Here is a 71,525-nt window from a genome sequence, read left to right on the forward strand (position 1 = left end):
CTCTCTCTCCTGCAGTGAACAGGCAGGCAGCATCACTCAGCAACCTCCCAATAACCATCCATCCCCTGAGCGTGGCCCGTGTCAGCCAAGGCAATTAAAACAATCCATTCTCTCTCCCTCCCCTGCTGCTGCTACTCCCACACACACACACACACACACACACAAACACACAGCCGTTTGCACTCGCTCCACACTGGGCCTCTCAGTCCTGTGACCTGTCTGTGGCCTTACAGCAAAAGCACAACCTCTGCTAAATGATCAGTTTGAACTGTCAACACAGGTAGTGGAGTGGGAGGCAGGATGCGAGAGAGAAAGAGAGAAAAGGGGGGAGGTAAGGAATGTAATAATTCATGAAACAGGGCAGGAACTCATCTCCCCTTGGTGACTGGTCTTATTTCGAGACGGGGAGGAAGGAACAGGTATTGGGAAAGAGAGGCATGTGGTGCCTGGTTCTTTATGAAACAAACAGGTAACACATCCTCTGATGCTAAATGGTGGAATTAGATTGGTTTGGAGAGACAGAGCGAGAGTGAGAGTGAGAGGGAAGATGACATGAAATACAGCAAACAGAAAGCTTGCCTCTTTAAAGTGTGGAGAAAATGGCCCTGACACAGGGCTTTTCACTTCAGCCGCTGATAGTAGCTAGTTCCTGTATTTGTTTAGTGCCTGCCAGGTCAAAAACTAAGGGATGAGCTTGGAAGTGGCCTGCTTCAAATGGGTGGACAGAGGAGAAGTGACAGACAGTAGCTACCGTGAGCAGCCCTGCATGCAGAAGTATGCACAAGACTGAGAGCTGTGCAATTACGGAGAAACATCCCTGCTGAATGATGCCTTGACTTCAAACTGGATACCACCACCCACAGGCATGATGCAGAAACCCCCGAAACACCGAAGCTCTCAGCTGAGTGGATTCACTCACCTTCAAAGGGGAAGCTAGAGAGTGTCTGCAGGCATGTTCAGATGAAGCTTCTATAAAGTAGACTAGTTTCACCTCCCACAACCTCTCGCATCCATAAAATATGTATGAAATTTATCAGACCGAGATGTGCCTAGGCTGTGTTATTCAATAATTCACAGACTTCACCTCTCATTTATTTTTGACCACCTGTCTGGGCCGATAACCTTTGTCTTTTGAAATCTCAGCCCTGATATGTACAAGGAGTGATGATGAGCTTCTCCTTTGTTTATTTGTACAGACAGTCTGTGTTAGGTTTGCCTTGAGTGAGACTGGGAGTCTGTAAAGCAAACGTAACAGCCCTGAGTGGGCCGTTCTTAACAGGTTTTTCTACTGAACAGCAAAAAAGAGAGGGAACAGTGAAAAGGCATTGTCTGCAGCTAACTATTATGCCATAGACATCATATCTCTTGAACTTGACTTAACCTCACAGTAGGTCATGGTGTGTGTGTAAGAAGAGTTATAAAACTCTGTCAGTGTGAGGGACTGGATTCACGTGTGCCGTTCAAGAAAGAAGAGCTACAATGTTGTGGCATAACAATGAGGGGAAGACAGCGGCGTGTTGTTCAGTTTCAGCGAGCGATATGGGTGAATGGCCTATTGTCTTCCACACAGACTCAGAATCATTCTGTCTTACATACCGTTCCATCCGTCCGTCCGTCTGTCCCTCTGCCCACTTCTATGTAGTGAGGTGGTATCAGATGCTGAGGACAAGTGTTCCTATGTGGTTAGGGCTAAGATTGAGGTTACGCAACACAGCACAACACTGTGACACTCACATGTCAGTCTATAATGCCTCTTCTCTGATACTTTACGCACCCTCTTTTTCGTGATGGCCCAAAGCCCATTTGACCTAATCAACAGTGATTTGTTTCACTACGATTGGCCATTTTCTGGAACATAAATGACTACTTTCCTTATAATTCCATAATCTGACAGCTCTCTAGGAGTCCTCCAAAAGTGTGTGAGTTGTGTGTGATATTCTGTGTGTCTGTGTACGTGTGTGTTTCAGTGTGTGGGTGTGTGTGTGTGTGTGTGTGAGTGCAAGAGAGAGTGTGACCTGCAGCACGATCATCATTAACTACTGTAACCTGAGCAGGGTTTTGAGAACATTACTGACCTTCATGGCTGAGTAACTGCCCACAGCAGGAGAAGCTTTAACAGCATAAGCCCTCCGTTCAAAACACAAAAGTGGCCCTGTTCTCACCGAAAGGATCACATCACACTTTGCATGATTTTTCTCAGTAAATGTCCTTATCTGATTGTACGTGACTGGTCTAGGTCAAGGGGAGATCACAACAAGGTGTGCAAATGGATAGATGGAACAGTCAGATTACACCGCTAAAGGGAGCTAGCTGGTCCCTTCAGACAAGATTTAAGTGTGGTTAGCTGCCTGAGCAGGCTTCTTGGCATTTACCGGTATTTCTTTATAGACTCCATGCCATTTACGTTAGATAGCTGTATTACTGTAATTTTCATATTTGGTGACTTTACAGAATTTACTGTAAATTGTCTTACAGCAAGGTGTGCTGGAAATATTTTCTTCTCTCTGAAAACCATCCTGCCATTGCTAGAGCCTCGATCCAACAGCAATGCTTTTAACAACGTGGCCTCCAAAATCATTAACATCCCCTTTGCTATGTGTAATCCACCCAGATATAGTTTTTTCTGGAGGGAAGCTCTTTTTCTCAGATACATGTATGTATTCTCAGATAGATGTATATATGTTACTGATGCTTAGAACACCTCCACCGCCCCCACCTCTATGATTTATTTTTCCAATAGGCTTTTCATACATTTTTAACAGCATGCTAGGATTTTCGGTCAGGGTAAAGCTGCCTAATTACCATGTTAAAAAACAAGGTGAATTATAAGCAGATACCGGGAGACGGGGCAATAGATCGAGGCCTGAGCTGGTATGATTCCTGGCCCAGGTAGAGGTGGGCCCTGAAGGCAGCTGTTTATCTGGCCAATTGCTGCGTGTTCAGCTCATTTATGATCCTGAGAGGGAGCACACATTGCATGCTCTCGACTGTGCACACAAGATCTTTTTCTGGAGCGACTGGAGTACTCAGTGCACACCTGTACAAGCCTGATCACATTCCAGAGTCTTGCTACGGTTTCCATAAAATTTCCTGTGAAGACTAAGGGCTTGGCCGCTTTCTTTGTGTACCACCCCACCCCTCTCTTTGCTCCATACTGCACAACACATCTCCATTCCTCCCCAGAGTGTGTGGTTACACCACCATCTGTTCACGCTGCCTTGCCGCCATTGGATGATGAAGATTCTGGGGCCCTGTAACTATGACAACGGCAGAGAGCATCATCTCAGCAGTCGCAGCGGGGAGGTGTGATGATGACCAACTGGCTGTTAGAACAGCAACCCGTAACCATGATCTCCAAAGAGATTCATCTCACCTGCTTTTCATGACTGCCCATGCCTGAAGCCATTCAGCCCCAGGGTTCCTGATGCTATGGTAGAGGACGTTAGGATGTCCCTTAAATGTTTGGGTTCTGTTGACCTGGATGAATTTCAAGGTCATGGTGGGTCCTATAGCAGTATTTATACACTGGCTACACTAATTAGTTGTGTTCATGTAATCACAACAAAAAATCAGATGGTGACTGAAATAGCTAAAGTTTTGATTAGCATTAAAAGTATTATGATGTCAACATACCCTACATAAACATGATCTTATTACCAAGTCATGCCAACACCGGTATCACCACTGCACCACACCACTAACAAGCATATCACCACTGATATATCACCACCAATTACTAGCACAAAGAATTTAACATCTATGCCCATGTAAGAACAGAATTAGGAACACAATTGCTTTGTCAAAGATTGATTCATTTCTAAAACCAAATCCATCCGGTAGTCATCAGGTATGTCAAAAGGTGAAAGCCTGGGTCAATGTGTCAACGATTACCAAATATTCTGTACACATTGCAGCGGTAGCTGAAGAGTAAGAAAGACTGGCTTAATGCAGTGCCCGTAATGGCCAGTAATGAGAATGAGGAGATACAGCACCTGACTAAGGACCAGGGCCGTAAAAGCACAAACACCAGTCCTGACCAGCAGAGCAGCTCCCATCACCCCTCACCAAGAAACGCAGTCCAAAGGGCACTGTCAGACAACTTGTAGTGCTTGTAGGGGACTGTGCTTACACTGTGATTTAATTCTGTCAACTTGAACAGCGTCTACAACATTTTGCATAAGCCTCCCTTATGAGTCACCTCCAACTAACTCTTTCAGTTTGCTAATACTGTTGCATCCATTCTCTTTGGTCAGTGAGCATTTCGATCCAAAGCAAGCCCGGTGACGGCATACATGAGGGATTTTATCAGCATGTTTCCTCCATAGGCAGGAACTGACCCTGTGACCTTGACATTACCTGAACTATGATAAACCAGTTAAGAGTACTGAGGCGTCTCTGCCTCTGTCTCTATAGCCTTGGCCTCGACAGCTGCTATTTCTGGAACAGCACAACCGGCTGCCTCTGTCTCATATCCTCACTCACACCGTGCCCCTTCCCAAAACACACACACACACACACACACACACACACACACACACACACACACACACACACACACACTCAACAAAGGCCTGTGAGGGCTTAGGGGTAAGGAGGGCAGGAAATCACATCCATTACTGGGACTCTGAATCAGAGCATGTCTATAGTAAAAATGCTTTCACCTCCCCTACCCCCCACCTCAAATCTCCTATTTGGTTCAGATATTTTTGGGTTGTGCTTTCATTTAGCACAGATGTGAAGATATGGTTTGCACCTCTGTTCACTAACAATGTTAAGTAGAACATTCGGTGGGGAAGTGAATTCAGATGATGTACAGATGAGTACTGTACTTGATCCTCTTGATGTTGATGTTCACTTTCACATGACATGACCTACAGATGGAACATCACACGACCATGGAAGAAACCACAACACAAGCTCCTAAAGACTGTTTTAAGACAACATTACAAAATGTGATTGTTACAAGTTTACCATTGAACTCTTTACCGTGTACTGGTATACTGTTTATCAGGATTTAAAGAGTAAGGATTTTCATTCCATTGTAAACATACCACCACGCGGGAACTTGATATAAAAAGTAATTACATTTTAATACACAATATGTATTATGTTGTACATATTTCTGTTCTACTGAATTCCTTGGTCACCTTTTAAGGTATTAGCACCCATAAAAGCTTTTTTTGTTGGGTAAAACAAGGCCACATCAAATATCTACCCTAATGTTGACAAGTGGAAATTATGTTGTGTCTTAGTGAGACCAGCAAGTATTGATTTTGATCCACAATACCTTGTAGCCAAGTTTAGTAAATATGATTCTCTTTATATTGAGTGCTTTGAACAGAACATACTTGGAAGAACAGCTCCATAGTATATTTAATCAGGGAAAGCACATTTTGAATCCCATAAATAATAAGGAAAAGGTAACTTTGAAAATAAAAATGCTGCCATTAATAAATAAGGTGTAAATGTGAATAAGACACAACAGGATTTTCTCATTCTTTTCTGCCACTCCTTTCTGATGACATATCTGTCCTATTAACATTAGTTTTCTCAAAACTTACAATAACGCTGAACCGAACGAAATATTCCAGCAACGCATGTGCGAGAACACATACGAATAAACGCCTTTGAAATGACCAAATAAGTTGTCAATAACATCAACAGTTAGATACATTGAGACTGACATGCTGTCTTTGGTGGCAACAAAGTTAAAGTTTGGGCACTGTCAGCAGTGATTTACTCAAATCTCTAGCATCCCCAGATGTTCGGACGCGAATGTATCCAAGCAAAGACATCGAGTGGTGGCAAAAGTCTTCAACCTGTTTAATCTGCTGGAAACTAAGGACAGTTCTCCACGCACTGGCAGCTTGCGTTGCATTCCTGGATGATACGATGAACGGTTTCGAAGATGAACTAGTCCCGCTTGTCATATTCAAGGCAAAAGACTCAATGTCGTGATTTGCCGAAAGATTGGCAAAGCGATAAATGTTCCGTACTGCCTTGATGGGATTTTCTACTAAATCCTCGTAACGCACAGTCATGTATTTCCCCTTAAACCAGCTGGGCGGATTTATGGCGGTTTTTAGAGTTCTTGATGTACGGTCACATATCACTTCCATGGCTCCAATTGAATGGTAGTCAGAGCCGTCTTTTTTATTAACTTTATGATTCGGATCTGCAAATGGCATACGGCGAAGTTTAGGGTCTCTGCTGCGTACCACCTGCAAATTTTCACGGATCAGCCCGTGTCTTGATTTAATCCTTGAGTTGGCGACAGCCCTGGGGTCCCTAACCAAATGAATCACTTTCAGGTTTAACGAAGGGTCTTCCATTAAGGGAGCCAATACGTTGACATCCAAGATGCGTACTCCCTTGATTACAATTGTGTTATATTTCAAGCACTCCTCTTCCAACACTCTAAGACTCTGAGGGGGGCATTTTTTACACACCTTGTCATCCACCATTCCCACCACATCTTTCCTGTATGCTGTGCAAAGAGGCAAAGAGCACATGACTTTATTGAGAGTGGCACCGAAGACTCCAAGAGAAGTTACATTCTTGCCGCCGGGGCTATTGTAGAGTTGAAACACCGAGAAATCACAACGGTATAGGGAGTTCAGCATGTCTCTGGCCGCCCCCTGAAGAGACACCGCATCCCCGGGGTAGAGCTTCTGCCATATATGCCACATGGGCTCGTACAGGAAGAACACCTCTGGGTTTTGATTAAACAGTTCTCCGAAAAAGGACGACCCAGATCGCCAGGTCGTCAAAACGTAGATCAGCTGTCTTTTTCTGGTTTGTGGGGCTTTATAAAGAAAACGCATATCAGACCTGCTCTGAAAAGTCGTGCCCTGCATTTGATGATTACATTGTTGTGGCTCTTTAGTCCATTTGTAGTTAGCCAGGTTCAGCATGGTCAAAGCTACAAGAAGAAAGTAGGCTATGAACATGATTATTCTCTTTCTGCGCAATACTTTCATAACAAATCCAGGATTTGCTATGATCTTTGTATTGTTCCGGTAGGTTTTGGGTTTGCGGCCGAATCCAACATCTTTCTCCCATGGTGGCGTCAATTTCAGTTGATACGGTTTGTTTTTCATTTGAAACGACTGAAACTATATTGTGAGGTGATGTTTAGATTTGTACCACTGTAGCATTCCGTGTAGCGGCTGTAGAGTTACATCTGGAGGAAGACGTTTGCATCAAGTCCATCGATATGGGTACTCGCGAACTGAGTGATCAGCTGCCAAATCCTCCCCAAAACCCAGTTGAAAACGTAAACAAGCAGTTCTGCAATGAGCAAGTGTTCGCATTCGGAATTAAGGCCTCGGATCAAGAACGACAGATCTACGTGAAAATGTACTTACTGAGAATTAAAGCTTCGGATCCCCTATTAGTTCGTTGATACATCTCAGCACAGGCTAAGGGTAAACAAAGCACCAGCAAAGAGAAGAAGGCTACCCCGCGGACTGTGATTTGAATAAAATAAATCCGTTTACTTCGGGCTGACACCATTTGGCACCGGCAACATAATATAATAATTCTCCATTTACGTGACTGCGACACTTCTCTTCAGATAAATATTTCCTGCCTGTTTCGAGTCCTATGCCGACTGGACATTGTCGTACCACTGAAACTAATTGAAACTGCGAGAGTTCAATCAGAGCATGGCACACCTAAGTCCCTCCCACCTAAAGCCGTGATAGTTGGAAGGTCTAGGAATCAGTCAGGCGGCGAAGAATGTAACTGGCGGTTGACATGTCTGTCTGATGTCGTGACTATTCGAGGGACGGCCAGATACAGCAGCATGTAAACATCCCTTGTTTCATTTAAATCACTGATGTGCTAAATGTGCGAGCGCCATAGTTCATCATCACACAGATAATGCTTAAAACGGTATGCTTTACCATAGCATCAATATAATGGAATAGCCTGTAGGGGTAACCGTCCATATCAACGTATTATTCTTATGAGTTACTGCAACAATGACATTTTTTAGATGAAATTCATCGGCATCCATTTTGGCGATAAAAGTTGTATAAGGCTGCTGATGGCATATGTGTGACACTCAATGGGTGTTACATAAGACAGTTATTAAATACATTGTATTCCCTATGGAGGCGTGTTTGCTTTAATCGCTCTATTCGTGACTGCCACCTGCTGTTGTAATGTCCCTGCCCCTCTCTCTCTCTCTCTCTCTCTCGCTCTCTCTCTCTCTACACACACATGAAACAGCAAACAAAAAATTTAATTTAACCAACACATTCTGCAAATCATCGTGCCTTAAGTACAACTACAGATATTCATTTTGTGATTGTTTTGCATAGTCTTTACCTTCAAATGGTATTGTTAGATTACATTCCTGCACTTTTTTATTTCTTATGTAAAATAGTATTTTACGTCCCTCTTCTTACACTAGGTCTCTATTGATTGTAGCTTGATTGTTCTCTCCTTTGTACGTCGCTTTGGATAAAAGCCTCTGCTAAATGACTAAATGTAAATGTTGTAAATGTTAGAGCAGCAATATTAATCTTGTATTGCAAAAATTAGTGGCAAAACATTGCATTCCACCGGCACTATTGAAATGGAAAGTGTGTGTGTTTGAGTGTGTCCCTGTTTGTGTGTACGAGTTCCACGGGCCTCCTTGAAATAAGAGTGACAAGAGGTTCATGTCCGTGTTGCATTAGACTGGCTCACTGCCATGTGTGTGTCTGAACAGCCTAGAGCTTGCCTTTACACTGAGGAAGTCCACCAACCCCCACCCGCCCACCTATCTCCCCAACCACCACTATCACTTCTGCCCCTATCTACATCCTTCTTTTTATCTCTTCCCTTCTCTCTGTACTCCCTCTGTATTTTTCTCATTGACTTCAATGACCCTCTCCCTGCCTCTCTTCTCACACTATACTGTCCTGTAGTCCCACCCAGTGGCGCTCCCACTTGTACGCAAAATACACAAACTGCGTAAACTCGCAGTGGTACATGGCAGGCTGGCTGTTTTTGTGAATTAAAACAGACCGGAAAGTACTAAGAAAGACCGGGCAGCAGAGCAGACGGGCAGACGCTTCCTGTGAACCTTCTGCCATGGTCACCAGTACAGCTGGAGCCAATTCCTCCCCTGGGCCAAGTACTCAGAACTCCCTCCGGCAGGCGACCACAGGCCTCACATCTTTCCAGTGCGTACTCGTTCCTCGTTACTCGTATTCCTCCTGAAACCGCACCCTGATCACCTCTCACTCTTCTTCCTTTGCCGCTCCTGCTCGACGAGGGCCCGGTGTACTACATCAACACGATCCTGGACTACTGACGCCGTCGAGGCCACCTCATCTCCTGGACTGGGAGGGCTACGGTCCAGAAGAAAGATTCTGGGTCCCTCGTGAGGACATCCTAGACCCAGCCCTCCTCATCTCTTTATACCAAGAGAATCCAGATCACCCAGCACCCCGATGTAGGGGGCGACCGAGGTGGCAACTCCGATGTTGGGGGGCCCGGCCCTCAGGAGCGGCTCCTGGAGGGGGGGCTAATGTCACGCCAGCGCTGAACCTTGCTTCTGACACGCCCCCTCCGACTTCAACTCAACCACATCCCTCTCATTCACAATCACCGGAATACTAATCACCTACACCTGTCATTTCCCCACTTAAACTCTTCACTCCCCTCACTTCTTTGTCTGGCCTCGTATCTTAAATGACTAAAACCTGACGACACAAGCCCCGGACTGGTCGAACTCCGTTTTCAATCTCTGCCCCCATAGACATAGTATACTATGTATAGTATACTATGTCTATGTCTGCCCCGACTCCGACTTCCAGGACATCCTATCTTTTGCTTTTCCTCTCGCGCTCCTGCGCTTATTGTTCCTGTGTTGGTTTATCTACTTCGTGTTTACTCTTAGTCTGCCTTCTCAAATACCTCTGAGCTTTGTAGTTTTGACTTCTGATCTTCCGTGCTTCACCGTTTTGGACTCTTAAATCTTCTGAGCATTTTGTATCCAGTTTTACTTTTGTGTTTGTCCCGTTTTTTGAAAACATGACCATTTATTTAAAAACAAAGAAGATGTTGTCACAGTGGACAAAACAGATGAGGTGGAGGGTCAAAAAGTCTCTCCCCAGTTTCGTTTCATATGTTGACGTAGAGCCTTATGCTGTTAGCCGTTTACAACATAATTAAATATAACATTAAATATACCCACATCATGCGTTAAGACAAGCCCCATGTGTTGACATTTAAACCGTTTACAACATTATTAAATATTACGTTAAATAAACCCACATTATGCGTTAAGACAAGCCAGATATGTTGATGTTGATGTTGAGCCTTATGCTGTAAACCGTTTTGTTGTCTGAGCATGCGCGATTATGTTGAGCCTTATGCCATAAACCGTTTGTGTCTGAGCATGCGCAATGTGAGGGACTACTATCCCCCAAAGGACTACCATCGTGTAGCGACAACATGTACCCAGACATTCACAATATAATTAAAGGTGGTTTGTTATTTTTCGAATAGTTTGGAACTGTTGGCACACATGAGCTAGCGACCAAGAAACACATTTGCTACAGTAGGCCTATTTATCTTATCAACGTTTATTCTTTCTTTCAAAATGCATTTAAAACCTCTGGATGCTAGCCCCCCGTCATTGGGTTCAGTGCTACAAAGTTAGCTAGCGTTAGCTGGCATCTGAGTGATCTAAAATAAAACATTTATAAAAATATAAATATATGGAATACATTCATATAAACACACAGCTGAATGTATTAACTCAAAACTAAGGCAAAATGAGCGCCACATCAAGTTTTGGCTGGAGCAGTTCTTTAAACTACCATAACATAGGGTCACCACAAAGATAGATAATAACATAATGTTCCAATCAACTGATTTCTTTTCACACTGCCCCATTGTCCAGGCGCTTTCATTCACTTCTGTTTACGTCAATAGATGGTATCTTTACTTTTACCAAAAATGGGCTGCTGCCACTTAGGTTGTATGTGGCACACTCTATGGTGGCACAACGTTTGTAACTACCGGAGCAGTGACAGACAGTAGGACTCACAAGCACAACTCAGAAACAATATATTTTACTGGCAGGGTTCGGTACACAGGTAGACAGTCCGGAGAACAGGCAAACAATTCCGACAAGGAGAAGGCGATGACAGGGTTCGGTACACAGGTAGTCAGCCCGGAGATCAGGCAAGCAAATCCGACAGGGAGAAGGCAAAAGCAGAGGTCATTAAACAAAGCAGAGGTTAAAAAAACCAAATCAAGTAATTTGCTGGAACGTTAGAACACGGAGGAAACTAAGACAAACTGGCAACAAGACACAGGAACACACAAACTAAATACACTAGGTGATGAGGAACAGGTGCAAACAATCAAGGCGGGGAAGACAATCACCAAAGGCGGGGCACAGACAAGGGCAGGGAGTGAGGTGTCTGAAACAAGAGGAGAGATGAGTATACAAACATAAAACAGGAACCGAAGAATAAACGACAAAATAAAGAAAACATGATTAGGAGGCAGGACAGGACTTAAAAACTTTCTTTAGTGTGCGTACTATGAACAAAAATCCTGCTGCCACCCCTGTACCAGTCCTACTGAGTACTGGCATCCTATTCTGGGACTTAGATTGCCCAACAGATGAGCCAATATTAAAATATAGAAACACCTCCCATTGGCAGCAGAGCACAGCCCAGTGTGAACATCAGCACTGTGTGCATTTTTCCATTTCTTGTGAATACTACATGACTAACCATCTGAACTGTGTTATGAAGTTTTGCAAATGGCGTGGCTGTAATCGGGCAGCAGAAACCAAGGTGGCATCACAGATCACATGGCCACAAAGGCCTATAAGAATCTCCTCTGGCACCCTGCCTCTTCTCTAAAACCCGATCCAACTGGTGACTGTCCAGGCAATCGCCCACACTCTCTGTGCTTTGAAAAAAAGGGACCTGGGTCTGGCCTACTGCTCTGAGTGATCTGGCTTCCTGTCCTGGGTCTGGCCTACTGCTCTGAGTGATCTGGCTTCCTGTACTGGATTGTGACACGTTAGCAGCTCTTCTCAGTGCTGACTCATCCAGTGATTATATACAAGTGAGTCATTAAACCTCAGGCATTTTTATGTAGCTGCAGGGCATGCTGTGCAGGGCACTGGGGCATAGAGGGTAGTAGAGATTATTCTGTACGACGCAAGATCAGCTTGTGAGCACCAACCTGGTATTAAGGGCTCTATATTCAGAAGTATGGTGCACTGGTTTGGAGGGTTAGATGGTTAGTTTGTTTTTAAGCAGTGTCAATTCAGTTAAAACAGTTTACGTATAACTTTGACTTTTCTCATATGTTTAATTATCACTGTGATTTTGCTTGTGTCTCCTTCTCATCAACCTAATCTCCTGTTAAATGAGCAAGACCATGAACTCTCTCACACACTGACTCACCGGACATCATTCTTGGCCTTAACCAAGCTGCAGCAAAGAGCCTTGGAACGTGCATGATTGTCATGCCCATCACTTCTCCATTTGTCTTCATACACACCCTTACATATAGAATCATGTCTTCATACACACTCTTACATATAGAATCATGTCTTCATACACACCCTTACATATAGAATCATGTCTTCATACACACCCTTACATATAGAATCATGTCTTCATACAGACCCTTACATATAGAATCATGTCTTCATACACACCCTTACATATAGAATCATGTCTTCATACAGACCCTTACATATAGAATCATGTCTTCATACACACCCTTACATATAGAATCATGTCTTCATACACCCCCTTACATATAGAATCATGTCTTCATACACACCCTTACATATAGAATCATGTCTTCATACACATCTTTACGTATAGAATCATGTCTTCATACACACCCTTACATAAAGAATCATTGTTGGGAAGACATCTAAAGTTAGAATTCTTACTAAATTGCACACATAGGCCTATATAAAATAGTATCTGTGTAGTTGGCCAGTCCTTAAGGGTTTATTTTGAAATGGCACTTACGTAGATGTAGTGTGTAATCCTCATTTCAGTATAAAAGCTTACAGCTCGGATTTCCCTCTTGACCTTTCTATTCACTCCATGTGTGTAATTCTCAGTACTACCTTCAAAGCTCTTTCCTATGTATTAAGATTTCCACAACACTAAATATTACGGGCGGCAGTGGTACAGGAGGTAAAGAAGTCGTTTAGTAATCAGAAGGCTGCTAGTTCGATTCCCTGTCGAAGTGTCCTTGAGCAAGGCACTGAACCCCCAATTGCTCCTGATCTGCAGTGTGCCATCAGTGTAAATGTAAAAAAATGTGTATACATATGTAAGTCGCTTTGGATAAAAGCGTCTGCTAAATGACTAAATGTAAATGTATTACCACATCTATTTTCCCCATTTATTCGTCAGTTTATTTCATCGATGGCTTTGCTATTTTTCTTTTTGATATATGTCACTGTATGAAAGTTTTCTAAATTAATGAGCCATTGTCCCTCCATGTCCCTGAATGCACAACCTTCCATGCTCCTTTGTCCTTTGTTGTTTCCTGAAGAATAGAAACACTTGTATTGCCAAACTATTATCACATCAGCTCAGCCTAACTACTTTACATGCCTAAGAACCTGATTTCTATTGGTCTGAAATAATTCTAAACCCCACTGTGGCAAACACAGAAAAAAACAGAAGACCTCCTTGCCCTGCAAATGAGTATAATCACATATACCGCAGACTCACCACGCGGATGACTTCCATGAAAAGCCCCATCCCTGAGACAGGTGGGCAGCTGAATGAGTTGCCATGGCGAGGGCTGTTTTTGATAAGGGGAGAAACTAGGGAAGCAGTGTGCCTTTTGTGACCCACTTCCTGCTTAGAGGCCCTCGCAGGTAACCGATCCTGTCTTCAGGCTAATCAATAATGCAGGGTAACCGGTGACGACTCTAAGGCCCGATGAATTTCTCTTGAAGAAGTGAAGCAGCGCTGGATTGGGTGTCAGCGAATTGGCCATGGGCTTCAGGGGAAGTGATCCTTCGGCTCTCTTCCACTCATTCATCCATGCGGATTTCCTCTCCAGGGAGCCACTAGTTTTCAACAAGGAGAGACGAGCTGGACTGTCAATTTGGCTGCACTATGGATTTCTCCAAACCGGTTTAGAACACAGCCACAGTTGTTTACATTCCTCCCTGTTTGGAAACAGGAAGTACTGTTAACTGGACGTGATTGGTAAGTCTCGTTTTTTTTTTTTCAAAGGCTCAGTTCTTTAGATAAGCTTATTACTCACACTTTGCCATGAAAGAGGCAGTGTTCCTTATTGTGTAATTACTTAGGGGTTCTATTTAACATTAGACTCACAAAATATAAAATATCTTTATATTGCTTTTTTGTAACTGACTGCTGTAGACACACGCCTACCATTTGTATTTCATCTGGCTCAGTTCTTGTATGACTTTGACACCTCATCACTGCCGCCTGCTTATATTACTGGTGAACCATAAAGGACCATTGATGCGGCTGCGGTGTAGGAGCTGTGCCACCCAAATGAGAGTCGCATGAAGTAGTCACCCATAACCCTTAACAGTGAGTGAGCTCATTACCTTTTCATGTCTGATAGTGAAGTGTGTCGTGAGGAGAGTTGTGATCTCCCTTTCCTACAATACGACATCTTGCCTCTGTTCATTGCAATGCAACAGTCTGATCAGCAGTGTTATTGGTGGCTGTCGATGTGGCAAGCAGAATAATTAATTTGACTCTCTCTGTTCTGAGAGTGTTCTTACTGACGAAGACCCCTATCTCCCTAGCTGCTCGCTGTGATGTCCCTGCTTGGTCATGATAAGGTGTGATGACAGTGCTTTGTGTGGTCTGGGCAGTTGGTGTCAGGTGAAGTAATTTCACCTCAACTCCCTCAATCGCCATCCGCATCTAATGCTTTAGATTAGCCAAAGTTTAGTTGCTGATAAAAGGGAACAAGAGCAAATGTTACCCTAGATAAGAGTTCACATTTGATCCCACATCATGTTAACCAGTGGGATCCCACAACGCCTATCTACACACAGTGGATTTAGGAGATAACTGTTTACAGACATGGTTTACACAGGATAATAAATATTATGGCTGTTGATGTCTTAAACACCTGTATGTAATGCAGCATACCCTTTGCTTGTATTATTGCCGGATAACATGGTGGCGCTCTAGAACTGACCAGATCTATTCAAATACACAGTCCTTATTTACATGGATATTTCACCGGCTGATGTTGGTGAGACTGGAGCAAGGATACAATAGTAACCAGGATATAATTTCTGGAATCGTGATGAGATGCAAAGCAGTTGCAAAGCAGGCTTGTACTTATACTATTGTACAACTCAATATGATTCAGTGGGTATTTATGATTGACCACTGAATTTATAACTGTACATGTATAACTGTAATATTATTTACATCAAGTAAAGCTCCATTCCATTTATGGCAAATGTTTTGAATTGCTTGCATCAAGGGATTTTCCAGCACCCAGTTCCTCATTTCTACAGGCCTGTGCAAAGTAGTGTAGTGATCACAAACAAGCTAAATCTAATAATGATACACGCAGTAATGTGCCATGTAAGGTTTATTCTCAAGTGTACTGACCATGCTTGTCATTTCATCAGATTTTATTTACAAGCATGACTATTGTTGAAGTCATGATGTCACCCAATATAAGTTACTTTATCTATTGTCTTAAATTATTGTGTCTTTGTGTGTTAACTATAACAAGCAGACATTGGACTAATGCAATGGTTTATGGTTTACTTTAGGGTTCATTTACCAAAATGTATTAAAATGAATAAATCATTAACTACAACAGTACTTATTAATTAATGTTTAATCATTAATAATATTGAAATTCAGATGAACTAATCTGTTAATCTTAGTTAAGGGAACCTTTATTTTAAAAGGGCTATCCATGAGACTATAATTTCAAGTCGTAGCACTTGCACTAGGTGATAGAAAGTGACACATACCCCAGATACATATCATCATTGTATCTCATGTACTTATATGACACTTTTATGTGGGAAGCATAGGGGATATAGTTGGAAACACTTATAATACATTTCTAAAAGTGTGTTCACCTGGTCCAGCTCTGTTAGGTGGGTGTTTACCTGTCAGGTGAGAGATACATGAAGGCGGCTGATGACACAGCAGACCGAGTCCAAATGTTAAACTTTAACTTGTGCTGCTCCTCTGTTCCAGCACCACCCATACCCACAGTCGGGATCAGCTGACCAAAGGTCTCATCGCTCTCACCTCTACCTAGGGAGCTCCCCGCCCCGCTGTCAGGCCAGTCTCTGCAGTTGAGTCTGAACTGAACGTCAGGGGACCCCCGTCTGGGACCTCCCTTCTGCTTCACTGAGGAAAAACATCAGGACCCTTTCAGCTGTCAACCACAGAGGCATTTATCTAAAGGTACAGTGCCTGCTGTTACTGTTTTGGTAGAGCCAGATGTTGATTTGTTCATTTGTATTTTTATCGTTTGGTGCTCATTGTGGCATTATGCAGTGTTGTTTTGCTACGGAATATTATCTGCCAATGACATTTTTGTGGAAGCTCCCTGTCACCATATGAGAGGCTTGTTGTTGAAAGTTAACTCAATAAAAACAACAGTATGATTGTTGCCAAGGCAATGAAGTGTTTTTTGTTTTGTTTCTCATTTGACTAAAGAGGCCTCAGAGCAATAAGATTAAGCATAGACATAATATGGCCACAAGCATACTCCGATCAGTTGTATGTTATCAGGTCTCATGCTGTATTGCCTCTGCTCTCTAATCCTTCACCTCAGGGTCACTGGACGAAAGGTATAGCACTGCATAATCCAACATGGAGAAAAATGTGACTCAGATCTCACGTGAGGACCTGGATGACCTCAGAGAAGCCTTCGACAAGATCGGTCAGGATAGTCCTTAAAGCAACTTGCACTGCATATCCTATTCAGAAAAAATGCTTATACATTATGAAAATAACTAAATGTTTCCTCTTCAATGTATCAGTGTATATCTACTACACTAGTTGATGTTGAAATTACAAAATGCCTCTGAATTGGCTATGTTAAATATGAGTGTTTAGTATTAATGTCATATGGGACAGGAGCAGGACAGAATATGTGTAACTGTCAATCTATTAAAGTTAGAAAGCGAATGTACAATTCACATGATGGCTGTAAGTGGTCAAACATTACCAGATTTTATAGGAGACATGATGATATAACATTACATTCCCTGGTGTCTTAATTGCACATGTTAATCACTTTACAGTGGCCAATTAGTAATCAAGTTGGTGATACTGTGTCCTGATTGTAAAAACTGTGAAATTGAAAAGAGATTGAATATCGTGCATGGATGATTTTATTTACACAGATATTGATAACAGTGGCTTCGTAAGTGATTTTGAACTGCAGGACCTCTTTCGGGAAGCCAGGTTTTCTTTGCCAGGGTTTAAGGTACGGGAGATCGTAGAGAAGTTCATGGTTCATGGAGACACCAACAAAGATGAGAAGATAAGCTTTGATGAGTTTGTTGCGGTAAGGCAATAGCATTTCATTTTGTCTTCGTAAACATTATGGGCCCTAATTTTATTGACTGTCTACTGGAAATGAGCAAAGCAGCGAGTAAAGTCCACCGCACATGAACTAAAGCTAATTTAATAATTTGGCAAAATCATTAAGCTAATTTAATACCATGAGCAAGATCCCAAATGCAAACATGGGTCAGCGCAATGCTCCCACAAGCCACACAATAGCGTTAGTCCATGTGCAACGGCATTTGCTCGTTGCTGGTTGCTCGTCAATGACATTAGGGCCTGTTGTCTCCGCTGCTAGTAGCACGGGCAACTACAAGGGTATGACCATGAGTTCAAATGCATTAATTTGAGGGTAATCTTGATTTCAACAGTTGAATGTCTAGATGTGAACAACAACAAAAATGAGCTGCACTGTAAATGCAACGACCACACCTACTTTTTTCCCTAAATATGATAGATCTTCCAGGAACTAAAAAGCAAGGAGGTTAGGGAGACCTTCCGCAAAATGGTTACTAGAAAAGATGGGATATTTTCTTTTGGGGGCACATCAGGAATCTCCAGTGAGGGAACTCAACACTCATACTCAGGTAAGAGAACAAGAGCGTGAGGGAGAGTCAACATCCCTAATCAATAAGGAAAAACTTAGCAGCCAAAAAAGGTTACTCATTCCCTGGAAAATAATGTGGTTTGCATTTTTATTTGCATTTTATGTTGTGTATTTTAATGTTGTTGAATATTTCTATTAGTTATTTTCATCATAAAACCTCTGTATAAATCATTCAGTTGACATGTCAAACCAGGTCAGTAAAATAAAAGTGTAGTGGTGTATTTGATTTCTACTGACAGCTCTTGTGCTCAGTGTGTAACAGAAACGTAGTCTAACTTTGAATTTAAAGCAGCTGTTTTGTCTTCTTTGATGACCCATCAGATGAGGAGAAAGTGGCCTTTGTGAACTGGGTTAATAAGTCTTTGGCAAAAGATCCAGACTGCCAGCATCTTGTCCCCATGGACCCAGAAACTGACAGTCTGTTTAAGTCTGTCAAGGATGGAATACTCTTGTGGTAAGGTATCATGACCAACAGTCCTGCATTTAGTCCCACTGTTCGCTGTTGTGGTGCATCATTGTAGTGGCATGCATTTAGCCTGGTGTGGGTTAGACAATATGTTCAGTTGGATGATTCAGTAAATTATTCATCTGTTCACTGGTGTAATCATCTTTGTTTTTGTCTTTTCAGCAAAATGGTTAATTTGTCCCAGCCTGACACAATTGATGAGAGAGTGATAAACACGAAGAAATTAACAACTTTTACTATGAATGTAAGCACCATGTCACATTGTGACAACACCATGAGCACAACTGGTCTGATGTGCTCTTGGAAACGCTTTCCTTTTTCTGTCATTGTGACTTTTCCGCTGTTTTTCCCAGTTGCAAATTTGAACCTTTTTCTCTCTTCCTCTCTCTGTCTTTATCTATGTTTCTCTTTTTCCCAATCTTTTTGTACTTGTGCATGTATGTGTGAATGTCTCTCTCTCCCCCCTAACAGGAGAACCTGATGCTAGCTCTTAACTCTGCCTCTGCCATTGGCTGCACTGTAGTCAACATTGATCCTCTGGACCTGAAGGCTGGGAAGCCCCACCTGGTGTTGGGCCTCCTCTGGCAAGTCATCAAGATCGGGCTTTTCGCAGATTTTGAGATTTCCAGTAATGAAGGTTGTCCAGATTGTGTGTTTTGCGTCATATTTTGCTAATATCTAAAGGAAGAATTGGATATTTATCTCTCACTACAATCCCTCCTCTGTCTCCTTGTGTGTGTGTTTGCTTGTTCGTGTGGTTTTTTCTTTTCTTTATGTGTCTGTGCGGTTCTGGATGGATTTGCATGTTGGCATGAATGTGTGTGTGTGTGTGTGTGTGTGTGTGTGCACACGTGTGTGTGTGTGTGTGCAGCACTCATTTCTCTGCTGCTGGAGGGAGAGGAGCTGGACCACCTTTTGTCCATGTCCCCAGAGGAGCTGCTTCTGCGCTGGGTCAACCACCACCTCAATGCTGCTGGCTGGCAGCCCATTCGCAACTTCAGTGAGGACATCAAGGTACTGCTGCCCCACCCGAACAACATCAGGCGGAAAACACAAACTGAAATAATTAAAATCATACTCTTCCCTATATTGCACACACAACTCATCAGTTATCATTCAAATATTTCTGTCTGTTCAGAACTGATTCCTCAATTTAAATAAACACAAGTGAAGTAAAAAAAAATATCATAAAGGAAGTGTTTGAAAGAATATGGTATTTAGCTAATTGTATTTAGATGTATTTAGAATTGTGAAGATTTGCTTCATCATGTATTCAAAGCGACTATCTTTGAGCTGGTAGACTCTAGTACATGACCTCTTTCCTATGTCTCAGGACTCCAGAGCTTATTTCCACCTGCTCTATCAGATCTCTCCAAACGGAGAAAGAGACGAGATGAGCATTGACATTGACATGTCAGGAATAAATGTGAGTGGGGAAATGTTGTGTGTGTGTGTGTGTGTGTGTGTGTGTGTGTGTGTGTGTGCGTGTGCGTGTGCGTGTGTGTTTGTGTGCATGTGTGTGTGCACAAGGGTGCACATCCATGTGTCTGTTTATATTTGTACAATATACAATGTTAGTCAGTCAGTTTGTGTGTGGGGTGTATGGGACCTATATGTGAATTTGATTCTGTGCAAATGTATGTACGTGCCCACACACCTTCCCTCGAATTTGTGTGTCAGTGTACTTTGATCAACAGCTGTAAAAAGGATCCTGCCCACTATTAAAAAGTAAAAGGTCCAATGAGGTAACTGTAGCGAAGGGAGAGCGTGGTCACCCCACCCGACTTGAACCCGGGTCTACAGGGTGCCAAACATGCACTCTGACCGCAACGCCAAAGAGCCAGCGCTTCACGCACACAGGCATTCCTCGCGCATCCACCAACTGTACTTCTTCCTTCCAGAGCGCCCCACACACAAGAGCTTCACCCATCTATGGGGTTCGTCACACAGCGGTCAACCTACCTGGGGGTCCCTCACACAGTTTTACGGGCACGCCTCCGATGACCTCATAGCGAGCCATCCCACTTCTGACACTATTTGTAGCGAAGGGAGAGCGTGGTCACCCCACCCGGACTCGAACCAGGGTCTACAGGATGCCAAACATGCACTCTGACCACAACGCCAAAGAGCCAGGCTTGTTGGTATGGCAGTCAGAGCACATACTCATCTGTAGTGACGATCACATCGTCACAGTCACCTTCAGATTCATAACGAAGAGAATCGAACTGCTCTAAATACAAAATTAAACAAAAAAAAAAGCCGTAACCCCTGGTGAATGACAAGGACCATTGCTTGACAGGGCAAGACATGTAGCAGGCGTTTATAGCCTCCCAGTACTGTATCTGGAATTACACATTAACAGTAGAACTGGTGGTCACAGTCTTCTGTGTTTCTAATGCCAGCAGACCTGACTAAAGCAGTTGTCTCACCCTGTCACAAAAGCCTTGTCATTTGTAGGCACAACTCTCAGTTGTTGTAGGAGAGGTGGACAGTTTCCTGATTACACTTGTCATGCAGACAATAATGCAAATAGAGCATGAGGAGACGGAAAGAGACATCATGTGGATAGAGAGAAAGAACAAAAGAAAGAAAGAGAAATGAAAGAAAGAAAGAAAAAAAGGCCGAACGTAAGGAAGATTTGCATTGTAAATCTGGAGAGGAGGGGGTGGTTTGTCGGGAGGGGGTGTTATCCTGTCCATTGCTGTACTGGACAGTGCTGGATGTGGCAGTCTCTTTTCTTCCCAGGAGCGAGATGATGAGAAGCGAGCTGAACTGATGCTGAAACAGGCGGCCAGGATGGATGCCAGGCAGTTTGTCACTCCTCAAGATGTGGTGGCTGGGAACCACAAGCTCAACATGGCCTTCGTGGCTAACCTGTACAACCTCTACCCTGCTCTCAACAAGCCTGCCAGCAATGGCATAGACCTCACCTTACTCGAGGGTAGGTCTGTTCCCAAAGGACTTGGCAGGAATGCAAACACTATAAAACGGAGACATTAATACACCTGCCAAGTCTCTGATTAAAATCTTTAGAAGCATGTGAACCGTTCACAGTATTCTGGCAGAGAACATTGATATATCATAAAGGAGTTATGACTGCTCTGCAGTACTGCCATTTGTTTAGTTGGATAATGACTAACACAGAGGGAACTGTGTGGCCCTGAGCTGTGTAGTCTGGTTAGTTCATGAGGTGTACTTCACACCTATGGCCACTAGTGGTAGCAGAGTGCTTTGTGTGCGAGTCCTTCTGTGAGAGTCCACTTTAAAGATGTCGGGAGTGATTCAGTCCTCCTCCCCATTCTCCCACCCAGATTTGACACCTGCCATTGTAGGTACTGTACTGTGCTTGGTCACGAACTATTGCATGCTGCTATTTCATGCTCCTTGACCCATTTCCTCTTTCCCACATCCCACTCTCTGGCTTTTATGCCCATCCATAAACACACAAACACACACACACATTCCTACAGGTGGACGTTTTTCTCCTCCTATACTTTCTGAATCGGTTCTTTCACTGGACTGTCCTTAACAATGTTGCCTTTCACCTTGTCTGGCTGAATTGCATACCCAGTACATGTTGAAAGAGGTTTTTAACCAACAGCTCAAAAGCGATTTACCATACATGGTTTCACTATTCTTGCACAACAGACCACAAAGGAACTCTGCAAACAGCTTACTGGCACAGTGCACAGTCCACTGCCATTACGAGTAAATTCCAAAGTGTCATTTTTGGTTAACCAAGCATGATAGCCACATGTGGGTATGTAATAACATTATGCATTGATCTTCTATTTCATTCACTGGCGTGTGTTATCTGCTGTGTGCCGTGAAATCTGCTGGCCAAGTTCCCACAGTCACTTTTGTGGAGGAGAGCCAACCAGCTCTTATCCCTGAGGATAATGCCTCTGTGATATCATTGTTTTGCCAAAGATAATACCCCATTCCACACAGAGAGAGATTGTTAATAAAAACGTATCACCTTTAAAATGGTCAGTGATTAGATATACAGTAGGCATCAGTAAATGATCTGTTCTTTGTGAGACTCAAAGTGCTCCCTTTTGTGTCAACAGGAGAATCCAGGGAAGAGCGCACATTCCGGAACTGGATGAACTCCTTAGGAGTGGCCCCATACGTCAACCACTTGTACAGGTAAGAAAAGGTCAAATGCCATTTTTTCAAAGCAGGGTTTTTGGATATTAGGAAACATTCATTTTTGTCTTCTCAACCCAGCGATCTTGTGGATGCCTTGATCATTATCCAGTTATACGAACGGATTCAGGTCCCTGTGGACTGGAGGAAGGTCAACAGGCCCCCATATCCTGCTTTAGGTGCAAACATGAAAAAGGTTTGGCAAAATTTTGTACATATAGACTACATCTATGGATTTATTATAACAAATTCTTCCTGTATGTAATAGCATACATAATACCAATATTACAGTGACATATATTTATGCACGTAAACATTCATACTGGAATACTGGAACTGGATTTGAAAAGTTTCGCATTGCTATGTTGTAAATTGACAATTACATACCCTGTGTTGTATAATTTTCTAATTGCTTTCCTTATCAAATGCTATTCTCTTTCATAATAAATATATTACATTCCTCATGGCCACAACATAATCATGTATGTATTATTCAAATCTGCTCAAGGGTTTTCAACAGTAAAATCCAGATGCTTTATTGATGCAGATGAATATGCTAAATTATGCACATTATGCTAAATAATATCTATTGTTTATTTCTTTGTTTTGAAGCTGGAGAATTGTAATTACGCTGTGGAACTGGGCAAAAGGGAAGCCAAGTTCTCTCTGGTGGGTGTTGGTGGGGAAAACATCAATGAGGGCAGTTCAATGCACACTTTGGCTTTAGTGTGGCAGCTAATGAGGAGGTACTGGTACTGATTTCACAGATATATACGTATATGTTTTGGAATCTGTCAGAGAGAGGATATCGGTTTTGAGCCTGTTTTCAGTCACCAACTGACTCATGACTCAAAGCTTATTTTAGTTCAGGACTGGCCTGAAAGAAACTAGCATTATAAGATATTTTTAGACACCCTACTGTCATATCATTTTCCCTTACTCTCTGTTTTATAAAAAAAAAAAAAAAAAAAATGTGTCTCTCCATTGTAGATACACAGTGAAGGTTTTGTCAGACCTTGGTGATGGTGAGACAGTAATAAATGACCAGGTTATCATCAACTGGGTGAACACCACATTAAGAGAAGGTGGCATGGACACTTTCATCAGCAGCTTCAAGGTGAGGGAAGTGTAACCTCATCTCACAGTGATGGCCTTTATGAAGCTTCTGTTACCAGTTTTATTTATCATTTTATCTATCAACATTTTGTTTGTCTGAAAACAGAAATCTATGATGATGTTGACTATTACCATAGAGTTAGCTGTCTAGCTATCTGTGAAGGCTCTGCATTCTGTGTTAAACGGTTCTCTGTTGAATCCCGTTAATCCTTGTTTAAAGTATTTTCCAATTTGCAGTTCTTGTTGACCTTTTTTGATAAGTAAGGTTACTTTGTTTAATGGATGTGGTGTTTCTTCCATATATTTTGGTAGGAATCATGCAGAGCCATTTATCCTGAGATTTTTGGTGTGTCTAAAGATTTGTCTCTTACTAATGAGTCATCCGTGTTTTCCAGGACAAATCAATCAGCACTAGTCTCCCAGTGATAGATCTGATCACTACCATCGCTCCCAACGCCACCAAAAACGAAATGGTGAAGAGAGGCGACTTGAGCCCAGAGGACAAGCTGAACAATGCAAAGTAAGAAAAAAAAAACAATCCACTCTTTCCTCATAAATCACGGGGATAAAGATCGGACACCCCGTCTCCACTGCCTCTTGTCATGATTCTGCTCACTCCACCCCTCTCCCTCACCCAGGTACGCCATCTCCGTTGCCAGAAAGATCGGCGCAAAGGTCTACGCCTTGCCTGACGACTTGGTGGAGGTGAAACCCAAAATGGTGATGACAGTGTTTGCCTGCCTGATGGGCAGAGGAATGAAGAAAGCCGACAGCTGAGGTGCTTCCAGATGCTGAAACAACCATTGCACCATACTACTCCATCTCTCTCTCCGACCCCCCCCCCACCCCAACACACACACACACACAACAAACCCCCAGTACTGTTTTATTCACACTTTTCCAGTCACACTCCTCCTCTCTTTTCACAGCCTCCCTCTTTCTCTATCCTCTCCGTACGTTCTCCTACTCACCAACTGTCCATGCAAGCATTACTATAATGGCTCCATTACCTTCTTCTATTGTCTGTAATTTGTTAGAGATCATGGTAATAAGATGATCCGGAGGCATCTAAAAGACAAATAATGCATGTCATTTTTACGGGTTGTTTTGAAAATTGCACATAGCTTAAAATTTGTGAATGTTTGTAAATGCTGTCTATTTTATTTCTAGTGACTACTTTAAATAAAGTTATCAAATGAGGACAATTTGTAAATCAAGCATTTATTCTACTTTCCCAAGATCTTATAGGGAATAGGGATAGGACCACAAGTAGTCTTAATTGCACCCTTAAAATGGATATTACCATAGAGCTCAGTAGATACCTTAAGATCAAAGTCTCAACTTCCTTAGTTACTTAATTACCTCACCTATCTTAACATACCCTTGAACCACACAGAAAAAATATGAAAACCCCCTAAGAGAGGACTTCTCTACAACTTAGTTAAATTGGAAAACAACAGATCAGTGCATGAAATTCCTCTGGTTATTGTTGGGATAATTGGGCTGATGTAATGCTCCCATGCTGGGTGCACCTGACCGTCTCCATATTTCCCTGTGTGGTTCTGACTGTGTAGTAGCAGCCAGGGCACTCAGCCCGCCGTCTGGTCTGCATTTAGTCCTGCCGGACTTATCAAGCACGGGCCATCGGCCCGGACAGAACCCCAGAAAGAGGTCTGGTGCAGGCAACCATCTGATTCCAAACAGAGTGTTCATCAGTCTTTCCTCCTGTTCTTTCCCAAGGAGAGAGCGCTTTAGGTTTTTGCCTGCCCTGACTACGACGATGTATGAGGTTGTGTGAAAACAAAGCCTTAGGGAGAAAAATCCACAGGAGTTTGGGGGGTCCGTCATGGCATTTGAAACATGCCAAGGATTGTCAGGATGAATTGGATTCTCTGCATGCTCAGTGCCGGTACCACAGGTGCAGGCAATGAAATTAACAGCCCCCAGGTTTCAATCCACCTTTAATGGCTCACAAAGCCACAACATGACTCCCCTGGAGAAGCTCGTGCTGGAAAATAACTCTGGATGAAAGCTAAATCCCTTTCTCTATAGACCTCATGGATTAAGAAGCACAAAATCCTGAAAGTACATAAGAAAAGGCTTGACATTGACTTAAGCTATGAGTATTTGCTGGGTATTGTGTGTCCGGCTTTACCATAAGCCCTCAAAGGCAGATCTTTCGCTGCTCCGACTTTGGAATCTGGAAGTGATCGTGAAAGCAGGGGGGAGAGGGTGGGAGTGACAGGAGGGCATCTCTCCATATGCTTCAGTCCAAGACTCACACACATAACGCATTCCTCTTATTTCAGGAATTCAGAGCTATAGGAAACTCAGGCAGAGGGGCCAGAGACCATAATGAATGTAAATGCCACTGTAATTACACTGACATTCATTGCGTTTTTATTACAAATATTGTTGACTTTAAATTGTTCTACAAACTGCCAGTCTGGGCCTAAGGCAAGCTCAAATGTCAACTGCTGAGGTAATTTCAGTGTGATCATTTGATCTCTCCAGCCCCATCTAGAGGACATGACGCAGCTCCCTCTAATACAAACACTTGCACCTTAAGGGCCCCGTTTCATGTACCACTACCACCGTAGCTACTCTGTCTTTCCATTAATAGTTTTGAAACCACTCATCCAATTAAGTAGGGGATTTTCCCAAACAAAACAAGAGTCACATGGTCATGACAAGACTTTCCAGAGAGCATGCCAGTTTCCAGCAGCTCCTCCATGACTGGACATTAAATAGAGGGGCTTTCAGTGGAGTAGGAGATTTTCCTTTGTATTAGATTACTTTTCTCTTTTATGCCAACACACTGCTTGCAGATACATGTATAGATTTATATACTTTTTTCTTTATTCTAAATTCAGTATGTTCATCCCCTAATCATATTTCACTATGATGCAGTGTGAAAGACAATGATAATCAAACGCACATAACTTCATTAGATAACCAGACACATACAGAAGCTCCCCTCTGTTGTGGAATGGGAAGGGGAAGAGTGGTCAAGCGGCCATCTGGACATTTATGTTCGTTGTGTGATGGTCTGATCAGAGCAGTCAAAGAGAAACACAGACCAACCGATTGATTGTTAGATTTAGGTGTTTTTCATATACTTTCAACTCATATGAATTCCTCCATATGATTTGCCACCTTCATTAACACACAAATGGTCAGCAAGACCCTCCCTGTCTGCTGACATTCACACCTTTTCATATATAGGTATCCCATTCCCAGCATGCCTCCAACTTACACCGTGAACCAGACCACAGACACACCCATTATGCTAAGTTGTGTATTCTTTTGACTATAACTAAAATGGAACTTGTATGCTGAGTGTGTTGTGTTGAAGACAGGACATTGTAGAGACACCAACCGCTGCGTGTACTGAGAGAATGGAGCAAGGAGCATTGAGGAGACATTGCAGCCTTTAAAGACAAGGCCAACAATGTAGAGAAACTACACTATGGACCATATCTCCTAATCTCTCCTTCTCTCTCTCCATCGCAGCGTGTTGTGTGTGCTCGAGGTCTGTTACGGAGAATAAACTGACACCCTACCCGTCAGACCGGCATTCCATCGAGTTCTTTCCTAAAATCACACAACCGCAACTAACGCCAGAGCTAAAATAGAGGTCTGTTATATTATAGTATAACAGTGGTGTTTTCACGGGAAATCTGTTCCACCCAGCCAACGATATATTTCACCATTGACACCAGTCAGACACTTTGAGGGCACTAAACCCCCCCCCCCACACACACAAAACACAATCCCGAGATGTGATAAATAAATAGTTTAATACATCACAGTCAAAGTCTTGTACATGCACAGGGTTACAGAAAACTGTAAAGAAAAGGCCACATAAAAGTCATAAATAATACTACTGATTATCCCCACAAGTTATTTTGAGACGTTCTACTGGCATGAACCTTCTACTGTCACAGACTCCTGAAGACTCATCACATATCCTAAAAGTAAAGACATTTCCTATGCTTCAGCGTAATGCTCACATGCAGTAGTTGCTGATTTTCACTGTGGCTAGCCTATAAAGAAATGTGGGACCCACTGTGACAACAACTGGGGCATCCTGCATGCATATATACCCAATAAACACTCCCATATTTAGGGATTCACATTTGGCTGGTATTCTCCTTCACACTGCAACCATCAAAAAGCTATATCATAACATTTGTGAGATATAATCATATCTCACTGCAAATTAGCTTGTCAACCCTTGGAACGTTCCTCTGTTAAGAGCTGCTGCAAAGAAATTAGGTGACTCAAGTTACGATAAAGTATGATGCACTACTCTCTCTCTCTCTCTCTCCCCCTCTCTCTTGCTCTCTGCAGGAGTTTTAGCAGTGAATGTTCTTCAGTACACTCAGCTCTCTGTGCCTATTGCCTTTGAAGGCCATCACAAAGTTGCTGGGTGTGATCACCCCCCTTCCTTCTTCATCCGTATGGCCCATCACAATGTAGTTCAGGCCTGGGGAGCAAGCACAGAGAGAAAATACAACTCATCCATCAGGCAAATCATTGAGAGGAAGAGAAATAAAAAAAGATGTTGTCTGTGTGTGTGTGTGTGTGTGTTTGTGTGTGTGTGTGTGTGTGTGTGTGTGTGTGTGTCAGACAGAGAGAGAGAGGGAGAGAGAGAGGGAGAGAGAGGTAGAAAGAGAGAATGAAAAAGTCAGATAAAATCAGAAACAGAAGCTGTCATTTCTGTCACTCTTCTGATGGCTTAGTGCTAGAAGAAATAGCTCTCCTATTCTCCTCTGCCAAAGACAAACGAGACGTCTGGCTGCAGTGCAGCTGTGAGCGAGTCCTGGTGGTCTGCACACGTGCACAGCGTGTCTGGACTGAAACCCCCAGGGCAGCCTATATCGCAGCCACCGGTCGGCTCAAAACAAAATAGTTTCACTCAAGTGTCAAAATTTCCATTGGACGAGCAGGGCTACTTTTCAGAGCTAACTGAACCATGATTGCATGTGCGGTATGATACTGCAAGTACAACACACACCAGACCCTGTGGTTTTAGACAAGGGTTATTTTGGCTGTCTGACGCTGCAGTGCAGACCAAAGAAATCCAAATCTGAGAAAGCACAAGGATGGAGAAAATGCCATGCCAATCTGATATGGTCCTATAATACATATGCATATTATGGGATATCTTTCCTGCTTGTGGCAGGCAGCAGATGTTTATGGTGCAGAAGTCCATACAGTCCACCCTGGAGAGAACGTATATGCAACCTCAAATCTGAACTGCAGTGTATAGAATCTTTCTGTGTGTAAAAAACACAATAAGAGAAAGGTTGTGTTTGTTCTTTCTTTGTCTGTAAATGTGTTTTGTTTGTTGTTGTTTCTAATGGGATACATGGCATATAATGGGTACATGTTGATAATGAACTGCTTCACAGTCAACTTGAAAGATGGTAATTTAGGGGTACATTTAAAGGGGGTGTGACTAAATGGAAATGGAATGCCTGTCTCTTAAAGATGCAGTCCTTGATTATAATCCATTAAACTTTTCATCACATTCAGCTAAGTGTTTCTCACATTCCTCTAGCTGTCTATCCAGCATGTGTACTCAAAAAAACAAAGTGGCTCATAGCGAGCCATACAATATTCCAGCCAATCAACAATGTTGCTTCAGTAGCACAGAAGGGAAGGGTGTATTTGATTAGCTGCTGAGCTCAAATATCGACAACCTTTCACCAGGATCCAGGACTGCACCTTTAAGTTATGGCATCTATATAATTTCCTTCTCAGCTCTCAACTCAGCTTTCCATCTCACTACTTATAATGTGGCCTGCCAACAGCATACGTGCATCTAACTCTTTATACTCTAATTCAAAGAGTTTTAAAGCAAGGCTTCGGCTGCATCTCTGGAACTCACCTCTCCTGACCAGGGGGCACTTGCGGCAGAGGAGCACCACCCGGGCACTGAGGCTCTTCCCTGCCTGCTGAATGGCCAGGCTGCCCTGCTTGTAGACGCCGATGATGGAGAGGACGGCGTGCACGCTCTCCTCGCGCACAGCCGCAGACACCAGTGTGCCCGTGATCACTAGGGTAGGGAGGGGAACACCCACATCAAATGATCGCTTCATCAAAGCATTTTAAGAACAGTTGATAAGCAGATGCTTCTCTCCAAAACCCCATTTATCCATAATATGTGTGTGTTTCCAACAGCACTTGTGCTTGCTTGGCTTTGAATACATAACTGTGGTGAGGCAACAGCTTATGAGATACACAGGTGTTGCTTGGGCAGGCAGCCCAAATACATTTCCACAAATCCAGAAACTCCCCCTGGATTCTGGAAGACTGGCTGAGACTCCAGCTTGATTATTATGGAGGTCTCACCACCCTGATTGTTTTTTTTCTTTTCGAGCACCACATGCATATTTCTGTCCCACAGGACACACTGCAGCATCTTAATGCTCTACCATCCGAGCTGAAGAAGCTTAAGTGACAAATGGGAGCAGCAGCCTACTGCAAACCTGCTCACGCCTGGCATACTCACTGGTTTCTACGGAGACAGACTCCATATCAACTGCACACACCATTTGTCACTGAGCGACGTTTGAGATTCGGTGGGCACTGTCGAGATTAATGACGGCAGAAGCAAGCCTGAGAATAAACTCATTCATACGCAGAGATCTCACCGAAGTTGCTTGAGCAGTAGTGGCTGTCAATCACCCCGGTCCTCCTGCATTTCTGCCGGCACAGAGCCTCTGAATATGTTAATGCTAGATGGAGGGAAGGAGAGAGGGGAAAAGGGAATTCAAAGGGGCACAATTACCACAAGATTTATTTAAATAAGATTGAATTGAGTAAATGTCATAAATTTAAATGTACCACCTATTTGTTTCAGGCCCCGACAACAGGCAAGAGAAGATGGAAGCAATCAAATATTTATTTTGCAGCATGCTGACTAACCACATTTTCACAGCACTTAGCATCCGTTGCTCAACGGTATAGTAATTCAGTACGGCTGCCACGTTGGACTAGCCACATAAATTTACTGAACATATGAAAAAGTATATTATAGTGGTTTTAGACATTCCATTCCCAGGAGCCACACAAACACACACACACATTTAAGACTCAAATATTTCATCATCAGTACCACAGTAAATCTCCCACCTCCTCTCAACATGGCCAAATTGAGCAGTGTTTCAGTGTGACTGAGATGCATGAGGCATAACGAAGAGCACAATGAACATACCCACTGGCCCTGTGGTCATGGCAGGCGTAGTGGGGGTGGTGGAGGTGGGTGGCGCCCTGGTGCTGACGGAGCTATTCGGCCGGAACTGGTAGTGGCCGATGAAACCGTCCGCGGTTAGACTCAGATCAGACAGAAACTGAATGAGGAGATGGTTGCCATCAGAGTAAATTGGGCTACAAGGGCATAAGATAAGAGTGAAGCGCCTTAATCTTTTGTTTAAGGTCACACAGCATGGCCACAAAATAAATATCTTCAATGAGAGCAAAGATGGAGTGTAACATCTGGCATCTATTCCTCAATCTTACACATGGCTACCCGGACATGGCATGGCAAGGACACTCCCTGTCCTGGCACACTGATGGAGCTCATTGAAGAGGCAGAGATCTTGCAGTAGCAGAATCACATGTGCCCTTACTACATTTAGGTCAGAGACTGAAGTACATAAATGCAAATGTGGGGCTCTGTGAGAAACAATGTCATATGATATGGAACATGAGTTGGATATGCAGGGCTGGAACCGACCATAATAGCACTACAGCACAGATGTGTGTCTTACGCAGGGGGGCTGTCGCCGCAGAACCTCCCGATTCGCCTGGCCTCGCTCGCCTCCTCCCCATTAAAGATGGCCACGTGGTCATAGCGGCAGTAGTTATCTCTCTCAACATCAAACTTCTCGAACCTCAGCTCGATGATCTGATGAGAGAATGGCCCGGTGATGAGTTCTAAAGAGTTTCTGGGGAAAATCATAATGCATTTAAAGGTTCAGTCCACGATTCTGGTGAAAGGTTGTTGATATTTGAGCTCAGCAGCCCATCAAATGTAACCCCACCCTTTCATGCTCCTGAAGCTTGGCCTGAGCCAAATTGTTTGTTTCCCATTTACAGAGCCAGGACTGTACACGAAAACACAAGTTTTTTTGATCGCACACACAGAAAGGGCTGCTGAAGGACTGTGAGGTGCAGCTCACTGAATTCTGCAAAAAGTGTATTGGATTAGAATCGCGGGCTGCTCCTTTAAATATCTCACCTGATAAAATGATCTCACCTGGTTTCGGGGGGCTACAATGTGCCAGGTGCAGGTGACCCCCGCAGGGTAATCCTTCTCAGGCCAGTTAGGAGTCTTCAAGGAGCCTGACGATCTGTCCAGAAGGCCTCCGCAGTATCGATCTCCTACAAGGAGTATTTTGACAAGAGATGGATGGCTCAGCTGGGTGCGGTCATTTTTAGAGCCCTCTCAGGTCCAGATGGCCTGCACTGGCTGGTGTTTTGTCTTTTCAATTAAAGCCCTTGCTATAGAATAGACATACCTCAAATAGAGAGCACAGAAAACTGCTATATACCATTGCAGCTCCACAGGCAAACTGAGGACACTGAGTTGTAAAACAAAACTATTTAACTGCCTGGGTAGGTGAGAGGTATTATTAGATGCAATGTCAGACACTGTTAGACAAACTGTCTGCCTTAGAACTTAGAATTCCTTTTGTTCTTGAACTCAGAGGCAAGTCAGATGTTTGATTTGTGCTGCAACCAACTATATATCACAAATGCCTCGTTCAAACATTCTGTAAAATATTTTGTGGCATAAACTACTGCTGACTGAAAGGAAAGGAAGAGCCTCTAAAATCTGTGGCACAAAAAAATGCATATTCGAGACAGAGGCCATTTCTGTCGGGAACATTTAGGGAGGGTAAAAGAACAAACCGTGACTTTTCTTTTAAGGTCAGTGCACAAATGACAGGCTCAAATGTTTTAAGAAGATATTTTAAGACTACAATCTTCTGATCACAGATGGTATACTATGATATGCCCTTGGTCCCGACAAAAAAAACTTTTAAAAATAAATTTGGCAAATTCCACCCAGACAAAATAATCTCCGAACAGAACCTGTCAATTTTTATTTGATGTGTAAGCTGGCAGTGTGGAGTGTTTTCACCTTTCTCGTTGGGCCGCACAGCGGCGAAAACCGCCAGAAATCCACTACCAGCAGTGTTGGCGTCGGACACCATTGTCACCTGCATCTTGTTGCCATTGGTGACGAGGGCACCTGGTCTGGAAGTCCCACAGAAGCGCCCCAGCCGCTGGCGGTTGATGTGCCCGTCGTACACGTCCACAAAGTCATACCTGCACAGGTCACTCTCCAGGTCAAGCACGCGGAAAGAGAGAGACACCATCTTGCCGCGAGGCACCTACAGTTTTGAAATAGTGGGACTTAAGTGGTTTCATGGACAACCTGACGACATTTTTCCAAGATAATCCATCCATGTCCAAATCTCTATTTATCTTGTAGCCTATCCTTAATAAAGGAGGGGGTTGTAGTCTCACCGTTATTCTCCACACACATTTGGTATTTGGTGGATAGACACCTGGGTACCCCTGACTACCAATGATGCCTGAGTCCCCAGTAAAATTACCACCACAGGTAAAAACCGGTTTAGGCCTACAGAAATGGGCAATTTATTAGACAGCAGTACTGACATTCATAATGCAGACTAAACAATAGCATGCTGACATTGCAACAGACGTCTCTGTATGTAACCCAAGCTCCCGAAGACCGTTTTACACATTTCGCAGCAATTCGAATAGCTTCTTATAATATTTGTCGAATCTTACCACGTGTCACGAAAATACATCACACGCATTTAATTGTCGACACTAAATCTATGGGCTACTATACAGTAACGCAACTCTTATCGTGTAGCGAGAAAGTTTATGAAAGCTCATGAGCATAATTTTACCTCCGGTGAAATTGCGTCAGAATCGTGGTGAAGAAAAGCGTTACAAAGAAGTTCAGAATGGTAGTCCTCATTGTAGTCTGCAGTTTTAAATAAATGTCACATTCGGTAGTGTGCAGTTTGTTGCACCGCCTCCACGGGAGTGTGGTAGGTCCTCCAGGGATTTTCTCTGGCAGCACACATACTCACATGAATGTGGGGTTTGTTCCACAGACCGGAAAGGCCCATATGTAGACAGTTTTCTTAAACAGTTACCCTACGCATGTGGCATCAGCATGCTTGAGAGAGGCAGTTGTAATCCCATTCAGGCTCTTTTTACCTGACCTCCTTGATAAATAACATTTCAGGCACCATTGATGTAAAAATGAAATCATTAAGCAAAAGGAAACACATTGCTGGGTATTAACTGTTAACTCCTCTTCGGCTCTTTGTGGTGAAAAACCTTCCTGCTTTCTTTTCCTATTTGGGTATAGGAATAGTAGGTCACTGCTTACTGCCGTTTGCAAAAAGACCAATATTCATCTCACTCCCAGTTGAGTACCCCAATTGACATGATTGAAATTATAATCTTTGCTAAAATGTATACAAGATAGTTCATTATAAATCCAAGGTAACAAAGGCGTTGGACCATATGAAGCGTATTGTTAAGGTTTCACAGGTTCGATTTCTGTCATAATAATTCTTTCTCATGGAAACTGACATCCCTGTTCACTTTATGTCCACTAGATGTCTTCCTTTTCCAACAGTTCATTCATTCTCTGTAAATGCCGGCATAAAGCCTTTATAATCCTCTGACACGTATTGACACGCTTGACATTTTGACCTAGGCCTGACATTGACATCTTGACATGTAGAGCAAATAGAACAAAGAAACCAGCCTCTTCATGACATTCCGCGCAAGTCGTCCCCGCGGGCTTCCTTTGCCATGCCAGTTCTGTTCTGTTTCACTATTGACATTCCTGATTGGTACTTGTGAGCACTGTGCATTGCCCTATGTTTGAAGCTGATAATGACTCACTTTTGGCCTATGATGCAAAAGATACAAATTAATGTCCAAATATATCATGTTGTTAGCTGTTTGTTGGTAGAACACACTCTCCCTGCACAACTGGTGGTATCAGTAAGAGCAGCCTTTTAGAGTTAGACTTAGTGACATGTAGCCTATGCATAGGGTGGCAAGAAAAGCCTCAGCAAGCAGATGGCATGGTGGGTAGCGGCAGCACGACCAGTCTGTTATAGTGGTGGGAAGATACAAACACACACTCTCAAACACATACACATTCACTCACACACTCAATTGAAGACAAACAAAGAGTGTTGTAGATCAGATGTTCATTCTTAAGTGACTTTTTAGATTGCTTTCGTTTTGTGATAGAAGAGGCAAAAACAAATTAATTGGCCCGAATCGTTTGCAAGTTCACTGGGAATAGCTTGATCCTCTCAAAAGCCAGGCTGTATGTTTATTGTTTACTGAATTCCCAATAGATGGGATTTAAGGGGCTATTAAACTAAAGTCTAGTAAACACAATCCCTGCTATATGGACATGTGCCAAACACAGACGAGTGAGATCTCCACATTTAATCAAGAGACTTGTTTCATTCCAGCTTCAGAAGCACACAGCTTTGTGTAATCTCCCCTACCCTGTTTGTGAAAGCCACTCTCAACATTGAGCTTCATGACAAGCTCATCATAGTCCTTGAATTTGCATAGGATGCTTCAAGAAGTAATGGCTGGGTAAAAAAAATAAAGTGACCAGCACTTTTTAATGGGGGAACCTTCTGCCACCCTTGACAGTGACACTGAGGGTTGCGTTTTGGGTGGCTGCCACTATCACCATTAGTATTAGTGTTAGAATAGTGTTACACAGCCAAGTCCTATGCACATATTTTACTGAAGCACATACTTTGTACTGATCCCAAGGGAGGTGTCCCTGCAGTTTAATGGTACATATAAGTCACTGTAAATGCACAGAAGGATAGAGCCTTTCGAAAGCCTGCTTTTGGACTTGAATGTGGAAAGGATCACACAGACAACCTCTGATCTGAGAAGAAATTACGGAGCCATCCCTTCTCCTCTTTTCATGTTTTATTTTGGGACGAATTTGGGAGTCGGGCCAAACGGAGACAGGCGTCTGCTACAGTAAAAGAACAAAGAGAGTGACCCTGAAATATCCCAAACATAGTCCACATAAACAATCATGGGGCAAATTATAGTAATAGATGCCCCTCTTTATAAAGTTTAGTATTTCACGTGTGCACATGGAAGTCATGAAGGCAATTACATGGTTTGTTTTTGTGCGGGAATGTTCAAATATCACATGTCAGTTTTTGTCTCCATGAGTCTGTGTTATGGTGAGACCCGTTTTATTTCCCATGACATTCTCAAAGGCCTCGTCTGAAGCACACAAGTACCAGAGCTCAGAATTGCCAGTCACGTTTGGGTTCTTTCTACTTGTAATATCCACATGCACATACAGGCTTTCTAACAAACATGCATGCTTACAGGTCTACACACACATACATGCAACCATGTTTTTCATACATACACACATATGCAACCACTTTTTCATACACACTCTACACACACACACACATGCACACAGACGACCAAGTAATGCCAGATGCTCCATAGTGTTTAGATTTACAGTTTCTCCCACCTTCGTTGCTCCAGGCGCAGGCACACACACACACAAAAAGGCCAGCACAGTATCGTAAGAGACCAAAGTTGTTGAAAACCTATGGTGGAGAGGTATGTGTTGAAATACCATGACGCTGTTTGTGTAGATCGAGCTGGAAGACCAAAGTGGGAACATCTGGAAAAAAAGGAAAAGAGGAAAAAAGTGCAAACATGCGCTGATCCTATACAGATGGCTGCTTAATGCAACAGAGGACTCAAGCTTTAGATGATCTTGAGTGGCAAAGACAAGCAGTATGCATATCCTGCTCTCATGGTAGCTTACCAACAAGCCAGTACATTGGCTAACTGTACATGTTTTGTTTGTTTTTTGTTTTAAATAACATGCTTATTTCTGTTTCCATTCATGTCATTTTTTGATCACATAGGAAACTAAAGACAATCCTGGGCTATACACAGTTGCAAGGACACTAGCTTTATGACACAGTCGAGGAGGCAGAGTCTAGTGAAAGCCACTCAGATGCTTATCTGAATTCACTACAAGGCACTTTGATGAAAAATACTCTATAATACCATTAAAACACAATCCAAACATAATTTCCTTCCCACCAGGGCACACTTAATCAATGCTATAGACATGTGCAAAGAAGGGGAACGCTTTCCAAATGGAAAATGAATTCTGAGTCAGCCCACTGGAGATTAAAAAGTGAGGGGATGAATAATGGCTGAACAGCATGGCAGAAAAATAGCACAGAAATGAATGGAGAATCATCAATAATCCCATTTTTGGGAAGGTCTGGGAAGAAAAACTGTAGATGAAATGGTATTGGAAATGTTTCCTAATTATCCTCCAGTTTTTTTTTTCATTAGCTAGAATAAAGTTTTGTGAGGCAGAAAATTGGGTACTGGGATTTTGTGACAGAGCTTTCTCTTCAAAATGGCAACGCAAGGTATGCTTTTAGTCATCCATGTATGGTAACATCATAATAATGCAGTAAATTAGTCTTTGGATAACAGAAGCCAAAATGTATCACAGCTGCCAATATTTGAATTCATGTTGGGTTGGATTGTGGGTGCAGTAATCCTTCCAATTTATGTGAAGACAAAATCAATGGACACTGTACAGAACATGAGGAATTTTCCAGAGTTCCCATGGATCCTCAAAGTGACCTCACATTCCCACACTTTGCCCATACAAGCATTTCTGGGAAATGTTGGCCATTGGTGATCAATCAGTTTAGTCCATTGTCATAGCTATAGCCCAACTTCCTGTTAGGGACCTCTATGGGTAGCCTGTGGCTCTAAGTGCAGATTTGTTGGTTGTGCTTGACCTAGATCTAGACTGCTATATGTGTTTCTGTGAGGGAGGATCATAGAAAGCCCACACTGAGGGGAGTTTGGCAACAAGAGGATAGCAAGCAGCATGGTCTACTGACTCTTGTTTCTTTTTAACTCTCAAAAGAGCAATTTAAGTTAACAAATGGCTAGCAAACCAAGCCAACCATGGGCTCTCCTTCAGGTTTACATCAGCTGCCAATGTGAACAAAAAACCTACAGGCAATGCCCTCTGTATGACTCGGTCGCCCAATATAAAGTTAATCCTCTTGTGAGATCAGAGCATGAAATACAGTACCCCCCCCCCCCCTTCCTAGCATGTGGCCTCAGTATTGAACTAATGCTGCTTCTTCTGCTATATATACTGCACTGACAGTCTGAATCAGTTCATAATTCAAAGGTGTCTTGAAAGCACGCAGTGCTGAGAGAGAGAATACTTCATGCGCCTCTGTCAGCGCAGCGTATTGACACAGCACCTACCCCTCGGGCACTAGCTCACTGCTTTCCCACAACCCCTCTCTTCCTGCTCTCTATTCCCTGGCCAGCCCCAGGCAGCAGTGTGTCTGTCGGCTCTGTAAACTGAGTGCAACCCGGACTGCAGAGAGAGGGCTGAAGCTCTCCGACTCATATGTAGGCTACATTATATTCGCTGTGTTCTGGCAGTTTAAGCATGGTTATCATCATCCACCTTTGAAGACAACCAATTAATTCTGATGACAGAATGACCCTGGTAGAGACAATGCACCCGAGACGCTGAGCTTAAGCCAAAGGTTTTTAAAACGTTTGGCACAGACACAAAGAGCAGTTCAATAATATAGCAATGGCAATAATGGAAGAGGGCATGGTTATGATTAATCTGATTGTTTCCATTTTGCTGAGATTTATTTGTCCTTCAGGATGTATTGTGTGGACCTCTTCAGTTACTGGCTTGCCTATAAATGTATTATAAAGGATTTATTATTACATGCATTACAATTATTGTTTACAGAGCCATCTCTTAACTGATGCCCCCCCCCCCCCCACACACACACACACACACACACACACTCACACTAATAATCTGACTCACTCACTCAAAATCTATTGCATCCTCTCATATTCCTCACAGTCATGCAGTTGAAGATGGCACTGAATTCACTGACATTAACATTGACAGCAGCAATGATGAAAACAAATCTTCGTGGTGGTGATGGTGATGAGGAGGAGGAAGAGGAGGGGACACCAATTTATTTGACTGTATCTCAGGTGAAGTTGAGGGAGTTGTCTATTTGTAACACAGAGCAGCTTTCCTTGGACTCAGACAAACACATGAAGATAATTTGATTAAGAAGTCAGCTATCACTCAGATAAGCTGCTAACGCCTGAGGCTTTGCCTCCACGACAGCCGCCTAATTCCATAATAACTAAACACCGAGGGGCGCTGTGCCTCCATTACACTGAAATGTTACCACAGAAGTAACGGAAACCTACATTTTCAAAAGTTAATACGGGGTGTGCTAAATATCAAACAGTTAATCAAATTAAATTAAACCAAACCTAACCCTTTCACCCAGAACCTCATTCCTTCGGGCAAGAATGCAGAATAACATAGACCACTTTCCACGGCGATTTGAGGCCAGCACCTCACACTTTTTCCCGCAGGGGTGTGCCACTGAATACTAGCACTGGGGGGTGGTGGTGGGGGGTATCTACCCCCGCCCTCCACTCCCCGCTTCCATCCCTCTCGCATTTCTCGCCCATTCTCCCTCATTTGTCACTCCTACGCATAGTCGCAGAGAAGCAACAGCTATCCGGAGTGTGTGGAATCAATCGGAGTGAGCTTAACTCAGTTCTTAGTTCTCCAGTAGGCTACACTGTTAAATGTGATTGGGCAGCATTTGCGACAAATATGGCAAAACAGACTACCGATGGATTTGCTTTTTTCTCTGTTAGATTATGTGGATGAAATAACAAACAGCACTGAGCTGCTGGTTAGAATCTGAAGAGAATTGAACGGGTCGCTCAAACCGACAGAGATTGGAAACAGACGAGTTTTCAATCGTTGTCTTCGATTGAGGTTTGGGCATTGCTTCTCCGCGAGTCCACATTGTTTCGAGGTTTCATCCCGACGGTCAAGCAGCCTATAGCCCATTCATGTTGCAAGAATTCGGTTTATGACAATGGATTACTTGCTGTCTATATGCAGCTTATTGCTCCCGGTGGTGTTTGGCGTTGAAGGTGAGTAGCCTAAACTACTATTGATAAACCTGATATATATTGCAAAGAATGTCTTCTGAGTCTTTGTTACCTGTGGGTGAACTACATTTCTCGCAGCCCTTTGTTGTCCAGAATTCTCCAAATCCTTGCATAAAAAAGGATAACATACCAGAAGGAGACAAGACTTTTGAAAGGATCTTCAACGTCACACTTACTGAGTGCACTGTTTTAGCTTGGCATTTGCGTTTTCTGCCACAATACCCAAAGCTTCCCTTGAACGCGATCACCCGTATCCGCTGAGGGTCTGTTGAAGTGACTGTGGTTTATGTGTCAGTCGTGTCATGATGTTTTGTGTGTAAAGACATTTGAGCAGCATTCATGTATCGGGTGGAATTTTCAAAGAATTAGTTACTACATGGGTCTGAAAATTAGAAATTCTGTTTTAATTGGATGCAATTAATTACATGCATTTCACTGTGACTTGAAGTCACATTTTTTGTTGGGTTGATTTGTTTGTTTGTGTGTGTATAGATGGATGGACGGATGTATCTGTTTCACTGTAATTGTAATACATGTTAATCTTGTCTAACATTTTTCTTCAGCTCTGGTATTGATTTATGCTGGTCGTATCTGAGCCTGGTTGGCACTTAATGCAGTGAGAGCATGTCAGCAAACATTCCTCACACTGGCCACACTGCAAATTAAAAGAGAGCAAACTGATGTTTTCTCCTTATTCAAATGACATTGAGGGTGGGTCTATTCTCACCATAGAGCTTTTCAATCTATACAAACGGCTTGGCAACAGATATTCCATGTTACACTCCGTAGGCTGCCTCAGTCGCTGTCTTTTTGTTTGGCAGTCTCACAAATTAAGCACGTCAGGCACCACACATGAGTGCATGTGAGAGAGGCAGCTACATCCCTGTTCTGTGCATGGCAGACAGCGCGTTAAATGAAGAACCTGGCAAAAAAAAAATATGATGAGGCTGGGTATGACAGGCTGAATATTTGAAGAATCGGACAAATGAACATTAAACCTGAATCAGTCATCAGGTGAGTTCATGGTGTTTAAAGACACACTTACATGAGTACTACAACATAAACTCTCACAACATTAGGTAGCCTATTTCAGGCCATGCAAGCCTGGTTGTGCAGATGTCTGCCTTTAGTTTAGGTAATTTACGGTAGACTAATAATGAAATTCTGAAAGGGAGAATAGTCAATACTTGGTGCAGTCATAGCACACAACAACGATTTAAAGTTTATAAGACTAATGTGTCCTGAAAGTACTTCCATAGCCGGCAATAACGGCCCACATGATTGCATTCAAATAAACCACAGTTAGACCAAGGCCATATGCAACCTTACCGTGACACAGCCAGCTCAATTTCGCATCAATTTCAGTGTCAAGAGGTAAATCAATGCAACTCCAGCCTCACCGGCAAGGCCACAGTGAGCTCACACCTAGCACAGAGCAGTTAACTGTTTCCCACCTAACAGGTCAGCATCAGTATTCCTGGGGACGACTAGCTCACCACACTTAGAGCACATGTAGAGTGCTTTTGAACTGGAGTAGGCACTACTACTTATGCTGCACTATTCTTCTATATATATTATAGTGATGCCATGCAATAAATGGTCATTTTTTTTCCCTTTCTATCTTTTATGAGGTTTGAGAGTTCATATCGCAAGCAGAACTGTACAAGACACGCAAGAGAACAGATTCTGCCCAGACAAAAAAACACAAGTAGGGCGACATAGTACACATCTATGCATATGTGACCTCGAATTGGGAGACTGTCAAAACCCAACATTAACAGCAGACAAGTGGCCCATGCAACTGTTTGGATCAAGTCACAAGCCACAGTCTGCAGCCCTGCCTCCTTATTATGATGGCAGAGGTGAGTGTGTTCTAGACGGTGTCTGCTGGCATGTGGTTGGAGCATTCTCATATCCCACCTCCCCCTTTCCAAATGTATGTTGGTGGTTAGGAGTGTCAGGTATGTGAGATATATGAGATAATGATTTGGACGTTTGGACTCAAAGATGTTGTCCCCTCAGACAACTCTTATGGGAGTGTCTATAAATCATAAACTGGTCTTCACTTGATTGTTTACTGTGTCATCTTTTGTAATGTTTACCTTGTGTGTGTGTTTGTGTGTTTTATATTAAAGCTAGAGTCAAATCAGTTTGGGTAAGGTCAAATTCAGCCCTTGGCAGGATAACAAGCTTTTTTGCATGACTAAAATCGCCTAAATGTTTTGCTTACTGTGGCTCACGAAACATCTCAGGCTATGAATAAGAAAGGAGCATTTCTGAATTACTTGCTCCTGGAGAATGAGAAGTTGTGACACTAGCTCTAGATTTCGGCTCAGCCGTGTTTAGATGCCGACAGCCTGAAGGAAAGACCAAATGAGGTCATTACGAGTTGATCAAAGCAGTATGCCTTACATTCTGCGGCACATGACAGTTCTCTGCCTAATTGCATGCATGTTTTTTTGGAGCTGGATGCTCTGCTTCTCCTAGCCATGATAAACCCCAGACCTCATGTCAGCCTGTGACATTTAAAGGATGGCCAAATTGAGATGGCTGATGTGTGTGTGTGAGTCTGTGTGTGTGTGTTAGAAAATCAACATGTATGTATATCTGTAAGATGCTTCAGAGAGTTTGTGTGTGTGTGTGTTATTTGATTCCTTGTGCAAGCAAGAAAGTGTATCAGTGTTGTGTGTGTGTGTGAGTGAGAAAGCGGGAAAGAGAGAGAGAAAGAGAGAGAGAATGTGAAAGAGAATTTTCTGTGGTGTGTGTATGTTTGACTCCTTGTTCAAGCAAGAAAGTGTATCAGTGTTGTGTGTGTGTGTGTGTGGGTGTGTTGTGTGTGTGTGCATGCAAATGATTTTGTGTGTGTGAGAGAAATTATCTCTCTGCTTTGTAAGAATATGCTTAAGAGAAAGAGAGAGATAGGGAAAGAGAGAGAGAGGGAGAGAAAAAGAGAGAGACCAAACTGCACAGACGTATTTGCTTGTGCTCTAATCAGCTGAGTTGATGTTATGCTCTAAATATTTCATGTGTTAGCTTACAGATGTGTGTGTCACATTAATTTGAAGAGAGTGCTGCCCCTCGCAGAATACCAACTTACAAAGTGAATAAAACATTAGCATACGTGCAGATTCTCCAGCTGCTGTGGAATTTCCTACAGTTTTTTGCCTCACTGATCAAAGGCGATCCAGAACAATAAATGCCTCGGGTGCAAATATGATGTGGACAACATCCCCAAGGAAGGCAAGAGGATCCTTTGAGCACTGCTGCCTTGTTAGGACTTGGCCATCAGTGCAGCGTTTTAACTGAGTTAAGCTTACATCAGCTGCAGGCCCTGTGCGAGAGGCAGACTGTTACACAGCCACTTGTTAAGTGCAGAATTGGGAATATGACATTGTGGTAAGAAGAGATCCTCCCATTAATTAGGCGAAAAAGACAAAAAAGTCGGGGCGAGATATTGTTCGTTTAGGATCAGTTCTCCAAACATGCCACATGCAGGGGAGGGGGATGTTTATTAGTGATTATGCTGATCCACATTCAGTGGTAATCAAGGAGGAGGAAGTTAGTTGCTATCAGTGAGAAAAGGCCCCTGGCTGATTTCTGTCTCATTATCTTTGGCCACACAGAAACTCTCATGGACAGCAAATGGGCTACCACAGAGCTGGCCTGGACCACCTATCCAGAAAGCGGGGTAAGCAAGTGTTTACTGTGGCTTTGTGTGTGTGTTTGTCTGTTTGTGTGAGGGCATGTGTATGTGTTAATAGATATGTGTATGATGTGATTCAGTGTGATATGACCTTGTGTATGCATGCATGCATATGTATATGTGTATATGTGTGTGGGGGGGATTTGTTTGTGTGTGTGCATGCCCTATAATGTTTGTGTTTATGTGTGTTTGTATGTAGTTGCCAGCTCTCATACTCCTCTGTTTGCCAATATGCTGTACACAGTACTGTGTGTGTGCCACTGTGTTTGCACACTGCCGTGTTTTTGTGCGGGCGTAGAGGAGAAACAAATGAGACAGAACACATGCCCCCCATGACAAATGAGAAAAAATTACCTGGAGGCCACTCCATTTGCACAGTGACTTTTCCAAACAGCGGCTGGCAGTTGATTTCCCTCATAAGAAGAGTAAAAAATTAACCACCGTGATTTTGACCTTAAGCTTGACAGACCTCCCCCACTACCGGGGCTGGAGCAATTTGTCTTTGTGGGGAATGAGCGTGCAAAGTCAGTCAATGGAAAACGATGGGTTGCCATGGAAACAATCTTAAGCAGTTCGAGCCTGCTTCTCTGGGCTCACGCTCAATGTCTTGCATTTCAAAAGCCGTACATCATCATAAGTAATGTGGTCTTGCACGCTGCGAGATAAACACATGCTTCGCCTCTTGGTGATGATTTCTAATTGTGTTGTGAGAAGTCAGAAAGGTTGGCTGTGATTTGAAATGTGTTTACACTTGACACCAGCGTAAAATATTAATGTTGTGCCTCCACACCTGATAAAAGCCACGATCCAGGGAAGGCGGTGGCCAGATTTGTTGCGGTTAGGGCTAGGTGTATAAACAAAAAAAAGAGGCATTCGTTGCAGAAGGGATTTGGTAGCTTAACGACATTCAGAATAAGATTTGAGTGTGTGTTTACTTACTGCCTTAAAGTTCGATCGCAGGAGATTTTACTGTTCACATATAAATATAAATACAAATTGTGTGTGTGTGTGTGTGTGTGTGTGTGTGTGTGTGTGTGTGTGTGTGTGTGTGTGTGTGTGTGTGTGTGTGTGTGTGTTTGTGTGTGTGTGTGTGTATGTGATTGTGTGTTTGTGTGTGTGTGGGATTTGCATAATGTGTTGTGTGTGAGTGTTTTAATTAAAGGACTTTTTGTTATTCGCTGTTTGTTTAGTCAGTTTGCTGAGTTGTGGGGAGTGTCACTTGTCCCAGTTGACAGCTCAGTCTTTATTCTGTGACACTGTGAAAATCTCGCCACTCTCGGGCTTGCAGTGGTTGATTGATTCCCCCCGGGAGCCAGGTCATTTAAGGTGTTTTTAAAGAGCTCCATAGTGCTGCATTCAGCCTTAATGTTCTCTTTCTACTAACGCTTGGGTCAGCTCACAATTGGCAGGGTGATAAGAATGGCAGCATTTCTGGGCGGCATGCCCCGCCTGTAAGTGGCTAAACAGGCTAAAGGGTGGATAAAAATTCTCTGGCTTTGTTCTGTGAACAGTGGGAGGAGGTGAGTGGCTACGACGACAACATGAACCCCATCAGGACGTACCAGGTGTGCAACGTGAAGGAGCCCAACCAGAACAACTGGCTGCGCTCTGACTTCATCCCGCGCAAAGGCGTGCTCCGTGTCTACGTGGAGCTCAAGTTCTCGGTGCGCGACTGCGCCAGCATCCCCAACATCCCAGGCTCGTGCAAGGAGACATTCAACCTGTTCTACTACGAGGCGGAGAAGGACACCGCCACGGTGTCCAGTCCGCCCTGGAGGGAAAACCCCTACGTGAAAGTGGACACCATAGCGCCAGACGAGAGCTTCTCCTTGCTCGTGTCGGGCCGGGTCAACACCAAGGTGCGCAGCTTCGGCCCGCTCTCCAAGGAGGGCTTCTACCTGGCCTTCCAGGACCTGGGCGCGTGCATGTCTCTCATCTCGGCCAGGGTCTTCTTCAAGAAGTGCTCCACCACCATCGCCAGCTTCGCCGTCTTCCCCGAGACGGCCACGGGTGCCGAGGCCACCTCCCTGGTCATCGCCTCGGGCGCATGTGTGCCCAACGCCGCGGAGGTGTCCGTCCCCCTGAAGCTCTACTGCAACGGGGATGGCGAGTGGATGGTTCCGGTGGGCTCGTGCACCTGCATGGCGGGCTTCGAACCAGCCATGAAAGACACACAGTGCCAAGGTAAGTGGCGGCTAATCCACCCAAATCTTTTTCTACTCAAAAACACATAAACAAAAACACCACCCCACCCTCCCTCCCTCCCTCCCTCCCTCCTCATGTGTTTGGTAGACGCAGCGGCGTGAGTTATGAAGGCTTTGCTGCTAAAAGTGTTGTGAGTTACGCTCGGGTCACAAAATCAAGAGCACAGATTTGCTGGCTCAGAGAATGCTCCAGTGCTCAGAGCGAACTAAAGAGCAGAGAGCGCCATATGCTCAGCCGTGAACCAGTTACAAACACCACACCACCACGCAGAGGGCAAAGAGCACGTCAGCATGTTCAAAAGTCATGTCACGAGAGCCGGGGTGAGCCATATGGACACGGCACGTGGACCGGATACAGATAGGAAAGAAGACATATATCTATTTTTTTAATCATTTGACATTTAAGTGATATTGCACAGGGGTATACATATATATATATGTTTGAATATGTAGAGAAGTGAGTATACCCGTATGCAATATCACTTAAATGTCAAATGATTCAAAATTGTATCACCTTACAGTAATTGCATTACTTCAAATTTGAACAGTGGGGTATTTGCTTTTATGTAAAATGGAAAACTAACAGGTTTGAGTTGCTATACTAAAAATACAGGCCCACATCATCAGACTTGGTCTTCTTCTGCATGGAGGATACTAGTGTTGCACAATTTCATCAGAACATTTTTTCAGCTGCTATTTGCTGGAAGGGTTGTGTTTTCTACCTTTCTCTCTACCTTTCTCTTTGAATACCCCAAAGGTGTTCTGTTGAATTCAAGTCAGGCGACATACTTGGTCATAGTTTCATTTCCAGGTCATAGTCTTCATTTTTTTCTTCTGTAGAAACTTTTGCGTGATTTGGGCAATGTGTTTTGGATTGTTATCATTCTGGAATATTCTTCTTCTACCAAACGTCTGGAGATTGGGAGTCATCTTGTCAGCCAGTATTTTGGTATATCCACAGGCATACATGAGGCCATCTATAAATGTCATCTCCCCAACACTTCTTGTACTCATGCAGCCCAATATCATCACACTCCCACCTCTGTCCTTGACTGTCAGGACTATGCATTCACTGTGGTAGTCCTGGCCAGGTTCACGGCAAACATGCTGGACCCATCTGAGCCGAACAAATTCATCTTGGTCTTATCTGACCAAAGAATGCGCTTCCTATATTCAACAGGCTTCTTTTCATGTTCTTTGGCGAAGTTTATTCTTTTAGTTTTGTTCCAGAGAAACTCAGACTTCCATTGATAACCTCTGTGCCAAGTCTGAAGCACTAGCCCATCTGTTTTTCAAAGTTAGATTGTGCAAGTACTGTACTGTCCGTGGCGTCATTTAAGGAGGACAACCACTGCGGTTCTGATTAGAGTTACTGTAGCTTGTTCCACACATCCTGATTACTGCAGCAACTCTATTTTGACTTATTTTAAGTTGGTCACCGATCTGTATCTTTTTCCATCTTATTCAAGTCTCACAATCAGAATATTCCATTCCTCTGGCAATTATTTTCCAAGTGGAGCCATTATGCACACAGTCACAGCCCATGGGTCCAAAATTGAGAAAGTTCTGGTGTTCACAGGCCATTGTGTTCCTGCAGGCTAATTGGAAACCACAGTTGTACTCAGTTTTGTTTCAATGATCACAGGTTTTTTAACTTGTGTTCACAGGTGATCGCAGGTGTGTTCACTTTTGTGGCATTGAGTTTCTACTTTGAGGCCTGTCTTTTCAATATAGTCTTTCTAAAGTAATTGTTTTGAATGTTCATAAGAGAAAATACTTGTCAACTTAAAAACAATGCAGTTATTGAGAGGTGACACAATTTTGAATAATTTGACATTTAAGGGCTATTGCTCAGGGGTGTACTCACTTCCTGGTCTGTATACTGTACATATAGGGGAGAAGAGGGTATTTTTGATGCACGACTCCTTTTCTCCAAGTGCAGCCCGTCGCTGGTGATGACCCAGAGGTGATTCCCCCACCCCCCTGGCGCTTCCTCTCGCCTCGGTGACAGTGGGGTGTTGGTAATGGGAAGCAGGACTGCAGTGGTGTCAGAGAACAAAGCTGGCCAGCAGCGCCAGCCTGAGCTGCTTCCCTGACAGATCTGATAGGGGCCATAACAGAGCGATATGCCCAAGATGGATGACGCTGCGGAGAGTGTGTGAGAGAGACAGAGAGAGAGAGAGAGAGAGAGAGATAGAGAGAGAGAGAGAGAGAGAGAGAGAGAGAGAGAGAGAGATGGAATAGGGTGAGCAGACAGGGAAAGATAGATAGGGAGTCTATACATAGAGGAAAGCAGAGAGGAGAGAGAGAGTGAGTGATAAAGGGAAAGGGGGGGAACGTGCAGGAGAAGACCGATAGAAAGCCAGCAAAGAGAGAGGGAGAGAGAGGGAAAGGAGGAGGAGGGAGGAGGGAGGAAGGAGGAGGATGGGGCAGGCATAGAAAACGAGGGGCAGCAGAGTCGACAGCACCGAGGAGAGAGAGGGGGAAAGGAGGAGGAAGAGAGGGAGGAGAAAAGAGGGTTTGGGCAGCAAACAGAGCCAAGGAGGGGGGCTAGAGAGAGAGAGCGAAATGAGCTCAAATGGACTGTAAGAAATGGAAACGACTCCCTCTGCTAAGCGAGGAGCTGAAGTGTCCCCTTGCTTGCGCCGAGGTGCGGAGAAGGGGTAAATAAGTTCCTCTGCGAGTGCACTGAGGAGCTCATTTGTTTCCATCTGGCTTGTTCAAGGTTAAGAGACTGCCTTTAAGGCCTGATAAACGATTCTCTTGGGCTGTCGCACCGCCAGGGCGCCAGAAAGCTGCACAGCAATGGGAGAAAGTATAATTTCCCTTTATCACCTTCCTGCCTGTAATCCGCTCGCTGACGGACTCACTGGCACACTCATGCGTCCACACACACACACACAAACACATAGACACACACACACACAAACTTGCAAACAAACAAAAAGAATGCACATTCAAACACACAGACATAATGCAGACAACTACTCACATAGGTACTCACGGTACACAGACTCAAGGACACTCATGCCTGCATACAATCACACACACAAACACACACACACACACACACACACACACACACAGACACACACACACACACACACACACACACACACCTACCTGGGGTTCTGTTAACATTTATAAGGGAGACAGGGCTGGCATTTTATCACCAACTAAGTCTTAATTGTTTTCACTTTGAGAATGCAGAACACCATGAAGTGAGACAGAGGCAGAGAGAGAGAGAGAGAGAGAGAGAGAGAGAGAGAAGATGGAATTTTCCAACTCCTCATGCTTCCCCCTTCAGTCATAAAATAATCTTTAGGGTGTGATAGACTTTAGGCTGCAAAGGGGTTTGAAAAGTAATGTGGGAAGATTTTGTACTTTTTAGAGTTAGGGTTAGGGTTAGGGTTAGTTTAACAGAAACACCAGCAACCCTTTTTTGTAACATTCCTATGGGATATCGTCCTATGACTGATCACATACACGGAACATAAACCGAAAAGCTCTTTCCTTGCATGTGATCCTGATGAGTAGTTACCTTTGAATAGCGCTGAAATGCATATTACATTAACACAAATAATTACCTCCCCTGGTTATTTACCATATGTTGCATTAGCAAAATACAGCATCACTCTTACTGCTTTTTCCTCTGGGGCTCTCTGCAAAATGCAGTGATGGTTTCTCGTGTTAGAAAAAAAACCCTGACCTTTTCTTTTCCGCTACGGAAAGCGTTATACAGTTTTTCTCAATTGTTTTCACACATTTAGCGAATCATGGGTCAACTTCATCTAATGCTCACATCTACTTTGCACAGCAAGAGTCTTTTCTGGCGAATGGGTTAACTATTTCTCATTGCTTTCACACAAATTTCTTTGAGTTTTAACACACTTTTCAAAACAGTTAACACACTTCTCAGAGAAAGACACAAAACCTAATTGAATAACCATGTCAACACATTGCAGACACTTAGTAGCAGCCTACTGAAACTGCTCTCTATATTCTAAATATCGTCAGCACCTGTGTGAACTCGCTGTGCAAAACTAATCAAGTAGTTCTCAACCTCTAAAAGAGGTCAACAGATTTAAGTTGACACCAAGCATGTTTCGAGGAGGTCGCCACCAACAACCTCAGCAAAGACTAGGACGAGGACAAGGAAGAGGTCGTGGTAGAGGTAGAGGGGCCCCTGTCAGGGACGTGGCATTCGTGTAAGATGCTCTAATGAAATTAGGGCAAGAGTCATTGATCACGTAGTCAATCATGAGAGAGGCTGGCCAAAGGGTTCAGCCAAACCTGAGCCGTCATATCAATTGCATCAAATGACAATGACACTTTGCTGGCCTTTACAGTCAATGTACCGTACTGTATTTCACTGTATTTGCACTCTTGGCAACAACCATTTCTATACTTTTGTAAAGTGTGTTGCCACAATACAATGTATACTGTAGTTTCACTAAAGTAATTTACAATGAATTCTGATTACTTTATATTTACAGTATTTATAGCCTATTACACTATTTTTACAGAATCAACACACTGGCCCACACTGGTGGCAGGGGAGAATGTTCACTGCAGAACAGATTTGACCTTTTTACTGTATATTGAAACCTGTCATTTTGACTTCTTACAGAATATACATGCACTGCAATAAATAGTTTTGTGTCAGAATGTTTGCCATTTTGTACACAGAAGAGCAAATGTAAATCAATGGTCCTTGTTTAGAATATATTTTATAGTGTTTAGCAATACAAAAACAGAACTACAATATTTTACTGTATACAAATTTTCAGATTTCAAATACTTTCTGACAGTATATTCCCTAAGTAAGAGTGCTCAGTGCAAAACCCAAATTGTAGTATGTTGGCAGTGGTAAAATGTTCAATACTGTGAGGGTGTTGCACAAAAGTTGAAGTGATGGTTACAGAGGTTGATATTGATAGCTGTAGTTTGAATTTTGTTATCCATTGTTAAATAAATGAAAAAACATACATTTTCAATTGAGCACAAATTGTAGGTTTTGATGGAAATCTTCGGTTTTGATGGGTGTGTAATGAGTTTTGAGAAGGTGGTGTCATTCTGCAAACATCATATAGTGTTTTGGTCATTTCAGCTTCTGTTAAGGGCTGTGTGTGAGCTGTTTTGAAAAAGTAAACAGTGAATGGAAAAATGTGCCAAAGCAATCGAGAAAAACTGTAATAACGCTTACTGTCAACAATCTGTACGTTTGCATAGAGTAGATGTAACCGTCTCTTCCTGCTCTTTGCTTTCACAGCATGTCCTCCTGGCACCTTCAAGTCGGAGCAGGGTCAGGGCTTTTGCTCGCCCTGTCCGCCCAACAGCCGCACCAGTGCCAGGGCCTCCAACCTCTGCCCGTGTCAAAATGGCTACTACCGGGCCGACTCGGACTCCCCGGACTCTGCTTGCACCAGTAAGTGATTGAGCAATGATTGACAGTCAGAGGTTCAAAGGCATCCATTTTGGCGCGAGTTGGTTCGTGTCTCTGGTTTGAATTGGTTGGTATCGTAATATGCTTATGTGGATTCAGCGGATTCAAATCCAAACTGACGTGAGGATGTCTGGTATGCTGTGATCTGTTACTCATTTAGAACTCTGCTTGAGAACAAATTCATGTGCGTGTGTGGATGGGGTAGTGGGGTCGTGTGTGTGTGTATATATGTGTGTGTGTGTGTGTGTGTGTGTGTGTGTGTGTGTGTGTGTGTTTGAGTATGTGTGTGTGCAGGAATTTATGTGAATTTAGGTGAATGTGTATGCATGTGTGTGCTCCTTTGTGAATTTGTGTGTGTGTCTGTTTGTGTGTGTGTGTGTGTGTGTGTGTGTGTGTCAGTGTGTGTGTGTGCGTGCGTGCGTACGTGTGTGTGTGTGTGTGTTGATGTGTTTATGTGTGTGACTAACTAATTGAATCAGTAAAGTCTGTGGAAACAAGCGGGAGGAAAGCCAAGCTCTGCAAGGATTGTGCAAGGATGTGATTGGTTACTGCACCGATCTACAGCTGGCAACATTAGCAGCCTATTTCAGCAAAATTGACTGCATTGCATCTACTGTTTGTTTTGTTTCATCGCCTCTCACATCTCAAGTGAAGAAAGGTGAAGATCCATCCTCACAGTAAGGAGTCCAGTAATCCTTTTAGGGCTAATTTCTGTACTTGTTTACGCCATTTGTGCAGCTGTAATCGGCCCTTAATTAGACATCTGAATGTGGCACACAGAGGATTTTATACTACATACTGTCAATTAATGGCATGATGTGTCTGCTGTCGAAAGACCACCTAAAACGCTCAGTAGGAACACCAAAGAGGATTCCTGAAAGGCATGAAAATGGCTCAGGGGCTCACCTTTCTACCGAAGCTCATCACCGTACCAGTAGGGTGCCAGCGAGCTTTCAGGAGTAAATCTGAATATTTTAAATTCAAGTAGTTACACTCCACTCGACACACACTTTCAATTCAGATATGTTCCACCAGAGACTTGGTTTATGCAACCTACAAGAGTCAAATTGGATCTGCTTCATGAAAGAAACATGAACCAGGACAGTAGTGCTTTGACCTCATCAATGTGTGTCTATACCCTCAGGCACCATTTAAACAAAATATGACCTACACCTACAAGTGGAAGGAATTGTCCATTGATTAATGTAGAATAATCACTGCATAAACCAGTGAGACTCTCAAAACAGATTAGGATCAGGTTTGACACACAACGATGTACACGTGGGCTGCATGTGAAGTAATCTGGAGATTTTTCATGATGTGTATCAATGAGGCCTTCAAGAGTTAACCTGAGCTGTGTGGAGTAATGCTTGTGTGTGTGTGTGTGTGTGTGTGTGTGTGTGTGTGTGTGTGTGTGTGTGTGTGTGTGTGTGCGCGTGTGTGTCACTGTAGCTGTGCCGTCCGCCCCGCGAAATGTCATTTCCAGCGTGAACGAGACGTCCGTGTCCCTGGAGTGGGCGGAGCCAAAGGAACTGGGCGGCCGGCGCGACGTGGTCTACAACGTCGTCTGCAAGAAGTGCCTGCACAGCGGTGGCGCCTGCTCGCGCTGCGACAGCAACGTGGACGTGTCTCCACGGCGACTGGGCCTGGCTGAGCGCTGGACGGCGTTGAGGAACCTGCAGGCGCACACGCGCTACAGCTTTGAGATCCAGGCCGTCAACGGTGTCTCGGCCAAGAGCCTGGCTACACCGAACTATGCCACCGTCAACATCACCACCAACCAAGCGGGTGAGGACCTCATTACTGCAGCTGCATGGGAGTACACAGAATAGAAGAGTTTAGGCCACTTTACACTGCGCTTAATCTACCACTGAAGTAAGTGAGGACTACATCAGTAGATTTATATCCTTACACTACATCCTGGTATTTAACATTTTCATTTCCTCAAAGAAGCAGGGCAGCACTCTGAAGGAAGTTCCAACAACATATCACTTAGTCTACCAGTGCTGTATCTGTAGCCTAAATGAAACTCAAAATTCAGCGTTTTTCTTCCTTACACCATTTACTCTGCATGTGTGCTTCTTGGGGAATTTGACCCTTGACCTTGGCATCGCTCACGCCGGTGCTCTGCCAAGTGATCTGCAGAAGCACTAGTCGGCCGGTGCGCTGTTCAAATCATCTCTGCACGCCGTGATGTCAGTCCAGTTTGATGGGTTCAGTCCCCCTGACATGGTGCCAGATGAGGTTAGTCATGTGGATGTGACTGACCACCCCCCTGCCCCCGTCTCTCTGTTCTTGTGCAGCTCCCTCAGCGGTCCCCACGGTGCTTCTGATGAGAGCCACGGCTGGAACCATGAGTCTTTCCTGGCTGCCGCCCGAACAACCCAACGGAGTCATCCTGGATTATGAGATTAAATACCACGAGAAGGTGCGAATTTCTTCACATCACAAGCGGGGAAAAGAAGTGTTGGCCAAAAGCCCTGAATGAGAGCCTGCTGGTAGATATTACCCCAACACAGCATGTAGAGGCTTACAGCGCTTTGCGTGTGGGGCAGTCCATGCACATATTAACTAAAATGACCACCGCAGAGGCTGTTAAATGGGTAACACTTCAGCTAAAGTGGCCTGTGTGCATCCAGAGTCCTTCGGAGTAATTATATATGACTATTACATGAGGATTTGAGGACAGCTAAAATCAGCTTTCCCTGTCCTGCCAATGGGTAGAATTACTCACTCTGTGGTGGCATGCTTTCCCCAGAGCTCAAACACACGTGAAAATACACAGTACATGGCCGCTCATTTCTTTCACATAGCCACATTCCCCAGGGGAGTTACTGAAGACCTGCCTCTGTCGAGCCCTATTTGTTTAGCTCCGTTTTGATATTTCGTGATATATGGCACAAGCCAACACTACAGACCCTAACGATTTGTAGATACTTAGAAGCAGTATCCCCCCCTCAAAAAGCCTTCATTAACAAAAGCATGAAGCTTAAGAGCTGACAGATATGTATTTCTGAAGTGGGGATGGACAGGTTTGTTTGTGTCTGCAATGAAATGCTGCATGTAATTAGATATTATATATATATATATATATATATATATTATTATATTATATTTATAATTATATAAAATACATAACGAAAATGATGCTTAATGTCATCTACATATACTGGAGGTACATTTGCCAACCCTTTATCTCGACAAAATCAGTGTTCATTTCCCACGGGTGCCATCTTTTTGCCACAGGGCGAGGCCTTTTCCCACACGGTGACTGCCCAACACAGCTCTGCCAGGGTGGAAGGCCTGAAGGCCGGCACCGCCTACACGGTGCAGGTTCGGGCGCGCACCGTGGCCGGGTATGGGCGCTACAGCTTCCCGGCGGAGTTCAGTACCAACGAACACAGTAGGAACATTGTTTTGTTTCTCTCTCTCTCTCTCTCTCTCTCTCTCTCTCTCTCTCTCTCTCTCTCTCCTTCAACTATCTCGGTTGTATTTTTTACCTTGTTATGTTAATGCTCCGTGTCATGTTTTTTCTGAAATCGTCTGCACACTAGGCAGTGGAAGAATGCTGACGTTTGTGGTGAAATTTTAACAGCTGTCATTTCGTTTTTTTGTCATTCTAATGGGGGTGTTATACTAATTGCTTGTCACTGGTTTTGCTAGGCGACCCAGAAAGGTCTGTGCAGGATCAGCTGCCACTCATCGTGGGTTCTGCCACAGCAGGGTTTGTTGTCATTATCGCCCTGGTTGTCATCTCCGTCGTCTGCCTCAGGTAAAAAAAAATCCCACACACAGTCCCCTCCCATTCCAAACCTGTCCATTGGTTTTAAAATAAGCTCTCTATTTCCCTATGACATGCACACGTTCCACCGCATTGAGATTCTCGAGCTCACGAAAGAAGCCGTGTTCTTCAAATGTGTTCAAATGGCTGGAGAGATGCTCGCAGGATATTTTTGTCATTCCTTTGTCACAGATGAACCCCCGTACGGTACGCCCCCCCTCCCCCCAAAGGGACAGAGGGACAGGGACAGGGCCGGGTCCCCAGACTGACAAAGTGTCCATGTTTCCCCGTTCCCCCTTGACAGCCTAGCCTTGTCATGCCCAACTAACCCCTCCCCTGCCCCTGTGCCTTTCTTCTTTCTCACTCATGCATTCTGTCCCTGTGTGTGTGTGTGTGTGTGTGTGTGAGGCGTCACTCGCCTAAACCCAGCATTTCAATTGGAGATGAGATGCTAATTAGCTGCTGGCAACATTGTTATCACAGGTTGTGGGGAAACAAAAGGAATCCCACAGACGCTGAATTCCAATAGGGTCCCTTCTGCAGGGCTCTGTCCTGCTGTGCCACCACTTAGACATAGGAGGGGAAACAATGGCACATTAATGAGAGGAGAGGGACTTTTTCACGCCGCTAATCTGTTTGACAAAATCATATGGCTGTCGAGCATCTGCAAGTTAGCATCTGAGGAAGCAGAAAGGGAGACGGACACCTGCTGTGTCATCAGCGGTCAGGAATGGGACCTGGTTTGCGGAATGTGACCCATGATTTGGGGGTTTTGACCCATGCCCTTGAGAATGTGGCTCATGTCTGACCCTTGATTTAGCACGTCTCATAGCAGCACTCTCCTGGTCTACTAACGTGGAGTGCTTTGGAATACAATTACTAGTTCACTTCTCTGTGTCAATGAAAATTATACACACTTGTTTGATACTTTGTGTCTTCCATTTTCCAAATATTGTGACTGACTTTGAGAGATGGGTTTCTGTTTTGTGTGTTTTGTCTTTTTAGGAAACAGCGCACAGGCTCTGAGCTGGAGTACACTGAGAAGCTGCAGCAGTACGGTACGGTCACCTGCAGTCACAACTGCACCAACTCAGAATCACAAATCAGTGTTCCAAGAGCGTAGAAAGAACTGCAGGGAGACAGTCTAAATCCACATGCCACTGTTTAGGGTTAGACTCAATTTATTTTGCCGAAAAATAATGAATCCCAAATTAGAGCCAAATTTGTTTTCTTCCATTGCAGTCACCCCCGGTGTGAAAGTCTACATCGACCCTTTCACATACGAGGACCCTAATGAGGCAGTCCACGAGTTTGCCAGAGAGATCGACATCTCCTGCGTGAAGATAGAGGAAGTGATTGGAGCAGGTAAATAAGCACGGCTAACACAACAACAACTCGCCACCAAGCACAGCTGTGCGAGCTAATCAAGCCATTCATTCTCCACTAATGTTTGTGCAACAACATGTCTAGTGCTCTACAAACCTGCACTCAGTGTGACATTTAAGAGAAGGACGCTTTCTTTGTGCGGCAGTAAATAGAAACCTCCTTGCAGCCACAACTCAGTATTAACGTCATAATAAAAAATTCCCAGTCATAAAACATTAATGTTGCTATATCCATGAGCATGCTGCTTTCCTCTTCCACCTTTAACAAGGCTTCCATCCTCTCTCACTCACTCACTCCTCCTCCTCCAACTCTCCCTCCCCTGCCTCCTCCCCTTCCTCCTCCTCTCCGTCCATCCCTCTTCTTTAGGTCCAAGGTGTCCGTCTCTTACTGCCCCCAAGCTTCTGTGTCGCCCCTCTCTCTCCACTACCACCACCCCCAAACGCCTCGCCCACCCCCTCTCTCCATCTGTTCCCTGCTTCCTGGACCACTAGCATCTACTGCCTCTCCACTCCTGTCCCCTCTCCTCATTTCCCTTCTTCCCCCCTTTCTGTTGTTCCACCATAATAGGCAACAGTCATAATTTCTTTCCATCCTTACCCCACCCCCTACCCCCGTCTGTTGTGGGCCAAAAACTCTTGTTTTTACACACTCCCTCCCCCATCCCCACCTCCCCCGTGGACTCAGACCAGTGCTCCCCCCTTGACCTCCCTCACGCTCCCCCCCTTCACCGGTCCCGTTTTCCCCCACTGTGCTGCAGGGGAGTTTGGTGAGGTGTGCCGGGGCCGCCTAAAGCAGCCGGGCCGGAAGGAGGCGGCCGTGGCCATCAAGACTCTGAAGGCCGGCTACACCGAACGCCAGCGGAGGGACTTCCTGGGCGAGGCGAGCATCATGGGACAGTTCGACCACCCCAACGTCATCCACCTGGAGGGTGTGTTGACCCGCAGCTGCCCAGTGCTCATCGTCACGGAGTTCATGGAGAACGGAGCGCTGGACTCCTTCCTCAGGGTGGGCATGGGTGGTTGTGCACCATACTCTACACATTCAATAACAATAATGTTAACAGACAACTCTCTATGAGTCGATCTTAACACCGATCTGAGCAAACATAGTCCCATTCCATAAAGACATGGAACTCTTTTAGAGATCGGCCATTTCTTCTAGAGGGGTGGCTTCCACCACTTGTTACATTCTTAAGATCAAAGAGGATTGTTCTCTAAAGATCAGCACTTATGCTGGTGGTCATTTCACACTTAAAGGAATTCAATAAACTCTTAAGGAGTTTATGGAATTTAACACTTCAAATTATACCCTTGTGATTTATCTGTGTAGACTATACATAAAAAACTGTACAATGGTGCATAGTATACTTGTCGGCTTAGGTCACTATGACATAATATTTCATTGAGTACTACCACAAACCATTGCACTGTGCACTAGATACAAACTCCTGACTAGCAAAACCAATGAAATGGGTTCATTTCCTCGGGTAAGCAAACACTAATATTCAAGTATCATGCATGTAAATGTAAATGCTTGAAGGATATTTCAATGTAAACATGCTTAAGGCTAACCAGCAGTTCTTAGTAGAAGCGTCTCAGAGAGCTTTTGTAGCAGAACACTGATATGAGTCAAAGTGGTTTAGGACGAATGTAGGAGATACACTTTGCAGTGTATAGCCTACGGTGACCTAATTTTCCTACATCAGAGTCCTGTTGGCCAACAACACATCACATGACTGCCTCTCAGGGAAGAGTTTCTCATCAGATTTTCTGCGGATTTATTGAGCAGAAAATCTGAGTCAGCCTAGGTTCAAAATGGCTTTTTTTGTGAGGAATTTACCTATTCAGATCGCACCGACTCATGCAGGGACACAGCTCATGTGCTGACATCGACGCGCCCCATAAACAAACCGCTCGGCTATACTCACACTCGGGGCAGCGAGCGAGAAACCCAGAGACTCTGAGCCACAGAGCCTGCCTCGGAGACCATCGGGGGCAGTGACTCAAGACTTAAGCTCTCACTCCCTCCGACATCTTCCCCCAGAGCAGGCAGGGGCCTGTCTTCTCGAAGCCTGCGCTCACAGGCTATCCAGGGACGCCGCTGAAGTACCATGAGGAGCTGGAGAGATCTAAAGATGGACTCAGATTACCTGTGATGCTGCAGAGAGGCTTAGCATGAATCATGCGGTGTTGAGAGTGGGGGAAAAAAGCAGAATCCATAAGCATTTTGAATCTCCTTGACTCTTGCTTTCATAACGTAAGCTGATGCAGAGCTACAGGCATCCATCTGCTGAAGGTGTCCTTTGGTACAGATGCTTTCTTTACATAGGTTTCTTGTTCTACACGCATACTACAGTTTACAGCTAAGGGGATGCTCAATGAGAAAAGCTCTTCTTTAAACTGATTGAGTTTTATTTTTAATCCACTAGAATCCACTTGTTGTGTTTATGCCAGCATAGTTCACTTTATTTTCTCAGAAAGACACAAAACATTTTGAGATTAAATGGGAAAATCCAGTGAGATGTGAGATGTCTGGTGAAAGGACTTTACAGAAAAGCTGTGCTTGTGGTAGTGCTCATCTTACAGTAAACAGTTATTTACGGCTGGTGTTATGTCATGACAACGCCTGCGGAATTGACATTCTGCTTCCCTCCCACTCGGCTCCAGATGAATGATGGGAGGTTCACCGTGACTCAGCTGGTGGGGATGCTGCGTGGCATCGCCTCGGGGATGAAGTACCTCTCCGAGATGAACTACGTCCACCGGGACTTGGCTGCTCGCAACGTCCTGGTCAACAGCAACCTGGTCTGCAAGGTGTCCGACTTTGGCCTGTCCCGCTTCCTGGACGACAACTCCTCCGACCCCACCTACACCAGCTCACTGGTATGTGTTGCATGCACCAAGGTGCTGTGGCCTGTTCTACTTCATATGGTTAGAACACTGCGTTTGCATTATTAATGGACAAACATATCTGGCACTTACCGTAAGGAGGTGCCCTACTTTGCCCCTTTTTGCTGCTCTATAGCCTCCGATGCACAGCCCAGCATACTGCAGATATGGTGTAGCTCTTCCAGACCTGCCAGGGAAAATCTCCTGGTTCTGTGTGTCCTGGCACTGGCTCTGTGTCTGTTAATGATCTGAACTGACCTACTCTTCTCCGCTCTCCTCTAGGGGGGAAAGATCCCGATACGCTGGACTGCCCCAGAGGCCATAGCTTTCCGGAAGTTTACCTCAGCCAGTGATGTGTGGAGCTATGGCATAGTGATGTGGGAGGTGATGTCATTTGGAGAGAGGCCTTACTGGGACATGAGCAACCAAGATGTGAGTCAGATTCTCAGCCTTTGGTGACACAGTCAATTAACATCAAATATATATATATGTATTACAACTATTTTTGCTGCACTATGCAACAATTAATAATATATTATTGTATCATATTATGATTGCATTCAATTCTATTACATTAGCCTATTGTGCATGGTGCAGTTTCGTCTACTGCCGCATAGCATAAAAATATGCTTATGTGTTTTTCTATTTACAACCTTTGATCATTTTTGATGAGTATACATCCTCATCATTTCAGCCTCTGAACTTTAAACCTTCCTTCTACTTACTCAACTACTGCACTCTAAAGGGACTCATATATAATATATTTCTTTATTTACCATATTTAACTCTCTGCTCCCTCTTGGCTTGCGGCACGCAGGTGATGAACGCAGTGGAGCAGGACTACCGCCTGCCCCCGCCCATGGACTGCCCCACGGTGCTGCACCAGCTCATGCTGGAGTGCTGGCTCAAGGAGAGGAACCAGAGGCCCAAGTTTGCCCAGATCGTCAGCACCCTGGACAAGCTGCTCCGCAACGCCGCCAGCCTCAAAGTGGTCACCAACTCGCACTCAGGGTAAGCAAAGAGACTCGAGGCACACCAGCCGTGAGCAGTCAGGCAAATGGACTTCAAGCTGTTAGACAGAGGGACAGCACGGAAAGCTGTGGGGGGAGAAATAGGCAGTGTGAGGTGACAGACACATGTATAGCATGCAGACTGAAGGGAGAGCTAGCAGATAAACTGTATGGCCAGATAGCATGAGAAAGACAGACAGCACACACTTGAAGCAAACTTATGAGCGAGCGAAGAGACGACACGCAAACCACAGAGATACACATTTAGACAAGCGGCAAACTACGAGGAGCAAAATCCTAAGGCGAGTGACTTCGCTTGCAGCTTAAGTAGGACTGTCAGCATTCAGACATAAATCTGCATAATGCATGTCTTTTTAACTCTTTGTGTGAGGTATGTCTATTACACGCTGAGCATTTCTCTATCTTTGTGGCACGAGAGTGCAAATGAAAGACCTGCACCAAGTGTAATGCCCATTTACTTGTTCACTTACTCATTTAGCAGGCGCTTTTTATCCAAAGCCTTTTACAATGCACAGGAGGCATAGCGTTACATTTCATCAGTGTTTGAGAGATCCGTTTAAGGTCTTCATAATCCCCTGTATAATATATTCCACATCTCTGTAACTTCCAGTGTGTGGTAGCATGTGACAAGTGCTCAGAACTCATCATTGGTGCTTTGTCACTACAGTGAACACATGAAAGCATTCTATTTTTTCCTTCTTTTTTTCTCCTCAGCTACACTTTTAACAGTATTAATCTTTTACGCTGGAGGAACGCAGTGCAGCTGTTCATTACATTGTTCAGTTTCATAGTATGCGCTTACTGTTTTTACTGAGTCTGCTCAAAAAGACAGTTCTGTTTGAGCTTGAGTCAGGTGTGCGTGTGTGGGTATGTGTGTGTGCGTGGGTATGTGTGTGCGTGTGTGGGGGGGGGGGAGGAGTTACACTGCCGCGGGAGCTTTTTAATGGCTGACTAACACAAAACCAACTAGCAGAATGGCCTTTTCCTCCTGGCTGCCCACTGGACGGAGGTGATAGGGCGTGAGCGTCTGCCGCTGCGCTAAGCTGTGCCGTGCTGCTGCAGTGGCTCAGGTGACGGGGGAAGCGCGTAATGAGGGAGATGGAGGAGAAGCTAAAAGAGAGGAATGGCTTTAATTAGCTGGCTAATGAGGTTTTTAATGTGGCGGCAGAAACACGCTGGAAGTGGGAATTCGGTGTACGTGTGCGCTTGTCACTGTTGCCCCTGCCAAACAGGGCAAAGGAATAGGATATTCATGTCACGCTCCGTGTGTGTGGTCACACGCGCTCAGCATGCATATGATTCATTTATGTTTTCATCTGCATGCGCCAGTGACGACAGCAGTCCTACCCAATGTTGACGTGCCTTGATAATCATGAGGAGGCAGCTGCTTCTCTTGCAGGGTGTGTGTGTGTGTGTGTGTGCATATATTTGTCTATATGTGCAAGTGCTACATGATTAGAAAACCTTTCACCACTTCTGCTCATTTCCTGTTAGCTGGCTTGCTGTTGTTACAGGTCTTTAAATGGCAAAAGCATCCATCATGCCCCATGCTGAACCTATCTCCGGTGTGTGTGTGTGTGTGTGTGTGTGTGTGTGTGTGTGTGTGTGTGTGTGTGTGTGTGTGTGTGTCTGTCTGTCTGTCCCCAGGGATCTCCTGCAGGTGGGCGGGACACTGCCTGGCCATCAGAGGAAGAGCCTAACATTAGCCGACACACAAGACCTGAGGCAGCAGATGAGCCAAACGCTTCCCATCCGCGTCTGAAGAAGAGACGTAGCGCGCGCGCGCGCGCGCGAGAGAGAGAGAGAGAGAGAGAGAGAGAGAGAGAGAGAGAGAGATTGTTGAGACACAGATGAGAGGAGACCTCCAGTTGAGCCCCCAGAAAAAGAAAAAAAAACGCAACCAAGTCTTACCAACCCTTACCTGCCAGCAGAATTCCCCGGATCGATTCCCCCACCACCACAACCTCCACCCCTCATCCCAACCCTGCCTCAGATCCCCTTTTTTGGGACTCCTTGGATGAGTGTCACTCCTTGGAGTGCTGGATCAGAGCAGCACGCGTGGACCAGGCATGGAGGCCCTGTCTTTTACAGCCAGCAGAGGGTCATAAGTAGACAATACATGAAGGACCATCTACCAGACCACCCGTGAGAGACTTTCCTTTTGAAAAGGAAGAAAAAATACAAAGAGACAGAACTAATGCAGTGTACAGAAAGACATGATTTGACTCTCCATGGAGAAGTGTACAGTGGATCTGTAGTCAGTGGAGAGCTGGACGTTTCGCATTGGATTGGTAACACTGTAAGGAAAGCCTATGGAAGGCAGACAGATCTTCCTCTCAGTCTTGCAGTGGCCAGAGGCCATTACTTTTTCACTCCTTATCCTCTTTTTGCACTGAATTGTCATAATGCAGATGTAAAAAAAAAAAACTAATTTCAATTTTTTCTCAGGTTCTGTTTGCATGCCTGCATGAAGGTTTTTTTAATTTTCCCTCGTGGCTAAAACATCCACTACCTTGCTCATGTGACTTTCACTCTTCTTCCCTGACTCTACCTTCCTCTCGGACTGGAACTCTGAAGTGAGAGGTGACCGGAGAAACAAATAAATGAAAAACAAATAAATGAAAACATGAATAAGAAGTTAATGGAAAAATGTTACAAGATCAATCACATAGAGGTGTTTGGAGAATTGCAGCCAGAACCTGCAACATTACGATTTTTTCCCTCTCAATCTGGTCTTCATATTGAAGAAGAGACAGATAAAAAGCAATTGAGAGTTGGAATCAATGAAGCTTCAAAGATGTGCTCTAGCAACATGTAAATTAAACTGGTGGACCCTTTAACAGGGAGAGCTGATTTGAAGTGACTGCCGTAATTGCTGATAATCTTTTTTGTTTTGTCTACCAGTGTTCTGCTTTGTCTTCCATGTTACTTGGAGATTATTCTTCATGGATGGCATTGGACTGTGACCTATGACTAAATGATCCTAAGGTCTGATAATAAGTGTAATTAGAATTGTTTGTGTGTGTGTCTGTGTGTGTGTGTGTGCGTGTGTGCGGGTGGGTGAGTGTCTGCGCACGCTTGTGTGTGTGTGTGTGTGGGGGGGGGGTGTTTGTGTCTTTGTGTGTTTGTGTGGGCATGTGTGGAGTGAGTGAACATTTCTGTGGGTATGCGATACAGGTTCATATGCATGCCAGGCTGGAGGTTTTGTGATCGAATCCCATCTGTGAAGCGTGTTAATGCTTTGATAGCTGTTGTTTAATGGAAATTACATTTCAGTATTTTATTTTATTCTATTAAAATATGCATCATTCGTAAAAGTAAATCATTAAAACAATAAAAAGGCCTCTGGAAAATAAACAAAAAACATTCTCTGTAACTACATGAAAGAGTGAATGGTATAGGGATTGCTGCTAATACTGCAAATCACCAGCAGGCTTGTTTGAATGACTTCTGTCAGATAAGTGTCCAACATGTTTCAAAGATGTTGCGATGCTATGAACCTAATCCCTCCAAAATCGTGGTGGTAATTCATTTTTTCAGCGTGTGGAATTGCCGGAGATTTGCCACCAGAGCCAGAGCCAGGCGGTCGGCCCTCCTGTGTGTACCGCCCCTCTCCTCTCTGATTTCCCCAGTCGGCTCGCCCCTAAGCTCAAAGCATTCGTTCATGATGCTGTACAAAAGCAGGTTTGATCCCTCCAATTACTTCGGTCTTGCACAAGCCAGCAGATCAGGAGGAGCAGCTTGCTGGTGGAATCAGTCGCACATCAGGGTCCTTCTTTACTGCTGCATGAGATTCTGAGATTCGCTAAGAGGTTGTTGAGCCGTCTCTCTCGCGCTACCATCAGCATGGGAAAAGGAGCCCCCCCCCCCCCCAACCAAAAGTATAAGAATGTCTATCAAAGTATGTTTCCATGAGGACACTTAAGATGTACATAAAATACCTTTTCGGGGGTCATTCCCACTGTGTAACTTTCTCTCTCTCTATCTCTCTCTCTCTCTCTCATCCCCCCTCTCTCTATATACCTGCAGTTTTAAATCTTGCTTGGATACACTTTATCCATGGCACCTGTACACTAGAAGGTGAGGCTTTTAAACCGAGCTACGAAAGGCACCCATCCTTAAACCCATCCTCCAGGTTTCACCGTGTTTCAGAAAGCGGCAGGTAAATACAGACAACCCCTCTGCCCCTCCACCCCCGTCCCCCTTAATGCTCATAAATATGCATGAAACGACCCGCGTGTCTCTCGCTTCAGTGTCCACACTGCTGCGTCATCCTCTGGCCCCACACTGAAAGGTTGTTCTGTTCTATTGATTTCCACCCACCCGCACCGGGAGAAGTCTCACACAGCGCCATCATGATGCTGTTTGGAGCATTCATGTCCCCGCTTAGCCGGCCTGGCGATAATTCCTCTGAGGAGCTGCCTTCTGAGCAGCAGCGCATTGGGCCCCTGGGAGAGGCGCAGAGACACGGGCAGAGATGCATTCGATTGGGGGGGGGGGGGGGGGGGGGGGGCATGCACTGAGTTAGAACAAGAAGGATGAACAGACCTTGTCATGCGCCTGAATAAACACAGACGTGTCTTTTCTTTCTATCCGTTTTTACCCGTTTAAATTCATTAAACATGCATAGGGCATTATTTATAAGGAGTTTTGTTAAAGTTAAAAATGTCCACGTTTTTTGATGCATTAGATGGCGAAATAGATGGGATCAGACACATTCTCTCTAATGGGAGAATTGACTGATTAATGTCAGCACTGTTTTAATAATTAACTACAGAAAAGGGCACGATCATGTATGCTTTCTTAATGTCATGGACAGGGGTTATGCTCTAATATTGTATCATTTCAGCCTCAGTAGAGCCCATGAAGTGACTCAATAGTACCATGTGTGAGCTTTCCGTTCTGTCTAGATGACACTTCGATCTATACAAATGTATGAGATGCCGGGGCCTTGCACACCACTATAATAATAGCGTCTTTCTCCCCATCGACAGTCTGTGCTGATGGGAGAGAATCTTCTTCTCTGCTGCATCACAAGTCTGTTTGTTATTTAACCATCATGCCTTTGGTGCTCAGAAGGTTACATTGTTAAACAGTCACTGATGGTCTGTAGAGATGTCCTCCCTCCTATGACTAAATGCTTAGGACCCTTGTGGGATGGGGCGTTGAATCGATTACCACATGAATGCCCTTTTCCTGAAGAAAAGGACATTGTGATCTGAAACAAAATGGCAGCCGCAGAGCTTTTGCGTTTAGACTCCTGGTTGTGGTTAAGCTGCTCAAGGAAAAAACTAAAAACAATGAGCCAGTGTTAGATGCTTACCAGGGATGTGAATGCCTTTTTAAATGTTACTCTAAAATATTAAACTGTCTCGGAGGAGCCACAAGGAAGCCTGCCCTACCTTTGGCCTGAGCCAGCTTCTGGTGTGTTTCCAGCCTATTACTTTAACCACTCTGCCAGTGCTGTGCTACTCAACCACTCCGTGATTCAAATGAGGCGACCTCTGGGCCAGATTTAAAAGCACATTTAACACTTGTGATTTTATGTCTGTGTGGATCTTCAATTTAAACACTTTTTTTTTACCATGCGAAGCACTACTCCGTTAGTATCTTTTTGACCTTTTCTCCTTTCTCAGTGTGTGGGCACAGTATTGTATCTAAGGCCATTTTGCACTTTAAAAAATGAAAAAGTGTGCATTTGAATGGTGCTATCTTGTTTAAGCTCTCTTTCTGCCCGTCAAACTGTGGGGTCTTGAGGCGGATTTAAGTGTGCTTGCTGCAGAAGTCGACCCCAAAGCCAATTAGAATAAGAGAGGAAACAAAAAACAGATTAGGTGCCTATGAGCCCACTCTTGTTTGCTTATGGGACTGAGGGGTCGGGTGGTGGCCCCCCACTTGCCTTCCTGCCTGCATTACAAGTCAGGAAGGCAGAGAGAGGAAGGAGTGAAGGAGGCACAGGAAGAAAAAGACCCAGCAAGAGCTGGATGCATTAGCCTTTGAACCAACGTACAGTAGGTGTGGGTGAGGCTTTAACCACATACAATCCCACACAGCTGCCTAATTCCCTCTCCCACCCCCACCCCCAATTCGAAAGAGGGGGGGATTGTAGGACTTCTGGGGGTGGAGAAGAGGGTGAATCATGCTAATGTTGTGCTAATTCACAAGGCATGTGTCCGCTATCAGAGCCTCTCAGAGGTGGTCTGGAGGAAAGGGTCGGAAAAATGTGCGTGGAATATCTAGCACCTCTTCCAGCAGGGTCTTATCCCTGATCCCCTCCCCCATGGCTCCGCTCCCCGAGTACGTGATTCTTGTCACTTTGATCTATGCTCCACAAGTGACATCTGCCACTTAATGCTCGTTTAGTCATGCAAGCCAAGAAGGGCTTGATATTACCTTATGGTGAGGTCAGGCAAATGATCTCGCCCAAAAAAATCCGAAAACCACCACACTTGCCCAGAGCAGAGCTAATTTAAGCGACTAACAAACGCTCCTGTTTGTGGATGTAGACAGAAAACAAAGAACTGAATTTAGAATGTTGTTTTTTAATATTTAATGGAATAGTATTTGTTGAAGCTTGTGAAAGAGAATAGACTGAGATCACGACATGAATGCACCATCAAAGGAGTTAATAGATTGGGAATTGTAGGGGCCTGATTTTAAATGGAGGTGAAATGAAGAGGTTAAACACGACTTAATAAAGGGTGGGAGATTCTCTGCCGATCGATCTCTGTGGCCAGCCTGAATTATAACCAATTAATGTCAACGCTGGCCTGGGTATCCAGGAAGATGAGCAAGCGCAGGGGTCTTTTGTTTTGATAACGGCGACAGGATGGCTTTTGAGAGATGAGGGTAGACGGGTAATGTTTCCTTTACACAGAGCTACAATTTTTACAATACCACTGTCCTTGCCTGAGCAGTTGCCAAGGCAACGGCAGAAGGAGGTGGACTGCAGGAGAGCAAAAGGATGACAGATCAGTTTTGGAGTGGACTGTCTCTCTCCAACCAGCCTTGTCCAAGGCTGTGTGCTGCTGGCATAGGCAGAGTCAATTTTCAGACCCAAAAAACTCTCTGAGGGAGCAATTTGATGGCTGCCATATGACAGCGGACACTGATTTAGGCGAGGGCTTGTTGAATCATAGACTTGTTTTTTGGTGGACATTTTTCATGTCATGGCATTTTTTTTGGTGAACATTAAGGCAAGGATAAACCTAATTGAATGAAGCAAGCAATTCATACTGTGTATTCTTAAATATTTAGATTTCTTTTTTAAGTTAGTCATCTTGTCAACTGATGCGACAATTCAATTGGAATTTTTTGTTTTTGTTTGTATGGTTTAAATGCTCTCAGTACAGCTTCTCTAGGTATTCAGAGGCTGTATGTATATCACCAGGTATCCTAATTGATGCAAAGTGACATTTCATCACGATATGATAACTGAGAAGGAAATTAGTCTCATTAGGATGTCGATCATGAGTCTAAACACTGTGAAACTCTCGGCTAATTAGCATCATAATTACTGCTTATGATTCCATAGCAAACGTGACTCCGTGCCTTACACCTCCCTATGGGGAAGTCACTGCAGTCAGTGCGCAAATGACCCAACGTGTTCTAGAAGCACAGGCCGGTATTTAAAGATGTCTCCTTGCACTCTCCTAGGGAAAAGAGTCCAAACAGCAGACGCCTTAACAGCGTCAGGTTTTTGTGCCTTTTGATTTTCCGATAGCATCACAAGGCGCAGTACACCCTGCAGCACAGCAGAATGTGTTTTAAAAGACTTGTAAAATGCTGGGCTGGTGGCATTGGAATGCAGGGCATGTTGGCCTCTGCAGATACAAAATAAACCGGGACTGTCACATTCGGTTCCCTAATGGCCATGTGCATCCTAGATATTTTGCTGGTCTTTTTTTCCTAATAATTATTTTGTTATTTATTAGAGCTTCCACAACACTTTTTACAGAATAAAATTCCTCCAACTCAATAATTTAAATAAAATCCCCCATGCTCCTTTATTGTCATATTTGGTACATATTTATTTTTTTATTTTGTATTGTCTTGAAATAGAATAGTCAATGGCAAAATTACTATTGCACTCATCAGATGTTTATCTTGTCAGCTGTTTATCAATATTAGCTACTGTTACCCGAAGATAACCAAACAGCAGCTGTGTTAGCCTTGAGTGTCTGAAGCAAGCGGCTTGGTTGAATACTCTGTTAGCTGGTTCAGCGTGGTTTAGCATCTATAGCAAAACAACAACACTAAGTGGTCAATCATATCAAGGTCATGGGTGTTTTCACTCCATCTTAGGAGAGATCTGCCAGATCTAAAGCTGTAACTGCTACAGGCAGCAGGGAACGTTATGGGGAAATGTATGTCTGTTTGAAATGCCAACTAAATAAAACAACATGGACATATTGCATTGTGAAAGACCAGTGACCCTGAATGTAGCTGCAGGCATGTACAATTGCGCTATAAAAATCCCTCTCGGTGGAAACAAATGAGAATACGAAGTTATAATATTCATGGAAACAAATGGTGTTTCAAATGTGGAGAGCTCCTCTACATCTGCAAACTAATGAATTTGGTATAATGAAATACACCCTTAACATGTTGACTCAAAAATAAGATTCTAAATGTCAGTTTAACCAAGAACCACATGGCTTGTCAACATACACACCACTTTTCAATAAAATAAAAAGAAAGAAGTGGGTTCTCCTCCACGCCTGTATAGGAAAACTGATCTTTAAAGTGACATTTCAACAGATTATAATTGGATTGATTATAAGATTTGCTCAAACACTGAGGAGGGCAAAATTCCCTTTGCCTCTCCTGCGAGGCTGTCATCAAAGGTTTGGCCTCCATACAGAACTTAAGTCTGCCTTTAATCAGATTTTGTGGAGAGAAAACCCTCTCACACACAAAGAGTCTATTGATACACAGTTGGTGTCAACAAAAGAAAACCTTGAAAGGGGAAGGAGGATTTAGAAATAGACATAGGGAGTGGGAGTGGGAGTGGGAGTGGGTGAGAAAGAGAGTAAAAGAGAGAAGGACGTAGATGGGGGGGCAGTTATTTGTAGTGGCCAATTACTCTCTGTTAAAACACGTCTCATTTAATATAACTAAAATAATATTATCGAAGTACATCATAATCACAGAGAAATTACACATAATGTCAAGGTAGGAGCGTGTGTGTGTATGTGTGTGTGTGTGTGTGTGTGTCCTGTTATGCCTTGGCCATCAGTGTCACTAACTGCTGAATCAGTATATCCAAAGGCATTACTCAAACCCTCCAGTATAGAAAAGTATAGAGCGAAAGACATATATGGGTGATTGCTGATCCATTACAGTTTACAGGCGAGGGCTTGAAGCATTTGAAAGGCTTTTCCCAACCTGCAAGCTGTCATCCAAAGAAAACAGCTTATGAGTGGGAGTAACAGGGTGATGCTGGTCGTGAACTCTAAACTATGTCTTCCTCTGTCCAATAGACTTCGTTTGCCGGTTTAAAACAGGAACAGTATGTTTTCCATTAAAACACTGAGCAGCTGATGAAGACTGTATTGGTCAAGTACGCCTGTAATCCAATTCAGGAAGTCTCAATTGAATGCTTATTTTTCAACCGCTCCATGTGTCTCGATCCTGTGCGCTGGGGCAGCGCACATACAAAGTCAGGCATTCATGTGGAGGATCACACGAGGCCTTGGAAATGAAGTTAGAATTAAGGGAACAGCAGATTGAATTACATCCAGGATCTGAGCAAGGATGACCTCCGTTTGGCCTGTGTGGGGCTCCTGAGCGAGGGTCTGGCGGATCTCACGGGGCAACGTGGTTAGAGTTATTCATCTGCTTACCAACCAGCCTTCTCCGACAAGACAACCGCGGGGCTAGTGGCGAGGAGACTAATGGAAGTTTTAGATTGTCGAAGGTGATCTGGAGCAATGCTTGCTTTTTGCCAGCTCTGTGCTCTTGTGGATCATTTAGTGCTAAATTGGCATTACTAATCTGAGAGAGCGGTGCTGTAGCTTGGTATTGCGGCATTCACCGGAGGAGGCTCGCGTCAAATGTTCACTATTTTTGCCGTGGCTGTAAATCTTGCAGTGGTATGCAAATGGAAGGGTATCACACGATGTGTTTGAGATTCCATTGTGCTGTGCAAGGTTTTTATCAGGGCTGAAATTGAGCTCATAAATTCGCACATGTTAAAACCTAAGACATGTTCAATCAGTGATTCATACCCATTGGGGAATGGTGAGCAGGGGGTGGGGGTTTGGAGGGTCACTTGTGGATAGTGAGGTGAGAGGGCTTGCTTCTTCTAAACCCCAGGCGCGACACAGACTGAAAGAGATTGTTGTGCTAGTTTGTTCTCGTCGTGTAGCTTAAACGGCTAACCCTGACGCTCACGCTTGACTGTACTGCCAAGAGGACAGCTGGAGGGCGGCCATGTTTGTTGAAGGGAGAGAAACAGTGATACACAATGGCAAATTGGACTGAAGACCCCCTGCTGAGCTTTTGTGTCCCCGACAGCGATCAAAACGCAAGAGGTGCCTGAGAAAAGGGCACATACACATCCACACACACACACACACACACACACACACACACACACACACACACACACACACACACACACACACACACACACACACACACACACACAAACACTAACAAATATGAAAGAGGCTCAGAATGATGTAGCTGCAAATATAAAATAGCAGACAGTTCTGTATATTTGATATTGGAGCTCAAACAAACGTCTCCTCTCTTCCCCTACAAGTCTGAAAGAGATGGAGGACATTTTATCAAGGCACAGATGGGCCAATTTCGACTGTAATGCAATACATCAATGCATAGTCACATCCATTCGCTCTAGCCTTGCAGATGAAGAGACATTAGATTACCTTTACCGATATGCATTGGTGCAGCATAACTCGAAAGAGAACAAAGGCAATCTCACAGTGGATTAGTGTGATTTTAGTGGAGGTACGGAGAGCACTAAATTCATTTTTATGGGGACCCTCCCGGACAGAAGTGCTCTCTGCCGGCTGGT

At 44.0% G+C, this 71,525-nt stretch overlaps 4 protein-coding genes across 4 annotated transcripts; 2 read left to right on the top strand and 2 right to left on the bottom strand.

Annotated features, from left to right (window-relative positions):
- Window positions 1–5,455: 5,455 nt before the first annotated feature.
- Window positions 5,456–7,654, bottom strand: chst2a (carbohydrate (N-acetylglucosamine-6-O) sulfotransferase 2a). Its single transcript, XM_012815335.2, has one exon. The coding sequence runs from the start codon at window positions 7,098–7,100 to the stop codon at window positions 5,709–5,711; it is 1,392 nt and encodes a 463-aa protein (XP_012670789.1). The 5' UTR covers window positions 7,101–7,654; the 3' UTR covers window positions 5,456–5,708.
- An 8,589-nt stretch (window positions 7,655–16,243) lies between these two features.
- pls1 (plastin 1 (I isoform)) lies at window positions 16,244–25,086 on the top strand. The gene is made up of 16 exons (XM_012815270.3): window positions 16,244–16,436; window positions 16,810–16,917; window positions 17,384–17,547; window positions 18,004–18,133; window positions 18,475–18,607; window positions 18,782–18,863; window positions 19,091–19,256; window positions 19,491–19,633; window positions 19,953–20,045; window positions 21,365–21,560; window positions 22,690–22,768; window positions 22,850–22,964; window positions 23,381–23,514; window positions 23,759–23,885; window positions 24,280–24,404; window positions 24,523–25,086. Exons 2-16 carry the CDS (start codon window positions 16,848–16,850, stop codon window positions 24,659–24,661), a joined length of 1,896 nt encoding a protein of 631 aa, XP_012670724.1. The 5' UTR covers window positions 16,244–16,436; window positions 16,810–16,847; the 3' UTR covers window positions 24,662–25,086.
- A 2,579-nt stretch (window positions 25,087–27,665) lies between these two features.
- pcolce2a (procollagen C-endopeptidase enhancer 2a) lies at window positions 27,666–34,000 on the bottom strand. The gene is made up of 9 exons (XM_012815271.2): window positions 33,844–34,000; window positions 33,431–33,545; window positions 33,042–33,294; window positions 32,154–32,278; window positions 31,666–31,802; window positions 31,110–31,282; window positions 30,547–30,630; window positions 29,781–29,948; window positions 27,666–28,373 (listed from the first exon to the last, which is right to left on the bottom strand). The coding sequence occupies exons 1-9, from the start codon at window positions 33,912–33,914 to the stop codon at window positions 28,243–28,245; spliced, it is 1,257 nt and encodes a 418-aa protein (XP_012670725.2). The 5' UTR covers window positions 33,915–34,000; the 3' UTR covers window positions 27,666–28,242.
- Window positions 34,001–39,176: 5,176 nt separating this feature from the next.
- On the top strand, window positions 39,177–63,072 carry ephb3a (eph receptor B3a). The gene is made up of 15 exons (XM_012815299.3): window positions 39,177–40,027; window positions 43,669–43,733; window positions 45,260–45,932; window positions 51,225–51,380; window positions 52,851–53,186; window positions 53,702–53,826; window positions 54,645–54,801; window positions 55,062–55,170; window positions 56,185–56,237; window positions 56,422–56,544; window positions 57,323–57,570; window positions 59,232–59,447; window positions 59,736–59,885; window positions 60,271–60,464; window positions 62,132–63,072. The coding sequence occupies exons 1-15, from the start codon at window positions 39,964–39,966 to the stop codon at window positions 62,244–62,246; spliced, it is 2,784 nt and encodes a 927-aa protein (XP_012670753.2). The 5' UTR covers window positions 39,177–39,963; the 3' UTR covers window positions 62,247–63,072.
- Window positions 63,073–71,525: the final 8,453 nt, after the last annotated feature.

Source organism: Clupea harengus, chromosome 22, assembly GCF_900700415.2.
Source record: "Clupea harengus chromosome 22, Ch_v2.0.2, whole genome shotgun sequence".
NCBI classification, from domain to species: domain Eukaryota; kingdom Metazoa; phylum Chordata; class Actinopteri; order Clupeiformes; family Clupeidae; genus Clupea; species Clupea harengus.

What these genes read in the sequence shown, in the direction of transcription:
- pls1 (XM_012815270.3), top strand. Translation starts at nt 16,848, where the DNA reads ATGGAGAAAAATGTGACTCAGATCTCACGTGAGGACCTGGATGACCTC. An exon ending in GCTTTGATGAGTTTGTTGCG is followed by an intron (nt 17,548 to 18,003) that starts GTAAGGCAATAG and finishes TAAATATGATAG; the next exon opens with ATCTTCCAGGAACTAAAAAG. An exon ending in AAGGATGGAATACTCTTGTG is followed by an intron (nt 18,608 to 18,781) that starts GTAAGGTATCAT and finishes TTGTCTTTTCAG; the next exon opens with CAAAATGGTTAATTTGTCCC.
- ephb3a (XM_012815299.3), top strand. Translation starts at nt 39,964, where the DNA reads ATGACAATGGATTACTTGCTGTCTATATGCAGCTTATTGCTCCCGGTG. An exon ending in GGTGGTGTTTGGCGTTGAAG is followed by an intron (nt 40,028 to 43,668) that starts GTGAGTAGCCTA and finishes TTGGCCACACAG; the next exon opens with AAACTCTCATGGACAGCAAA. An exon ending in CCACCTATCCAGAAAGCGGG is followed by an intron (nt 43,734 to 45,259) that starts GTAAGCAAGTGT and finishes TTCTGTGAACAG; the next exon opens with TGGGAGGAGGTGAGTGGCTA.
- chst2a (XM_012815335.2), bottom strand. Translation starts at nt 7,100, where the DNA reads ATGAAAAACAAACCGTATCAACTGAAATTGACGCCACCATGGGAGAAA.
- pcolce2a (XM_012815271.2), bottom strand. Translation starts at nt 33,914, where the DNA reads ATGAGGACTACCATTCTGAACTTCTTTGTAACGCTTTTCTTCACCACG. An exon ending in CTGACGCAATTTCACCGGAG is followed by an intron (nt 33,546 to 33,843) that starts GTAAAATTATGC and finishes CCATTTCTGTAG; the next exon opens with GCCTAAACCGGTTTTTACCT. An exon ending in CTACTGCTCAAGCAACTTCG is followed by an intron (nt 29,949 to 30,546) that starts GTGAGATCTCTG and finishes TCCCTACCCTAG; the next exon opens with TGATCACGGGCACACTGGTG.